The sequence below is a fragment of the Haemaphysalis longicornis genome, unplaced genomic scaffold (genome assembly GCF_048455015.1).
Source record: "Haemaphysalis longicornis isolate Haplotype H1 unplaced genomic scaffold, Haemaphysalis longicornis Haplotype H1 scaffold_1, whole genome shotgun sequence".
Taxonomy (NCBI): domain Eukaryota; kingdom Metazoa; phylum Arthropoda; class Arachnida; order Ixodida; family Ixodidae; genus Haemaphysalis; species Haemaphysalis longicornis.
In genome coordinates, this window is record NW_027526203.1 from 242,494,597 (window position 1) to 242,566,685 (window position 72,089).

The 72,089-nt window shown below is 46.4% G+C and overlaps 2 protein-coding genes across 2 annotated transcripts in view; both read left to right on the top strand.

Moving 5' to 3' along the window:
* The first annotated feature begins 4,686 nt into the window (after nucleotides 1–4,686).
* Nucleotides 4,687–44,661, top strand: LOC144158351 (nose resistant to fluoxetine protein 6-like). Its single transcript, XM_077689199.1, has 15 exons — nucleotides 4,687–4,975; nucleotides 14,405–14,613; nucleotides 15,659–15,779; nucleotides 16,004–16,091; nucleotides 18,538–18,632; nucleotides 22,417–22,596; nucleotides 24,424–24,517; nucleotides 25,177–25,278; nucleotides 26,119–26,284; nucleotides 27,149–27,231; nucleotides 27,699–27,821; nucleotides 28,086–28,206; nucleotides 33,902–34,088; nucleotides 40,446–40,588; nucleotides 44,356–44,661. The coding sequence occupies exons 1-15, from the start codon at nucleotides 4,687–4,689 to the stop codon at nucleotides 44,659–44,661; spliced, it is 2,307 nt and encodes a 768-aa protein (XP_077545325.1).
* Nucleotides 44,662–66,076: 21,415 nt separating this feature from the next.
* The window catches only part of LOC144143381 (nose resistant to fluoxetine protein 6-like), a 106,987-nt gene continuing 100,974 nt past the window's right edge, over nucleotides 66,077–72,089 (top strand). Inside the window, exon 1 of the mRNA XM_077675147.1 lies at nucleotides 66,077–66,497. Within this exon, the coding sequence (XP_077531273.1) occupies nucleotides 66,230–66,497 (268 nt within the window). The 5' untranslated portion in view covers nucleotides 66,077–66,229. The remainder of the gene's footprint in view (nucleotides 66,498–72,089) is intronic.

The window sequence follows — 72,089 nt, forward strand, 5'->3', positions numbered from 1 at the left end:
TATAAACTCATAATTGCGGCTGTTCCTTTTTCAGATCCGCTCAACTGGCGTTGCGAAAAAACGTGGTGCGAAAAATGCGCATTCAGGGATAAGGAGGCGGACTAATAACTTTTATTTCAATAGAGCAAGTTTGTTTGCTTGTTTAATTCAGGTTTCGTAAAAGACATTTCGAATAAAAGGTAGAAAAAAGTGCAGTTAAAATTATTAAACACGTTCACTGAAGCGCAGACAGAAAGTGCGCCCTATCCAATTTGGCGCAGATAGTGAACCATTCTGAAAACTTGTGTAATTTCACACGCTCAACATTTTATGAACCACGAGGTTTCACTCAGATTTGGAACCTAATTCGTCGTTTAAAGTGTACCTGCCCCGGAGAGCGACGCCTCTTGGGTCCTGGGTCTCTAGAGCCCGGTAGACGTGCACCCTTTGTCAAAATTTTGTGGGCCAATCCTAAGACTTCTCGACCCCAAAGAATTCAAATAATCGGCTTCACCTTCATTTGTACAAAAATATTTTAAGGCAGTAAGAAAGAAAGGTCTTTTCTCGAGCTTTCCTGCATAAAAATTTTCAGCTTCGCTCGGGACGTAAGCTTGTGCATTGAACTTTTTCAAGCATGAGCGTTTCCGGCTTGGCCCACAAAATATTGACAAAGTCTGTACGTCCTAAATGTGATGGTGCCGTCGAATCAAGCTCTGACCTTCAATTATAACTGTGCGAAGAAACCTCGCTGGACACCCGAGCCATAATCATCACAGAACTTTGATGAGCCTCAAAGTTGCAATGTGCGAGTTAGCCCGAGATTTGTGCTGCTGAGATGCCCCGGAGGCTGCCTCTCCACCTCGGGCTCGAGGGAGGGACCGCTTGGTCACGTATCGGGACGTAACCCAGCACTACCGCCTTAGTCGGACGCACCTCCCCGGCCCCGCTCCCACCTTTAAGCACGGGCAGTCTGTTCTGTGGCGTCGACTGCAGACGCACCCCGCATTGTGCCCCCTCCACTTCCACACGCGACACTGCCACACTTGCACGGCGCGCCTTTCGCTTCCCTCCACCACATAGTGGGCGCGTGCCCCTCCTACCTCCCCCCTCCCTCCATCCTACTCTGTCCCTGCCCCTTACGCTACTTTATAGCAATGGGAGACTACACTGCTCAGCTCCGACCCACAAGTGCAAGAGTGTGCGAGTTGGCTGGCCGAACTCGCCGCTAGGTCCCACGGGCACCCTGCCGTCGACTGGGGGACTGTAGTGTGCCAGTGCTCCCAGCCAGCGCCTTTTTCATTTCAGCTTTCGGTCAATGAAGCTTTTACTACTACCACCACCACCACCACCACCACCTTGACATCCTTATCATCGTCTTCGTCATCGTAATCATCATCACCATCATCATCGCCATCCCATTCGAGTTGAAAGCCTCTGTCATGTTCCTCCGGCCATTCCTATTTTGCGATGCCCTTGCCTACTATTTGCCTCCGAATTTTTTAATCTCATTCCTCCATCGAGTTAATGGTATTCCTCTACTTCTAGTTCTGTTTCTAGGCAACCAGTTAACTACCTTGTGTTCTTAAAAAAAAAACTATAATATACTGAATTTGAGTTTGACCGCAAGCCTCTAAATCATGGAAACTGCGTCGGGGATTCACTTAACCAAATTACCTGTCTTGTCTACCGTCGTGTAAAATATTCAGTGACAATGCAAAATTTCTCAGCATTAATTTGCAGTCCTGCTGCGTTGTTATTCCCCTGCAGTCTCCCCCATCGAAAAAAAAGAAAATCACGGGGCGGAATACGCCCGCGAGCAGAAACGTGCGGGAGAACCCTCCCGCTATTATTTGCGGCAAGCTTGTGTTCTTCTGGGTATTTTACAGGGCTTAAAATAAATGCACTGTGACAGAACTAGTGCTAAGCGGTTCTTCGACCCAAGGTCAATTGCGACTGGTGAAGTTCAACGTGCTCCTAGGTATATTGCCTCGAAAACACGTTACAGGTGGTTCACTCCTTTATGACCGCGCCTAGAGCGCCTATACCCCTCCCTGTCTAGCGGCTGCACCGCGAGCACACTGAAACATGCGCGAGGCACTCAATAATGCGAAAGCAATCAAGAGAGGGCTACGGCTCAGAAAGAAAAGCAATCGTTGGTGAAGTTGGTAGCCTTTCATCGGGCCACAAAACGTCGCCAGTAGCTTGATTCGGCAGTATACTGTCTTTGCGAATGCGCACGCGCACACGAAGAAAATTCGAAGAGGTCTCTCCGACAGTTTCTCAGCGGAAGCGAAGCATATAATGAAGCAACACGTAAGGACCCTTGCCGTGAGACAGGTGATGGTCAGCATTGTTGGATAAAGGAGTGTGAATGGATGTGACTAGTATGAGTTCATTTACGCGATAATAGGTGAGGGCATCCTTGGACCATTTAGCTGAAGGTGCGTAGGCAAATAACAGCAGCATCGATTTGGGCCAATCAGCCGACAAGCTCATGCGGCAGGGAATTGGCGCAGAGTTGACCGTATTTCTCTGGTTTAAGCCACCCGAAGTAGCTGTTGGCACCGCTAAAGCGGACGGCGCGATACGGCGTCTTTGTGAGACAGCCGCTTGCGCTGGCACTTATTTTCCCGTAGTTAGTGCTGTTCTGAATTCTCGGAAATATGGACCAGACAGCCGAAATCACTTCGTTAGTTCAACCTGTCTCCATCTTCTGTTATTGTTGCGCTTTCAGCTGCTTTTGTTTTGCATTTATCATTTTTTTTCGTTTGCTGTGGTACGAATCAATGCAATGTGTACACTAAACTAAAAGAACGCCGGTACTGTAGGCTATGCACTTGTGTCTTTTTTCCCCGCAAAAATGCCTCACGTTTCCTTTGCGCTAACCAGTTTTCATGTGCATGGAGTTTGGAAATGCATGTAGTTTGGAAATGACTTGCCCATTTATACTTCGTGCCCATTCTTTTTCTTCGGGTACAAATGCTTTTTCTTTTCCGCAAAAGTGTATGGTTTTGGAGGAGCTGGAAACGGTTAAAAAAAAGCCGCGCCAAAAAACCTGCTGTGGTTAGCTAAGTAAGGCTTCCAGTATAAAAGTTCAAATCCCCTCCGCATAACGACGACAAGGTTGAAACGCAAAACTTTCTTCGTGAGAAAACCAAATGGCGAAGTGCCAAAGTCAAAGCCGCTGCAATCAAAGTCAGAGAGTCAACGATCAAAGTGCAAATTTAACTTCCTGACAGTAGAAGTCCATAAGTCAACGATCAAAGGGAAAACTGCCTGCGAGCCAAAGTACAAACTCACGCGACAGCAAACAAATCCCTAACGAGAGAGACCCTCTTTCCCCTCACCCATCGTCGTCCTTAGACGGAGGGGTTTTTAACCTTGCTTGAAAAGGCAATGCTCCAAAGGTGTAGTGTGTGGGGTTGTTTGAATGAGGAGGCTACACGTATTAAATGACTTGCATTTTATTGCCTTCGAGTATTTGCTCTTTCACTTCAACTCACTTCAAAGGACTTCAACTCTGCTGCCGAAGCCCAAAGCCAACGCCCGCGAAACGAACCCAAAGGAAATGCTTAGTGATCCGAATGTGATGGTGGCGCAATCGGATAGACGTAGGCTTCATACCGCGAGGGACCCCGGTTCCATTCCCACCGCGGAAACCGTTTTTTTTGTTTCCTCCTCCTCCGAGTAATAATAATAATAATAATAATAATAATAATAATAATAATAATAATAATAATAATAATAATAATAATAATAATAATAATAATCACCATCGTAATAATCATGTGCCCTACCATTGTGTAAAGTTGGGTTGCTTGCAGTGCGTTTGGTTGCAACCAGCCATCATAGAGACCAAGAAAGCTTCGCTTTAAAATAAGAAAAACGCGCTACAGCGGCAGACGAACTCCACCTAACCTATTCGGCGGAGGCTCAAACCATTAATAGAATTCTATCTATAGTGGTAGCGCTATAGTCTGGGAACGTCAAAATATCACTTGCAAAAAACGTGAGATAAGAGAGAAAAAAAAAAAACTCCGTACGGAGAAGGCGACGGTAACACAAGCCCCCCAACTCCTGAGAGAAGGAACCTTTTCATGAATGTAAGCTCTCGCGCGCGTCAAGCTCTCCCGCCGCCTCTCCACCCTAGTGCGTTGCCCCGTTTCGCCCTCTCGAAGAGGAATGCCCCCTTGGACCTCCGCCGACCGGACCGTTCACTGACACAGCCGGAGGGCACAAGTGAAAGGGGCGGTGAAAACGGAAATCCACGCCCGTACGTCTGCTGTAGAGTGCCGGTCATCCCAGATAAACGAAACGCTGATATTAGAGAAAAAGAATTACGCTGTAAGACGGTGAACTTTTGAGGCGTGCCAAGGTCCTTGCGGGTTGCACCCCGCACGAACCAGTCGGGAAGGCGGGGCGGCAGGCGTCAGTACCGACGCATCTTTGGCCATTCCGTTTCTTTCATCCCTTTATTTTTCTTTTGTCACTTAAGCTTGCGTGAGAAATAAAAAAAAAAACTCCCCTGGCTGTTATTTTATGCTCGCAACGTGTAAGGGGTAGGAAAGAGCGAACGTTGGGGAGGGAGGAGGGAATGATCCCTTATTAACTCCATTTCCGCAGCGCTCGTTCAAAACTGAACGAAAAATTTGGGCTGAGGTGGATGAGTGCCGGGCGCTGGGAAACGTAGATATTTGGGCGGACACCATGCTCGGAAAGTTTCCAGCTCGGATTTTAGTGCTTGTCGGCACGGTGCTGTTCGTGCTTCATACGATCACCGAGGGTTCAGCGGAAGTGGAGACGACGACGACTACAATGACGACCACGACAAAAAGCTTGGAGGCCGACTTCGAGGAACTGACCAAATATCTCATTGCCAAGTTTATGCCTAGGATGTCCGACCTCATCGGACGCAGAGACGTGAGCATCGCTTGCTCGGCGAGCGTGGTGAAGCTTTTTCTCGGTCTACGAAACAAGGATCCCTGGGCGATAAAAAGTAAGCATTATCGAAAATCCTGTCCTGTAGATTGAAGGTGTGAAGTCTCATTTGAGCCGGCCGGAAATGCAACTGCTCTGGCATGGACTCTTCAGAAGAGTCCAAGCCTTGTGCAATTGCGTTTTCAACTCCAAGGGGCCTATACAGCATTCTTGAGTTTTACGCACATTTGAAGAGTCACTTATAATGCGCTCAGATGGCACGCGATGCGTAATGCGTGCCGAGCCAAACCCTCTATTGTCCCGACAAGAAAAGAGAGCCTGATTGATGTGAATGGCGTTTCATAGTGACATCATGTTCATTTCCCGCGAAGGTGTTTCCTGGTCGCTAATTGGCATGTATACAAAAATCGTGAGCCCTTCGACTCGATGAAGATGGATGACCGACAAAGCTTTTAGGCTCACGACACAGAGGTGATAGAGAAGTTAGGTGAATGGTATCGGGAAATTTTATATCTGTCGAGGGTTGACGGTGGTCATTCCTAAGACATGCACGTATATAACTCGCACACACTTTTATTTTGACTCTCCGGATCTTGAAAATGACGGGTAGTGATACCTAATCTACTCAAAATGCATGTCCAAGTGATGAAAGGTATAAGCTCGAGTTCACATTGTGTTTTCAGTGGGGTGAGACTTTAGCGTTGACACACACCGGGATTTTCATTTCTCAACTCCTCACGGTATGGAAAGCCTCTCGCTTCCAAGACACGTGGAGCCCCGGGAGGGTTCTTTCCCGAGCATAAAATACGTGGAACCATAGCCATTTCTGCCGCCACTGTTGAACGTATACGCAGTAATATTCTTAAATTTAAACAGTTATTTCTCCTATCTGGCACTATGACATACGTCCCCCATCTGCCGTTAGGTCTGAAAATTAATTTACAAACACAACAGCGCAATACTTCAGGCTTCCATGGCATGCTCGCACCATTGTGTTTGGCGGTATAGGTTCCGGGATGAAAAATATCCCCCACCCCTTCACTTTTCCTGGAGCGCATAAGGTCGAGCCACCCGTTGAAGCACTGTATATGATTTTCGTCTTAAACGGGACGGCACCGTGTGTTCGACTGTGTACAGCAATGATAGCGGCCCTAGCTTGAATATATGGCCCTTTTAGATCCATACGTCGGCGCATCCACCACGGACGTTTTTCCAGGCTCGAATGGATGTACTCAAACCTGAAACAATCCGCCTAACAAAGAAGCGACAAGAAGTGGAAACAAAGAGACAAAAGTAGACGCATTGAAGTTGCCTACTAAACGGCATAGGATGAGTTTATGAGGGGTAAATAAATAAATAAATAAATAAATAAATAAATAAATAAATAAATAAATAAATAAATAAATAAATAAATAAATAAATCTTTTCCAACTTTTTCCAACTGACCAAGAGGAAGTGGGAACCACCATACGCTGATGAGGTCTCCGTCGTTAGTCGTCACAAAAAACAAAAATACACGGAACGCTTGCCTGTCCCCAGCCAGGGCCTCTTTATCCTATCAGTTAAGTGCCCCGCGATGTATCGGCAGACATCGTTTACGGGATGCATGCCGGCCACCAACAAAATTATAGCCTCTTATGATCCCTGTGATGAAGAGTGGTGGTCGGAGCTGACGGAGAGTTTCGCGTCATTCTGCGATGTGCTGCGATATACGCCAGCATCTCGTACAATGAAACGAGGTAGCTTCGGAAATCCGCTTCTTGACTCTGTCACCGCCACATAACACGCATGGGCCAGGTCAACGGGAGAGGGAATGAGTTTTTGCAGTGGAGCTGTACTAGGCTACCTTTCCTTACCTTTTTCGATGACCTCGCATCAAAACTAAGCTGATCACAATCCTACCGGACTTACTAATTAATGATTCACGAGCTTAGAAAGCATCGCGTACCGATACGAAAAGTTTTACAGATCCATAGAAATGCTCCCAATGGCCTCGATAGGTTCTTTCGGAAACATATCACTTATTTAATTAAATAAAAATAAACGTGAAACACGTTTTGGTTTGTCCAGTTTTTACTGGATGGCGCTAGCTGTCTAGATAGTGAGAGTTTTGTGAACAGTACAGAAGTCACATATTTAAAAAAAATAAGCAAATTAGGCCGTTCTGAACGTTTGTATCTTCAGAACATTTGTAAATTCTTGTTCGTGAACGATGTTTTTCAAGCCCGTGGACCATGAAGCAGTGAGTCCCATAGGAATGTGAACAGGTGAGTCCCCCTTAACTCGGCAGTTATGACTTATGCTACGGCGGCCCAACAGACTATTCACCTGTGATATATACACGTTCCTTCTTGATTCCATCCTCTCTCCCTGCGCTCCCCTCCCCCGCACTTCATTGTATGCAAGGGGTCGGGTGCGAAAATATCATCGGGTGCGAAAATATCCGCAGTGCGTACTTTCGAATAAATAAATAATAAACAACGCCAGGAGGTCCCGGGAATGAGCAGCGGCGCAACGCGTAGGAAAGATATTGAAGGCATTCGAAAGTGTTAGCCGCAAGTGGATAACGAAGTAAATCGTGTCAAGCGGCAGGAAGACGAAACCCATCGAGAAAGTGGGGCCGAACCAAAGCTCATCACGCGTTCAATTGAATACTAATGCTTTCGCATTGAGAACCCTTAAAGGGGCCCTGCAACATTTTTTTTCAACTTTTAAAAAAATCTTCGATGCTTGCAGAACGAAGTCACACTACACACCCAGTACCTAAGAATAGAGGGTTGCAAAGTACTCCCGCCAAAAATTACTGCTCTATGCCCATCAGATAACTTGGAAAGTCACCCAAAAGATTTTTCTCTCTTTCGCGGTCTTGACGTTCTTGGAGCGCTGGAATTACGCCATGAAGGCCATGCAGCGGCAGTCGGCCGGTTTTCCTTCAGTTGCAGCAATGAACGCTTTTCGATAGTAACTTTAAAAATAAAGCCACAAAAACAAAGCAGAAACGGAAGGCGTATCTGGTGCGACCAGAAATCAGCTTTCGCAGTGCTTCCAGACGCGAAGGAAAAGGTGGAAGCGTTTGTAGAAAGTGTTGCAGGGTCCCTTTAAAGGAACTCTGCGACACTACCAATAGACGCTTACTTCCACTCCCCTTTGCGTCTGAAATCTTTGTAAAAGCTATAGCTCTCGCCGGCGCCGAGCGGCACTGTGTGATCTGTTCGCCGCAGCAAATCCGTCTTCCATTTCTGCTTTGCTTTTGTGGATTTCTGTTTAAAGTGGCTATCGAAATCGCTTATTGCTGCAACTGAAATGAAACCGGCCAATAGCCGCTACACCGCTGGAATGACGCAACTCGAGCGCTTGAGAGCGAGAAACAACTTTTATTGAACCGAGCTACTACGACGTCTTCTTAGACGCCGTCGATGGAAGTGGTTCCCTCTTCACGGGACCCATATGCTTCTCTAGCCGCCTGGCCCCTGGAGATCAGGACGAGCTGGTCTTCCAGGGCGGGGCTGGTTAACAAGGCCTCCCATCGCTCGGTAAGGGTGGATGATGGATGGGGTGGGGTAGTGGGAAAGGTAAGAGGTGGGGGGATTGGCTTGTAGAAATCGCATACTCCAATGACGTGTTGGAGCGTGCCTAACTGAATCTTGCAGAAATTGCATTCCTTGTCGTACCTTTCCGGGTACACCTTGTTTTGAAGGTAAGGGCGCGGGAAGGATCCTGCTTGCATCTGCCTGTAAATCGCTTGCTGTTCTCTGCTAGACGATTTGTGAGGATCGAGGTAACGTCGCCTCTCCGTCCTGTAGTGGTTCGTAATGAAGAACGCTAAGACCGGGAAAGAGAATTTTATTGAGCAAGTTTCTATGTTATCTGATGGGCATAGACCAGTAATTTTTGGCTGAGGTCCTTTGTGGCCTCATATTCTAAGTACTGGATGTGTTTGTTGGCTACCTTCTGAAAGCACTTAGGATTTAGAGAGAAGTTAAAAAAAGTGCTGCTGGGTCCTTTAAAACGTTCTTAGGTGTCCTTCGACTTTTCGCGGGCCATGGGCCAGTTTCGATGTACTCGTGCGCTCGTAGTCGGTGATTTCAGAGTGGATGTGTCGTACTCAAAAGAGACGGGTCTAGGTGTTTGGAGACATTTGAAGAGCTTTTTTTTAAAGAAATGAGCCAAATCCACCTAAAGCGATTTTGAGAAAAAATCCAAAGTTTGTTACCGGACCTGAATGCCACACTGTCAATCAGATAGGGGAATTTTATAGCCACAAGTAATTAAAAAATATGCGGTCAATTTCAGCAACATCAGGATGATAAGTTCGGATTTGGTTGATACTTAATTGAAAAATTCGAGTTGATGCGGCATTCTCATGAAAACTTTATTACAACTGATTTTCAAGAATGGTACAATGGGCTTTTGGCGGAAAAGGCATTAAAAAGCAAACAAAATGCGACAGGGCTTCAAGAACAGTAGAACTACACATGAAGAGCAGGGGAGTCCTCTTGGCAGCATTAGCAGCTCTTTTCAAATTCTTCCGTAGGATAATTTTCTAGGGCACACCTGAAGGCACTCATGAAGTAAGCAAGCTCTTCATTGCCTTGCGATAAATTTCAAAAACGCTTCGCAAGAAAGCTGTTCTTATATTCTTCACCGCACAGAAGTGGCTCGGGCCCACTAAGAGGGGGGATTTGCCAGGGCTTGTAAGTGGCGGCTAATTAGTTAGGTACTTAGATGGTTAATATGGGAATAAAAAAATAATGATACCAGATTTGCTCCGTTAGGGACGGGGTAGAAGAGATAAAATCAGTGTTTCACATCTCTGTTTCATTCCGTTCTCTTGTTACTCTGTTCACTTTGTCGTCGACGTCCGGGGACAGATCTGTCACCGATCTCTTCATTTCCGTGTAACTTGATGAAAATCCAGCTCCAAAAAGCAAAAAAAAAAAAAAAAACTTCTGAAAACCCCCACAAAACAGTTTCAACAGACACGCCAAAGTGAACTTCCATTGAACAAATAGGTTTGGCTCATTTTGATTCGTGCAACAGCAGGATCTGGCTCATTTTCGATACGAACTACGATCTGCCAACGGATTTGCAGAGCGTTACCACACCTATTCTCTTGCAACATCTTTTCTAGAGTAAAGCCGACGACTCTTTTGGCCACTGCAGTTCCATCTGACGTAGTTTCGGTTTGTGGATTTGGCTCATTTGAAAAGGAAACACCTCATTTGTCTTGGGATGTCACTCCGATCGGGAAATTCGACATTATCAGATAATGTGCCCGCAGTTGCGAGTATGCCTATCATTGTATATCATATCGACAAAAAAGCCATTAGGGCCGATGCGTTACTAAGTTGCGATTACTTTACAGCTCCGCGGGTCATCCGAACTGGCAGGACGGAATGGCCTTGAATTTTTTTTTTTGGCATTCTATTCAGAAAACTATCGCTGAACCAAATGCGGCGGGATTACTTTTTCTTTTTCGTGGTGGCATGCATTAAAGAATGTCGCAGGCCTGCTTCACCGCAATGCCCATAAATGGCCGACACGCAAGAGAGCAATTTGGACAAACAACGAGACCTGATATACGATTAGGCTCTGGAACCCTGATCTGCACTGGGAGATCATGCGTGCAACGCAAAACCTCATGCTTGTATTGCGTTCTGTCACAGCGTAGATTACATTTTTTCGAGTCAAATCGTATGCCGAAACTCGTCATTGTCCTACTCTGCCAATTTGATCAGAAATATTGCGCATGGATAGTTGCGTCGAAGCGGGCAGGCATTTGGAAGTGTTTTCATTTAAAACACTCTGCTCTTGAATGACTAATTACTGCGACCGATGGAGCAGATTACGACAATTGGGTTGCCTAGATAACGATTTGACAAATGACGTCCTCCATGTCGCTTTACACAGTGGGTTCTCACCATTTTCTTTACGTCGCCCATGTTAAAGCGTAACTGACATTGTTGAAGCCAAAACGCAATCCGGGCTTCGTCATTAGCCAAATTTCATCATACAGGTCACTCAGGCGCATTGTGGTTGCATACACCCTCAACCTACACCTCTTGTGTCAAAGCATGCGTTCCGAAAAAAAAAGTAGCAGTGGCTTAGCTCGGCTATGCCAGGATATACGTAGCGTGAGCTAAGGTTCAGCAATCCAGTCCAGTCCAGTCCAGTCCAGTCCCGATTCCCATCCAGTCCAGTCCAGTCCAGTCACTGCTCCCCGCGCATGCGCAGCATGACTCCCCAGGAGCCATGGGAAACGGCTATCAAGCGGCCCCGGCGCAGCGTAAGACTTGGCTACTGCGCAACCTAGGAGCACAGCTCGGCAAGCGCCGGCGCCAGTGCGTCTGCCGCGGCTTTGACGTCACTCGTCTGGAATGCGCAGACCGGCGAATGTGCAGACACAATTCTCTACGCACCCGTACTTCAATTGGATTGGATTTCTAATCCAATCCAATCCAATCCAATCCAATCCAATCCAATCCAATCCAAATCCAATCCAATGCTCCTCGCGCTTGCGCAGCCCGGCCCTTCAGGGTCCACGCGAAACTGCTCAACCTCGGCCAGTGTAGCTTACGCTACAAAAAATTCCGCGGGTAGGAAATTTCATAGTGGACGCCTCACGGCGCAATGCGACTTGACTGCTGTCCTCCGTGGTAGAGTGGATTGGGTTGGTGTGTTACACCGACAGCAAGATGCCTACGACGCGGGAGGGAAACGGACAACCCCGTGTTTGTCCGCTAGAATAAAACTTAAGTCCTTTCAAGTTTCATTCAGCTAATTAGCTGGAAAGTATGCTAAATCGCAAATTAAAAACACGCGTGGTTTGTTTCGTGCACTCCTTGCACTGCGTCCAGCTTCGCTGGTCAGCGTTCTTCCCAAAGTGGGAACGCAGTGAATTTTATTTATCATGCACTCTATGGTTAAAAACATGATTCTCAGAGAGGCGGTTTACGTTTGTCGCGTGTCAAATAGCGACTACATTTCGCAACGTTGTAACCGTGGTCTTTACGTTCAGGATAGGCTGAAGTTACAAGGACTCTTTCAAGCTGCGAGCCTAAATAAAACCCCTCACAATGATTACGCAGAATACTTGGCCGACAGGCATCGTATATTTTACCATTTATCGCGCGGAAACCTATTCGCAAATATGTCGTTGGTGGGAGCGACCGACTGATTTGGACGGAAAAAGATTCTTAAGTTCATATTGTAAAGCCGCCGTAACTTATCAGTGCTTAAACCGTGAACACAGAAATATGAACCAGTATTTATAAGCCGCTGCTCTAACTCAAAAAGCCGGGATAGTACCGCTTATTCATAGCTCTTTATTTAGGAAACAGATCTTTGCAATCCGCCGCGGTGGCTCAATGGCTAAGGCATTGTGCTGCTGAGCCCATGCCATGGGCACGGGTTCGATTCGCGGCTGCGGCGGCCGCTTTTCTGATGGAGGTGAGCAGCAAAAACGCGAACGTGTTCTGGATTTCGGGGCACGCTAAAGATCCCCAGGTGGTCAAAATTAATACGGAGCTCTCCACTGTGGTGCACCTCATCGGCGGTGTAGCGTCGGCGCGTTAAACCACCTAATCAGGTCTTTTCAGCATCACCCTCCACACGTCGTGGTATCAGAAGATGAAGTCGTATAAAAAAGATGCTCAGTTCCGATTACGAACGTTTGTGGCATTTGATAGCAGTGAATGCGGCAACAGTTCGCCGAATCATATTTGTGCGAGCCGTTATTTTTGTTCAGTCTAACCTCTAGAAGGCCGTAGACACTGCAGGAGATTAATGCGAATGCCGGGATGGTTTGAGGTGGGGTAGAAAATGGGAAACACGAGTTTTGTAGGCGGGATGCACTGCTGTAAAAGGGTAGAGTTAGCCCAGTCTGGATATCTGACTCGCTCTGGCTACGCCCACAGAAGATTATAAGCGCAGGAAAGGAGTGCACTGCAACTTCGATTACTTCGCATTAATATGACAGCCCGGGAAAAACGGCACCGAGTGATCCCCACAAATGGACTACGAAATAGTTAGAAGAAGGTATTACCAACAAAAACAAATAAAAATCCACCGATGAGCGGTTCGCATGCCGTAAAGTGAGGCGTAGTGGGGGAGGACCAAGCCTAGTGTGTTGGTGAAAAAAAGCCGACAAATACACAAAGTCAGTGCGATAATTTAGCGTTGGCTTGCCTTCTGCAGTTTCTGCCTCTACGGACGTAACTTATCATTAGTTACCGTTTATCACCATTACCATTCTTAACCAAACCTGTTTTTCTTGCTGGTGGCTGACTCTGTTTGGCCACCCTTAGCGCCGTTGCCTCGGAAGTGATGATGATAATCACGGGTTGTCAACATCGGGAAAATACAAAACCTTGCTACCGTGGGTGATGGTTACGTCGGCACAGAATAACTGAAAATACATTTTATCTGTAAAAACCAACGCCGAAAAAAGTTGATATTGGGGTTTACGCACCGAAGCTACACCTGGGTTAAAAAGTGTACCGAAGTTTCCCACCGGTGTTTTAAAGACGATAACATTTGCACCCGTAGATTACGGGACACTGGTGAAATGGAGGGTCCTGGGTAAAAATGGAGAGAGTCGGGAACGAGATGAGGTGGAAAAACAGGAGGGCACGATGATTCTAGAGAGAAGAGGGAGTTGGGGAGAAAAAGGGGGCAGAGAGAGAGAGAGAGAGAGAGAGAGAGAGAGAGAGAGAGAGAGAGAGAGAGAGAGAGAGAGAGAGAGAGAGAGAGAGAGAGAGAGAGAGAGAGAGAGAGAGAGAGGAGAACAGAGGAGGAAAAGGAGGTATATCAGTGTGTGTAGAGAATTTGAGACGGGAAGGAAGAGGGAAAAGAGGGTCGCGAGGAGGAGAGAGAAAGTATGAATGGGGCGGGGAATATGGGGGTAGGAGACAAGCGGAGGAAGGAGAACAGTCAGTGGAGAGGGGACTTGGAGGAGGGAGAGGTAAATAAGAAGGATATTGTACGGGGAAGCAGAGGAGGTGGGTAAAGAAAACTAGGGCAGGAGGAAGAAGAATTGGAGACGGTGATGGTAATAGGAAAAGGGGAAGAATAGGTCGCGACGCGGAAAGATGTCGCAATTGGAAGGGAAGGGGCACGAGCGACCGGAAAATGAGGGAGCCGGAGGAGTGAAGGGGAGGTGGACATATCGGGAGGAAGGAACGCAGTATGGAGACAGATTTGGGAAAGGAGGAGTGGAGCGCATGAATGTAATGTGGGGAGGTGAAGAAGGGCGGAAACAATAGTAAGGACTGAAAGAAATGTGGGAAGGGAGTAGCGGAGGACGGAGTATTTGGGTCTACCGGTCTACGGGTTGAGTGGGTCAAGCAGGGAAATTCTATACTTGCATCCTGTACGGGGTTATTGAACGTGGAAAATAAAAATTATCCGGTTGCAAAGACAAAGAGATTACGAAATGCGCGAACGGTAGCACTGATGACCCCACGTGTTGCGCCTCTCTCCTTGTCAGTGCTCCTGTCAAACGGGTTGGTTCCAAACAACATCCTCGAGGGCGGCGCAGTGAGCGTGGGTTCATACGAGCAGTGCCTCCACACGAAGGTGCCCAATGGTGAGGACCACCCGACCGTCAGGGGCCAGTACTGCTCCCTGCACATCAAGCCACCCACCAAAACTTTCGCATCATTTGTTCGGATGTTCCAGAAGGTGGGACAGCTCATGGTGAGTGGCGCTGGCTATCTGTACTAATATATAAACGAACTAATGTCGCGCTTTTTAATATGACTCGACTTTCTGCGGGCGTAGTAAATAACTCAATCGGGCATGTAAATTTTCTCTTCTGTGGACTACGTTTTGTATTTGAGCGTAAACACGGGAGCGCAAGGCATCATTTATACCAGAGCCGCTAGAGAAGACTGGTTTGTATCGGTATTGTTTTTGTAACTGGGGGTGAGCGGGGGGGGGGGGGGGGGTGTAGAGAGAAGGATACCGCATACCTAGAGGGGAGTCCTACGGCACCACGGAAGGGTTCATGTGGAAGTTATTACAAGCATACAAGCAGTCATTATTCAGGCTCTACAATGAGAAGTTGTTTTAACCTAACAAAGCTACAGCAAGCCTACAAAGTTAATTACCGGAGGGGTGTCTTGCTATATACGGGAAACATTTCCCTGAAATGAGTTGGCTAGGAGGCGTCAACAGCCGTCCTTGGAGCTCACAGGAATAAAATTGCTGCTGTGCATTTTGTTTCGTTCTTAGCGTCCTAGTCCAGTTGTTACACCAGCGTATAATGTCTAAAGCCACCGTTTTTCATTAGTAGTTTATTCAATAACATTCACATGTGGCGTATCCTCCCGTGGTAGCAAATGTCGATCCGAAAACTGTCGACCCGGTCGCTTAAATACCGCGCACAGATTAGAAGGGCTACACCAATGACACCTGTGCGTCTCTTCGTGCTAATGAACTAATTTGTTTCAACTTTCAGGCAAAAGTACTGATTCCTTGTCACAACGTATCTGAACTGCCGTCAATAATTTCTCCTTTCTATCCAGGAATAGTCATAATAAACATTTTCTCTCTCTCTCTCTCTCTCTCTCTCTCTCTCTCTCTCTCTCTCTCTCTCTCTCTCTCTCTCTCTCTCTCTCTCTCTCTCTCTCTCTCTCTCTCTCTCTCTCTCTCGCTCGAACCGACGAATATCGGCGTTCAGGCACCCCAAATGAAATCAAGAGGTAACAAATTAAGGAGCGAAACCTGATGTATTTTACAGGGACGTGAAAACCCGATTACGAGGACAACACACACCAAGTTTGTGGGACCAGATTTCCGCCTTGGGATCTGCACACCGTCAACGTGCTCGGCACAGGACCTCCAAGCGTTTACCGGAAAACGTGAGGAAGCTTTGAATTTCCTTTGAAACAAAGGAGCGCCTCCTTTTCGCACGAGGGGATGATACACATGCAGGTGAATCCTTCACGGTAGCTTGTACCTTGTGTTTGTTGCAAGATACGTGCACAAGATACAACGCCTGGTTGCACTTGCATGTGACTTATTATCAGACTTGTACTGGCTTGCAGCGTTATCTTCTTGTTTTTGTCCTCCCCTTTGCTTACAGTGCTTGGTCAGTACGGGTTCAACACTACGGTCAAAGGGTGCCGCACGAACATTCCGAAGAGCGTTACCAAGCTTCAGGCTGCGTCAATGTAAGCATTCGTCACACTTCTTTCCTCCTGCAGATTGCTCTCTCCAAGTGACATGCCGTTTCATGCGTGCATTGCGTGTCTAGTATTCCGCCTAAACTATTTTTGAAAGCCTGCGTGAGTGCGTGTGTATGCGTGCGTGTGCATGGAGGGAACCAGTTGTTTAGGTTTTTGGTCACTGACACTGACTTCAAACAATAGTTTCTCTCTTTACGGTAACCAAAATTGTAGGCAATCTAACTTGACATTATGGGGTAAGGAGGTCGTAGTGGTGACTTGAGCAATTGCAAGCAAGAAGTCACTGGCCGTCACTGATTGATTGTGGGGTTTAACGCGCCGACGCAACGCAGGCGATGAGGCGCGCCGTAGTGGAGGGCTCCGGATTAATTTTGACCACCTGGGGATCTTTAACGTGCGCCGAAATCTCGTACACACGGGCGTTTTTGCTTTTCGCCTCCATCAGAAAAGCGGCCGCCGCGGCCGGGAATCGAACCCGCGACCTCGTGCTCAGCAGCGCAACGCCTTAGCCACTGAGCCACCGCGGCGGGTACTGGCCGTCACATTTCCGCAAGTAATCTTGACCATGAAATGTCCCGTGAGGGTAATCCTTATATTCTACAAAGAATTCGTCGGTCACTCTGAATAAAGACAAAATATTTCTCATTGATAATATTTCATTCCTGCTGTTCCTGTTAGCGGACTCGGTTAAATAGTACCTATTATCGCAATAAACAACACCTCGAACATACTGACGTGTTTAAGGTCTCTATTGGCAGCATAGGTCGGCAGGCTGACTCACGAGTGCACTCACACGCCCCACACTTACCACTGAAGAGTGAGGGGTAAGTGAGCCTCGCCATTGTTTTGCACTGGCGGGTGTGAGTACGAGTGAGTGCGAGCCCTACGCGCAGTGAGCCCCGCTCACCTCTCGCGAGTGCGAGCGCCACTAGCGGCGAACCCCACTCACCTCTCGCGAGTGCGAGAGCAAATCGCGGGAAGCCCCACTCAGCACTGCAAGTGCGAGTGCCACTCGCCGTGAGTCCCGCTCGCCACTCGCGAGTGCACTCGCTCTACTCGCGCCATTTGCGGGGCTTCCCACGGTGAGCGCCACTATTGCGCTTGTACTCGCTGTTCGCTTTTCGACGCAGGAGCCACTCGCTGGGATGGTTGTTAATGGCGGGATTGCTTTTGGCTTCGGAAATATGTCGTCAGTGAGCTCCTGCTATGGGGCATCCTAGAATTAATTCTCGGGTGGCTTGTTGATTTCGGAATATGATTTGGATGGCCTTCTGACGCCGTAATGCACTAATACTGTTTGGTTTCATGACTCATGGAGGGTCTGCTGCACACACTCGCGTGCCAGGGGAGTCGACGAGTGGTGAGCGTGAGCGCGAGGGAGTGGTGACGGCGAATGGTGAGCGTGAGTGACTGTGAGTGGTGATGACGAGTGCTGAGCGTGAGCACGAGTGAGTGCGAGTGGTGACGGCAAGCGGTAAGCGGAGCGCAAGTGAGTGCGAGTAGTCCCGGTGAGTGGTGAGCGTGAGCGCGAGTGGGTGCGAGTGGCGGAGGGCGTGTAGTGAGCATGAGTGCGAGTGACTAAGTGTGGTCAAGGCGACTGGTGAGCGTGAGTGTGAGTGAGCGCGTAAGGAAAATTCCTCTGTCATATGAATCATGAAACACGAAAGTGAAATGTTTAGCGAAATCTGCAGGTGAGAATGATTTGCGGGTCGGCAGCTATTTTGTGGGTGTGCTTGGCGAGCGACGTCCTGTTGGCGGGTCGCTTCGGCAAAGTTGTACTGGCGTCATTTCCGTGGCGGATATGACTTCAGTGAAATCTTGGGGTATCGCCGCATAATACACCTTCGTGCCAAAATATAAAACCTGAAAACGAACAACCTTAAGTATAACGTACTCTGTAGTACCAAAGGTTGCTTCCCCGAAAGAATATACTGTATACACGGGTGCACCCTTTACAGGCCGTTTACATCGTTGTACTGGCGTCACTTCCGTGACGGATATGACGTCAGTGAAATCTTTGTGGATCCTGGAATAAAACACTTTCGTGTTATATATTTTTCTGTGTGAGTGTGAGTGAGTGGCGCCCAGTTTTGCAGAGGCAGTACACTAGGATACAGCCGTGCGTCTGCTTCACCGCAATGCAGCTAATTGATATATTGCCTAAAAGGGCGCTAATTTCACGGAGAACAATGTACGACACAGCTTGAATCAGAAATGTGGCCCGCCCCATGACATACCGCAGTGCAAAACTTCTTGCTCGTACTTTGTAGGTAATACCACTGCGCACACCACGTTTTTCCCAATACAAAACATCATTGAGCGATGATACACCAGCGGAGACCCCATTTTTGAGCCATATAACTTTTAGAGTGCGGTGAAGTTTTTAGAGTTTACTACAGTCGTTATCAATGGAATTTTTGCACTTTCCTAGGGCTGTTCTGGGAACCCTGGCCTTCGCGGTGGTCGTCGCAACGCTCACTGAGTGGATAATGACAGCACGGGGCACCTGCAACTTCAAGCGAAAAGGTATGCGTGAAATGTGGGGTGGAAAATAACAAGGGTCGTCAGTCACCCTCAAGCAGTACGCAACTGCTTTTCGCCTGATATAACCCCAACCTTGTGTTGGAACAAATAAACCTTTGATTGATTGATTTATTCGCAAGTTCCCAAGCACGTGGAACCTGCCTATGCCGCAGGGAAATCTTCATTTTTGTTCTTTATACGCATAATGACGAGGCTACAGTTGAGTCGGAAAAGCGTCAGGATGGTGTCGCTTCGCATCGAACTTGTGTATCTACGGGAGGGGCATAGCTCCGGCTAACGAGTGTAATTCGCCTTCGGACACATGCAGCTTCATTCTACTTACACGACATTTGTCGGCTGGAATTTTGTACTGTAACTGCGCTCAGTTTCCTGTTACTGGTGAATATAAATAATTAGTCATTGCAGCTTAACACGGACGATATTATACCGCCCATTGTTTACTATTCTTAGGCCGAAACGTGAAACGAGTAGTCATAAAAATTTGTAAAAAAATCTGCGGAAATTCAGAGAATTGTCGACTTACGGGTAGCATTCCTATGCCGCTTGTCTAGAGTGGGAGCTCTTTACAGCCAATTTTCTTGGTTTTTCTAAATTCCGTCCGACCCATTATCTCCATTTAAGCTACTATAACGATTACAGGTGTTGCTTCCGCCAAATCTGCATTTCTGTGTAAATGAAGGGATTTACACGGTTCGCCGTTTTGTCTATTTTGTATTTCTCTTAATTTCTGTTTTTTTAGATTCTGTTTGATCCAGTATCTACATTTACGCTACTATAACCTTTATTGGTGGAACTTCCGCGAACTCTGCCTTTTTGTGGAAATGCAGGGCGTTACACGGTTCGCCGTTTTCGCTTTTTTTTAAATAATTATCTTAATTTTTGATTTTTGGAAATTCTGTTCAACCAATGATCTCCATTTACGCTGTTATAACGATTAAAGGTGGTAATTCAGGGTGTTACACGGTCCTGGCTGTGAGGGTACTCGGCAAAGAATGGTACGCCTTAAAATTAAGTACACCTGTAGTATGATTGTATGATAGGATTGGAACTGTGCTAATTTCTGCCACACGAATCCGGGTTTTGGTATTTCGTAAGATTAGAATTTTGTATGTCGCGCCGGTTTGGTAACGACTCCCTTTGTCTGCAATTTTGCAAACTCCACCTACAAAAAAAAAAAGACAACGAAAAAATCGTGACGAAGCCCGTGAAATGGGCATTAGCACTCGGTTGTCGGTGCTAGTTAAGCTGGGCTGCATAAGAAGAAACTATTATCAGTTGGCCGCCATCCGTAATAAACGTCGCCTACACGTTTGAGTTACGTTTGGAAGACATCAGGCCGTTGTGAATGGATTAAAGAGTCGCTTCGCTTTGCGGAGAAAGAAAAAAGATATATATATATATATATATATATATATATATATATATATATATATATATATATATATATATATATATATATATATATACAGAAAGAAATGCTGGCAGTCTACAACGCCAAAGAAGGCATAGGGGAGTGGTTAGACTATTTATTACCGTTAGTGACGTTACAATATTATTAATTTTTATTAATTACGTGAGAAAGAAAGAAAGAAAAACACGCGCCCAGAGTGGGGACCGAACCCACGCCTTTCGATTAGTTCTCGAATGCCTTACCAATTCTGTATATATATATATATATTATATATATATATATATATATATATATATATATATATATATATATATATATATATATATATATATATATATATATATATATATATATATATATATATATATATATATATATATATATATATATATATAGAGAGAGAGAGAGAGAGAGAGAGAGAGAGAGAGAGAGAGAGAGTTGTGACCCCAGATCCCAACCATGAGGCAGAGATAATTAGAAGGATAAGAATGGGGTGGGGTGCATATGGCAGACATTATCAGATAATGAATAGCAGCCTACCATTGTCCCTGAAGAAGAAAGTGTATGACAGCTGCATCTTACCGGTACTCACCTACGGGGCAGAAACTTGGAGGCTCACTAAGAGGGTTCAACTTAAATTGAGAACGACTCAGCGGGCAATGGAGCGGAAAATGATAGGTGTAACATTAAGGGACAAGAAGAGAGCGGAGTGGGTCAGGGAGCAAACTGGTGTTAAAGACATATTAGTAGAAATTAAGAAGAAGAAATGGACGTGGGCAGGGCATGTAATGCGAAGGGAAGATAACCGCTGGTCATTAAGGGTAACAGAGTGGATCCCCAGAGAGGGCAAGCGTTGCAGGGGGCGGCAGAAAGTTAGATGGGCAGATGAGATCAAGAAGTTTGCGGGGATAAATTGGTCACAGTTGGCACAGGACCGAGGTAATTGGTGAATAATGGGAGAGGCCTTTGCCCTGCAGTGGGAGTAGATAGGCTGGTGATGATGATGATGATATATATATATATATATATATATATATATATATATATATATAGAGAGAGAGAGAGAGAGAGAGAGAGAGAGAGAGACGTTTAATAGGGAAGAAAAAAGAAGGTGTCGCGATTGTCCTAGTGGTGGTGCCCTCCTTCCAGGACCCCAAATTCTTCTGCTCCTCTCCGGGCTCGAAGAATTAAGTCCTTCTAAATCCCAAAGTCGGAGCTAGCCAGAGCTGCTTCCCATAGCGCGACCGTGTTTGTGGTGGTGTTTCCTGAAGGTCAAATGATAGCTCAGGCCCATGTTGCATGAAATAAGTTGGAATGATTTCCGCCTTTATTGCATGCGTCTGTGTGTGTTTGAGGGAACTAGACGAGATTTTTTAGGTGTTTGTGTGAATTTGCCTCAGTGATCTTCACTGATTCGAATCAGCCTACCAGAGCAGGCGGGGAACGAGCCAGTGACCCAATCCCAGACTCAACTCTAGTAAAAACGGACGAGGACGTCACATGGACGTACTTAGGGGAAAACCTGGGCAGTGACCACGCGATTATCAGCATTTCCGTCCCAGCAGCCAAACTCAGAAGAAATTTGGGAGTAGTCAAGATCACCGACTGGAAGAAATTGAGCGAACAACTAACCAATGACACCGACAGCTCAAAGAAAATCACATATATTAAGGATATCAAGGATTGGTGCGTCCAGCTCAAGAATAAATACGAGAGCGTTCCCTAATGCTACAAACAACGACGCTCTATGGAGAGAATGTAGTCGAACGTACCCTCTTCTCGAGGGTGCTGTCGGCTCACAGCATTAGGCTAAGGCATCATATCAATCTATGTATCAAGGAAAACTTCGCCATCAGGTTTCTCAAACAACTTACGGTCTGTTGCGAAACAATGTGATTAGCTTGTTTACAATTTTCCGACCGATTTGCTGAACTATAGTGCTTCGTTTTCCACAGAGTTCGCTCGCAGGCCTTTGCAATCTGATTGGCCGTATAGGTGCGCAAAGCTGGACAATTTGCCGGGACTTGGATACGAACAAATGTCGTGTTTAGGCCAGAGAAATAATAAACAAGATGCTTCGTCCCACTACTGATGTTAACAAAAAGTTAGATCACGAGCGCGATAGCTATTTCGGCTTTTTGTGTGAATGGAAGCGGAGTCCACGGACCATGTTTTTGACAAATACCCAACTGCGGCGATGTTGCCTTTGATTTCTGCAGGACAAGTATACCATTTATTGCTGGCATTCCTCTATCTATTCCTCGCACCGCGCTTGGGTCAGACCATCTGTGCTGTTCTTTCTCTCACCTCATGCATGTACTGCTAATCATGCCACGTTGTCTTCTTCACTCGCAGACGGCACGGCCCTGGGCACGCTCATGTACTTCTCGGCCGTGAGCAACACGCGCTATCTGCTGCGCACGGAGAACACGGACCAGAACAGGCCGCTCCTCTTTCTCGGCGGCCTCAAGGTGCTGCTCATCATGTGGGTCATCTACGGACACGCCTACTTCATGGTGCAGATGGATTTCTCCTGTAAGAGCACTTTTAAGAGCGAAGCTGTTTAGCAAATCGTAATTTTTCATGTCCGCAGTTAAAAATACCAAAATACCAAGAAATTGCCGAGCGCGGCACGCACATGAGCGCAGGCCTCGCGGCGACCGCCCGACAGTTAACAAAACCTAGAAGAGCACCCGTGAGCGCGCACACTTGAGCTCGTGCCTCGCGGCGACCGCCTGGCAGTTAAAACCCGGCATTAGTAATAGTAGTAGTAGTAAACTTTATTCACAACAAAGGTGCAGGGGGTAGAGTTAAGGGTAGAATCCTATTTCCAGGACTCTAGTGGCGAAAGCCCCTAGCTTGGCTCTTTCCAGCAGTTCTCGCTGACTGGAGAGGTCCGAGCTGGACAGTGCAGCTTCCCAGGACTCTATTGATGTGTTGTAGTTATTTTGTTGCCAAATGTTCGGGCAGTTCCATACAGTGCGGAAAAGGTAGGCCTTCTGACGGCATTAATGGCATTCTTCGCTGTACTTATCTGGAAACATAAGTGCTGATCTGGACTTATATAGGCGCCCGCTTCATACGCCAAACCTACCCACTTAGAGAAATTGAACAAGGTTCCCCCCCCCCCCCCCCTCAAAAAAAAAAAGAAACTTCAGTGTTATTGTGGCAACACTTTCGCTATCGCAATCACACTGCTTGCGTCACTCGATGGCTCCGTTCACGGTATAGGGGTGTGCGTTCGTCATTTGCATGCGTCTTAGAAGTGCGCCGGGTGAGGCGAAGGGATGGGTCGCCCACGGGTAGTTCGCACGCCCAGTGAGGAGGCCGCTCACCTCGAGGCTACTCGCGCTGGGGATCGAGAACAAAAACGTGTACAAAGAGCCACCACGGACAAGGTGGCCACAGAGCATGCTGCCCAGAGACGTCAGTGGGCCCAAACCATCGAATCCGCTCAACGCAACCGGGCGAAGGTGCGTGAGCGGTACCGGAAACGTCGAGCCGATACCGCTCGTCAGCAGCGGGAACGTCCCTCGGTAACGGGAGCCGACGCAAACTTCAACCGTGAGTGGTGAAACGTGCTAACGCACACACAACGTTTAATGACCAATAATTATGACTTACAAAAACGAAGGAAGCTAACTCTTATACCAACAAAGATGAAGCAAAGGTCGTTGCAGCAACGAAAAAGCAAATGCGCAGTAATTGTGGACTTAAAACGTCGTGATGGTCATGAATGTTGCGTACAGCTTCGCTACCTTACGCGTTAGTGTGAGCTGCTTCGTTAATTTTTTTTCTGAGGTTTCCGGAAAACGCGCCTCAAATACGTTTCATTTGTTCGTGTCGGCCACGAGAAGAAGAAAGAAACAAGTGTTATTCTTTAAACATCCATGCGAGAACAGGCGCAGGCAAAGGGCCTACACTTAGTAACGTTGGGAAAGGTCTCCAGCCCCGTATGTGGTTTAAAGGAACCCTGCAGCACTGCCCACAAACGCTTTCACTCTTTCTTTCGCGTCTGGAATCACTGCGAAAGGTATAGTTATCGCCGGCACGGAGCGGCACTGCGTGATTTGCTCGCCGCAGAAGGCACTACTATCGCTAGATCGTTCTACAAAAAAAATATCAAGCACTGTAGCAATCTGTAGTCGAAATACCGCAGCAGCTTGATGGCAGAGGCAACGGCGGGCGCATATATGCTCGCCTCAGCATTATTCATCAGTATTCCACAAGGCATTATTTAGGACCCACGTGCTTGTCGGATGCTTTGGAAATTTTTTTGCTGATTTGATTTTTTTAGCATTTCAGGACGTTGTCCTCCGTGTTCGCAGTTTCCTGAATCAAAATATATTTTCCCGCTTACAGATAACTTGTTCACGATAGGAGCTGTCAGTCGCAGGATAGTGTCCCAAATAGTTCCCAATGGTTTTCTCAGCGTCTCTACATTCCTGTACCTCAGGTAAGAACACTGACCCCTTAATTGTGAGGTAAATTGAAGATGCGACCCATAAGACATGTACTGACCATATCGGAAACATGTCGATGCTTCTATCCGGAAATTTAGCCTTGAAATAGTTTCGCATACATATGAAATATTTTGCATTTTGCATAATTTATCTTGAATATCAAAATTCTCCCGCACGTCCCCCCTACCGTTCTTACATTGTCATCCAATGCAAGCTAAGTCTCGTATTTAGTATTTCCAGGACAGTGAAAAAGTGGCTATAATGTTTGTATAATGCCTTCAAGCTTTTGCATTACTATTTTTGCGAAAGCCTATATTTAGTCGACGCTTTTGAGTTCGTAGCTCTCGCCGCGAAACGTCCGGGTAGGGAAGGAGCAACCTCGACAATTTCAAATTTAGAATAGTTTATACTTTCAATAAATTTGAACTACCAACTGTTAAGGAAAAACCGTTAAGAGCAATCGCTGAAGTTGCGCCTAAACGTATTTTTTTCTGGCCATTTAAAAAAAAATACAGCAATCAAAGAGTGCAGGATTATAAGGCAAGCGGGCCAGGGAGTACAAAACTACTTGTGTTGTGGAGTTCTCGTGAACATTATTCAAAACCTTTTCATAGCTGTGTTTGTAAGTACATTACTTTTGTTGTTTTTTCAGCGGGTTCGCTTTGACCTTTTCCATGCTTGGCTTTCGGCAAAAGCTGTACAAGCAGAACCTTCTCATCGTCTTCCTTATCGGTTGCTGCAAGCGGTACATCAGGTACGGAGAATATGGTTATCGGGATTTCTAACGCCTATCGGCATGGGGAAGAAAGCACAGCTGGCATTGAGGTTTCCGCTGCCTGCTGAGGGGCACTGAAGGAGTGAAATAATACATTCATCGCATGTTACATGAATAACGGCTTGTTCTGCTCCTCTTGTGACGCGGAGATGACACTCAGGTTCTTCCAGAAAGCACCCGATTATCGCGCAACCTGTAAGGGTATTCACTGATATTCTGTTCAAAGTTCCGAGTACTGTTCAATGTGTATTGGAACATATTCCAGGGGTGTGACATTCAGATTCATGATGAAAAACAGCGCAAAACACACAGGGACAAAAAGAAGAGGGGACAACGTCAGCACTGTGCGTCGTTCTTCTTCTTTCTTTTTGTCCATGTGTTTCTTGCGCTGTTTTGATCATGACTCTGAAACTGCACCAACTAGCACAACTTGCCATCTTACGTCAGTGTAACATTCATGCTGCACACGTCAATATTACTGGTACCTATACGAGCTGATGTAGTTTCACTTTAGGTTCCTAGCATCATTATAAATTGTTGTTAAAATCGCTGGGGTGTTTGTTTTAAGTGGAAACAACAAAAAAAACGAAAGAAATCTTTAGCAGATATAGGGTAAAAATGTAGAGCTGTTTGAATAATATTTTGAGATTCGACGCTTCAGTATGTTGGAAATTTCAATATTGGGTCAAAAAATATATAAAAGTATGCGAGCTTAATACTGTCCTGTAGGCATGCGCACTATATGCGAATCTAGAAGCTTGGTGTAACATGATGACGAGGAGGAAATAATACGAGGTGACTTTTTTATGTCCCGCGCAGGTTAACAATACCAATAATCGGAATAATTATGGGAACCTTCTTGTTGCCGCTGGTGGTGGATGGGCCAGCGGACCAAGACTTTGTTGCCAGCGAAGTGCAAGGCTGCGTTTCAAGATGGTGGACAGTGTTCGTTCACTCCAACAACTTCAACTCGATGAATGACATGGTAGGATAATGCTGCGCATGGAAAATTATACACAGGCAAAATAACGCACGTGACAATGCCATCAAACTACCATTCTTGTCGTTTAAAGCTAAGCATCAATAGTAAACTGACCGTGACGATGAAGCTTCTGGGATTTATCAATGCTCTGATTAACATGCCTTGATGTCTGCTCCTTATTCATGTTGGTGCAAGATCTCCACTAAACTTTTTTGTTTTATTATTGCTACATTTTTTCAGCCGTAAATAGTTTGATTCGCAATTGTAGCCTTGCTTGCAGGAACGAGGTGCGATGCGCTAGAATCGTGCCCTGCAAACTTTGGCCGAGTAGCTGTTGCTCGATAAAATAACATCACACAACTAGCCTTCTCCATTGCAGCGCCACATAACATTTCGAAATGAAACAGTACAAAAACTTTGAAGATTTGAGGGGCTCATGTGCCCGGCTCACAAAACTATGAATTTAAAAAGTAAAAATCATAGATTACTTTTACTTTTAGCGCGTTCCACGTGACACGGCAACTTCGTGGCGCGCGAGTAGAAACGTTGCACCCAAGCTCTGCAGAAAGAGTTTTAGTGCAGCTGTTGCGTGTTACAGTTTGCTTGTTGAAGTATTAAAAACCTAAAGACAACGAAACAAATAGAAAGAAAGAGATGCAAATATTTGGGACGTTTTTGACGAGATAGAGAATTCTCTTGCAAAAAAGAGGTGCAAATACAATGTAGATGTTAAGATGTCATTGGCACGTATCGCAACGCTTTCGCCTTCAAAGCTCGTAAGCATGCTTAAGTGTACCGATGAAATATTTTTCGTACTAGACAAATATTAGGATTTCTATTGTGTTGATTTCCATCATTTCATTTCAGTGCTTGCAGCATTTGTGGTACGTCAGCGCTGACATGCAGCTATTCGTTTTTCTAGCGCTTCCTCTGACACTGATGTTTATCAGGTAAGCTATATACGGGAACACTGGTGTTTGCTTGTAGAGACTATGCAGGTCTACTCTCATTATTTGCCATGTGGCACTTTTCCTTGCTGATTTCACAATTAAACTTCCAGTAAAATGTCTTTAAGTGCTCTATGAGGATAGAATTCGTATTCGCGAAGCCGTGAATGCTTGCTTGGTATACCTAGCTGAAAATCCCAGTCACAATTGCTAACTGAGGTATGCGAAATACATAAGCAAAATGATAACAAATAATGTAGCTGCTATCCGCTGCAGAAACCCCGCCGCACACAAACATGGAAAGAAAGAAGTCATGCCACATTCCATAAGAAAGCCAAGGAGCGCTCATATTTGCAGACAAAAATAACTGTAAGAAAACGCCTTTGTGACTTGTGGCTCAGTGATTGCTAAGGACTGCGTAGAAGCCTAGAATATACTGTCGTGTAATGCGCTAACGGCCTACGTTGCAGGCATCCAAGAATTGCCATGGTGCTCTCTGCTGCGTCCAGCGTTGCCTTTACGGTGCTGACCACGCTGCAGATCTACTACTGGGACGTCGCTTATTCAATGACCATGGCTACGAATGACCAAAGGTACACAGTCGAGTCTTGATTCTGAAAAAAAAAGATCTTGTACGACGTGCATATTCGTGCCGCAATATATTCCTTCGTACAAATCCGGTTTTTGGTAAAGAAAATTAAAGCGCATGGTGTTTAACGTTGCCAGCATGGAAACACAATGCAGCGCTAAAGTGTCAACTAGCCTCGCGTTCCAGATTTTTGCCGCTTGTTGTCTCCTCATTTGCTTTGATTACGCTGTTCCGAAATGAATGATCTGCTTCGTATTTATGCTTCCAGAAAAACTTATTTGTCCTTAGAATGGATCTACTACAAGCCGTTTACGCACGTTGGTTCATACACAGTCGGCTTGGTGACGGGATATCTGGCTCTTGAATACCGGAACAAGCCAATTTCCAAGGTAAGCAACATTGCTTACGCGAGGCGGGGAGCAATCGTTGTTTCGTCCCATTGTTTTAAATAGAATATTCATGGTAGTTCCTTGTATTTCCTAGCTTTATACAAATAATACTAAGGACGTTGTGTCTACTGGTATGAGACTTAACTAGGAGACTGAGTCTAACAATACGCAATATATGCAATCAATGGCACCGACAAGGCACTTCCATGTAAGAAATGGGTACATCCGGAAGCATAAAAATGCAAAATCCCAAGAAATTTCCCCTTCCCGGAAAACGGTTTTTTGGTCTAGCTTGTTGATGCTAAACATAGGCAAAATGTAGAAATGAACCACGTAAGGGGAACCTGAAACAGTCTTCACGGACCATTCGTAATTCCTGCGACCATCAAGTTTATGTTCCTGAAATATCATCTTGGAAGAACTTCGAAACTCGTTCAGTATCCCCAGAGTTATACCGAGGTGAGAAATCGCGTTCACCCTGTCAGCGCCGTGGCTCTCCGGCTGAACATTCCACTACCGCGACAAAGCATGCGCGCTCGCTCTCCCTTAGGGAGCTGAAGCACGTATGCCGCAAGGGAGCCTCCGCCTCCAGCGCCTTCGGATGCTCACAGGACTGCGCAGTTCGCTTTTTTCTCCGAAACGCCTGATCCCCTACTTTCGATGTACCACGCGTGGAGCGAGAAATTGCGTACCTTCATAGACACTCTGGTTCTCTGTGGCGGAAGCTTTGCGCAAATTACAGCTTCGTACGTTCACCCGCGTTTGGTCGTTGAACAGACCCGGCACTGTGAGCGCGGCGTAGGCGAAGACTGCCTAAATGGGATTCAACACATACGCGGACACGTCGCGCCCGAAAGCCGCCTAAACAGGAGACGACGAGCTACCGCGGAGTCACTGGTGCGGTGTTCCCGCGTTGTTCCACATAGCGAAACTTAAAGCATGTATTTGCGTTTAATGTTTTCCCGTATGTATCAGCCCTGGCAACGCAGCGAAAGTGGCAGTAACTTCCTTAGTCACCGTCGGACCGTCGCGGAGGCCGGGGGCTACTGGTATTTCGCGTAGCACTCCGCGAAACGAATTGGGATTATGACCTAACTTCTTTCGGAACTTAACACCAATAAACGTAAGTGCACGCGCGTATCTGAAAAATATAATACATTACGTGTTTATTACCTGGCCCCAAGAAGAACGAGAGAAGCGAGATCTGGGCCATGGCTGCCCTTAGCGGAGATGTTAACTTTTTCCGATCTTGTCATCAAGTTCTTTGAGTGAGCGTTCTTTACTTCGCAGCTGGTCTATGGCCTCTTGCAGGTCATGCGGAGAGGGCGAGGGGCTTTCGTAGAGCTCGGTGGCTGCCTTGAGCAGCCTCGTGACGGCTCCACGGAGAGCGCCTCGCGGACGGCGGAGCTTGTCCATCGGTCAGGACACGATGCCGGTCTCCTCCCGGGTTTCACTGCACCAGGAATATTAACTAGAGAAGACCCGACGCCGCTCTACCGTTCGGAACACATTTCACTTTTATTTCTTCTTCCGATTAAGCACGAGCGCGCGTACAATCCCCGCGCTTCTTTCTTCTCTTCTTCCAAGTGACCGCGCACGCGCACTCCCCAGCGATCGAGAATCAACATCCTCCTGCGGCCGCGGTTGACTCCAAAAGGCAGAGTCGTTGAATGGCGCGTCGGATTCGCTGTCCGTTAGGTAGGAGAATCTCGTGGGAGCGCTGGACGCCATCTCTTCCCGGAAATGACTGGACCACACGGCCGATCTTCCAGCTCAGTGGGGCCACGTTGTCATCCTGAACCACGACCAGATCCCCTACGTGAAGTTTTGGCGGGAACGTTGACGTGCCTTGATGCGCTGATCGAAGCAGCAGCAGATATTCTTTCTTCCACCTGCTCCATAGTCGACGTACCGCTTCCTCTTTGTGCTTATAGCACGTCGGCGGCGTACATCGGGTGCAGCGGTCGTTGGCATGGTGCACTCTGTCTCCCGTTTGACGACTGTGTGTTCAGGGAGGAAATAAGCTATGTCCCCGGGGACCGTGGGTTCCAGCACTCGCTCTGCATGATCTTCCTGGCAGTACTCGCCGATGGCACCGTCGTACTCTCGCGGAAGATTCGGGTGATGTACACAGTTTTGTAGCTGCCGTCCAAGTCTTCCTTTCGCTACAACCCGGTTAGTACTGGACGTTAAGCCTGGTGCTTCGATAATAAGCGGCAATACGTGCTGGGCGTCTTCTTTGTGGAGTCCACTCCGAAACTTCACAAACGCAGCGTCGTCTTCGACTTCAGTCTTCTCAGGCGTGTCAGTTATCCCTCTGGCTTCGAACCCCAACATTTCTGAGGGATCGCTTGGTCCCGGTCCTGGACAACTTTCGCCTTGTCTTTCAATACAGGCCAAAAACAAGACCACAGTGCTGCTGCTCCTGACCAGGGTGTAATCGGTACCTGAGTATTGTCCTTGCAGAACCCAGCCGAACCCTGTGTCAACGGCGCAAAGGCTGTCACTGAAGCGCTCGATGCGCCCTCTAACGAGTTTCTTATAGTTGTCCGAACCCACTAACACGCTTATAGTCGGCGTTTGTGTGTGCCCTTCTTCGGGTTCATCGGCAACAGATAAATTGCGGTCGCGAAGCAGATTTCCGAGTTCAGTTTTCAAGGGTGGACCGTCTACCGTGCAGACCTCTGGCACTTCAAGAGCATCGAGCGTGACGGGACACGAATGGAAGCGGCTGCGTAAGGTGATCGCCACCTTCCGGCACTGGTACGATGTCGGGCGGTGCGAGCTGCCAAACGTAAATACGGCCAAGCCTTCCATTTCAGAACCAGGTAGGGCCAGCTGATGACATAGATCACTGCGCACGAAAGTTCGTTGGCTCCCAGTGTCGAGGAGTAGCCGGACCGAAACCGGCCTACCGCATTCTCCGTATGCCCACACTGTGGCAGTTTGGAGCAGCACCGACGGGGAACAAATGCTGCTGGCAGGAGTTGTTGTCACGTTACGATCTCGTTCTGCAAGTGTTCACGATCGGCTTCTCTATCAGTCTGGCAGCTGGTCCCCAATCGTTCCCAAAGGTCGCAAAGGACGGTTACGTGCTGTCTCGAACAAGTCTCACACTTGAGTTTCGCGCTAGTACGGCAGTTGCGCGCCACGTGCCCTTGCCTCCCGCATCTAAAACAGCAGCGGTTTCTTGAAAGGCGCCGTCGCTTTTCCGCCACTGTTAAGACGGCCCGGCAGTCCCTTGCCTTGTGGCCCTGACTACCGCACAGGTAGCCCGTCAGCTTTCCTCCCGGCGACAAATTTGTTGAAGTCGATACAGAGCCTGCTGACAAGGCCAAAGCGGACTTCAAGTGAGGAGAGGAGGTTCTCGGCTGCTGCGGGATTGAAGGCATCTGGCATAGTTTCAAAAGACTCTGTTCCTTCCTACAAACATTTCGGTGTTAGCATTACAATCTGTCTGACTGGGTCCGTTCACATCGAAAACGTCAATAATAATGGTAACGCATTATTAATATTACAGCGGAGCTTTCTGTGCCTCGCTGATGGCGTCGTTCGTTGCGGAAAAAGCACTACAGGAAATCCAACTTTGCACAATGTGCTTCACAAGAAAAAATCCAAACCCATTTCTTAAGAGAGAGATCTGTCTTCTGTAACCTGAGTCAAAGTCCAAAATCCAGACTGCTTCGACAGTGTCGGAATGGCGCGTTCGGATTCATGTCGGCTTCATATCGCGAGAGACCCAGGTTAGATTCCGACCACGGGAAGCGCTTTTTTTTCTTGAAGCGCTTGATGCGCCATCGCTTATCATCATCATCGTTTTGTGAAACCTATTTTATAAACTTGGCTTTCCTGCAGTGCGTTTTGTCGCGATGTCGAGCTCAGTCAGGGAGACATAGAAAGATTCGCTTTAAAAATGCTTCTCGCGTGCCGGAGTCGAACCTGCGTCCCTCGCGTCATGGAGCCACGGTCTATCCGATTGCGCCATTCCGACGCGGTCGAAGCAGTCTGTATTTAGGGCGGTCTTATGCTGCACGGGAGAAAGCTTCTCGTTTTAACCATCTTTTCTTATTAAAAAGGGGGCTTTGATTTTGTCATAATGATTAGCAACACTAAAAATAGAGAGCCATGCAGTCTAACTTGGAGATAACGAAGTTGACAAAAATTGGCAATTTTTCGTTACATGCAGGATTTCGTTACATGCAAGTTTCGAGTTAAGGCTCGCGTGAATGAAGCAGAAACGAAACCGAAATGCTAGAAATGAGTGATGGTGAACTCACCCTTAAAGGATTTATTTCCAGTGAAAAACTGCCTAATGTGCGCCTGCTGAATTCCCGCGCACGTAGTCACTACACGGGACTCCAAAGAAGCACGGTCACTTACCCGCGTATTCACAAACGTAACTTAAGTATCACTTTTGCCTTTTGACACTTTTCGAGCCTCAACCCGTTTCAAGGACAAAAATTATGCTCAAAGGGCGCCTTTTCGCGAACTTCATGCTCTTTGCCGCACTCAAAATTGCTGAGAAAGAGCTAGCTGGGATACTGTACTGGGAAGAAGCGGCATTCTTTTTTCTCGCCGGCGGAGACGGAATTTAAAATTGAGAGCTTGCCTTGAAAAGTAAAAGCTTTTTGTTTTCTGTGCGCAGTACTGTTCACCGACGAACAGAGACAACGGATGCAGTGGAGACGAGCTAGTACACGCCGACGGACAGGAGTAGCACGTAAACCGACACCTCACTCACATGGAAAACGCACGGTAGTTTGCGGTGGTATGGGCAAAGTTCGCCGAATTAGTGAATCTCTCAAGACGATTTTTCAGAAAAAGAGCAAAAACCAATGGCTTATAAGTGTAGCGAATTCGTTACATCAAGGTTAACCGTCGCAAAGCTTTCGTTACACAGAAGTCGCAAACACATGGTTTTCAATGGCGCCGGCAATTGGGAATTGAAAAAAAAAAATTGTTATAACCAGGAATGTGTTACAGAGAGGATCGTTACACCCAGGTTTAACTGTACTTGCCGTTTCGGGTGGTCAAATGCAATGAAGATTTTATAATTATGAAGCAATAGTCTCTTGACATTCCTTTATGTCCAGAGGAGAAACATACTTGCCAGAGTGTGTGGAGTCACTCCTCCCAACTGCGTGGGATCACTGGCACAGCATGTTGACCCTCCCCTCGAGTTGCCCATGAATTAGGTCTCGGGCTGCTCACCGACAACTACCAGGCTATTTCAGCTCATTTAACCACAATTCGCAAAAGCTTGATTCATACTCTGAATTTGGAAAAAAAGTTCTGCTTCATGAGCATGTTTAGAAACAAAAACTAATATTTTCTTTGCCGCTGCACGGGCGAATTTGCGCAGATGCTATTCTTTTTTTTTAAATTTATTATGTTCTGGATGACAACTTCCACTTTATATATACGTATACCTTTAGTTTGGACGCTGATGTAAGCATACTTTATAGGCGCTAATGTTGGTTGCCATCTCCATGTTTATTGAGTTGGCTCTATAATTTCGCATGTACATAAGGTAGGATTTCTGCCTGAAGCACAGATAATGCATAAACTAAGACGTTCATGCCATTGCCTCTCGTTACAGCCACTGTCCAGCCGGGACTGCCACGGAGCTTTCTGTGTTTACGCTTAGGACTTCAGTTGACGAAGCGGGACCTTTTTTTTATGGCTATGTTCGCAGGTCATGCAGGCTACTCAGTGGTTGCTCTCAATCGGACTGTCGTGCTTCGTCATGTTCGTGACGGTACCCTGGAACCGAGGCAATCCGCCCAGTGATGAAGTGAACGCTCTTTATGGAGGCTTTCATCGCGTCCTGTGGGCCCTCGCGCTTGCCTGGCCCTCGTTCGCCTGCGCCACGGGACGAGGAGGTAAGGGGCGTGTCCACATGCAAGAGCCGGTTGTCTTCTCCGAGTGAACCTTGGAGGTCTCATACAGTTGTATATGCGCATCTCTCAACTGAGTTCGCTTTATGGCTATGCTACTGTCTATGGTTTTAAACCACATGAGATCAGAGTTAGCTGTGAGAGTCACGCAAAAAATACTCATTTTATTTAGCGCTTCACTCTCCTTGAGACCTCCCACTAGCCGTCGTCCTGACATAGGCTTAGTAGCTACCACGCAAATGTTAATATATATTTGTTTAGTCACTCCCCTAAGAGCAGAGCTGCCATTAAAATAAGCCCTGGCTGCTTTCAATATTTTTGCTTTCCCCTTGCGAGGGTGGTGAATGCTTCACAGTGGCACCTAGCGGTTGCTATTGATGAAGTGCTGTCACTGTTCAGTGCTGTTGCTGTTTGCTAATTCGATGGGCATGTATGCATCTTCGTGTACCTTTGTACACAAAAGTGCAAAGACCATTCGTGTATAAAAACCCATCTTCCTTTTTGTCTCCATTATCAACATCAACTACCAGACACCACAAACCGAACGCTTTCACCCCATCTTTTGCTGCTACTGACACATTCAAATATTATTTTTTTCCGCGATGATACTAGAGTGGAATGACTTACCCACTGTATTGGTGCCTTCTTGTTTGTATTGTTGTATTTTTTCTTGCCTTTTATCATTTTGTGCCCCCCTTCTTGGGCCTAACGATGGTCTGCAGTATGTAATAAATAATTAAAATAAGTGAAATATATTTTACTCTATTAGAATAAAGTTAAAAATAAATAAAAATAAACAATGCAATTTTATCGTTTGTGTCGTCGTGTTTCATTTGCAATTTTTGAAGCCCTTTCGCTACATATAAATGATAGAAAATACCCAAAGAAATTTTTCCGCAAGCATTTCTGAATGTGAGTGTTCTGTCGCTTGATAAAAGGGGCCTGTTGTTTGTAATTGATTGGTTGATTCCTCGATCGATTGGTTGAACGATTGGTAATGGCACATCCTTCTTATCCGCGGATTATGACAAGTGCCATCGCGCGACGGGCTCTAACACCTACACATCGACTACTACCCCATATATTTTAGCCCTGCGATACCGTATTTGAATTTTCTGTGTAAAGGGGCAGCTGTTCTGTATTAAATTCACCCCCTTTTGTTTTCTACCATGACTTATAATCTCACTTTAGTCTGTTCTGCGGCTTTATAGTAACCTCGATTTCCAGGATAGGGGACATTTCCCTCACACGGATTTGGATTAATACAATAACATTCTCACACAATGTGTCGAACTGTGTCTGTTTCTTTCTACAGACCGCTTATGTATAATCATTACTGATATACTTGCTTACGAAGCTCTCAGTTCGCAGACGCCCGGCTGTGGCTTTAAAAGCGCAGTACTGACCTTGAACACCCGCCGCGGTGGCTCAGTGGATAAGGCGTTGTGCTGCTGAGCACGAGGTCGCGGATTCGATTCCCGGCCGCGGCGGTCGCTTTTCTGATGGAGGCGAAAAGCAAAAATGCCCGTGTGTACGAGATTTCGGCGCCAGTTAAAGATCACCAGGTGGTCAAAATTAATCCGGAGCCCTCCACTACGGCGGGCCTCATCGCCTGTGTTGCGTCGGCGCGTTAAACCCCGCAATCAATCAATTACTGCCCTTGGCCGTATCGCAGATTTTCCTTTCTGATGTCCCACTTCTCTGCGCGTTACGATGTTTTCGATTCTATTATTTCTTGTAGATTTTTGTTTATTTCTTTTTGTCTCGTTTGTGGTCACCTTAGAAGCCATCACTCCTTCATTTTCGTCCACTTTTTTCATACTCTTCCATGTAGTCTTTTTTTTTTTTGCCAGTGCGTGTCCACGCTTTTCATGCAAATGGTCACAAACGGTTCAGCTGCTCCCCTACAGGGATCCGTCGTTCTTAAAGGGGTCCTGAAATACCTTCCGCCGATGCGTTGATGTACTTGTAACCAAATAAAGCAATGTATTAGCAATCTCTTCCCGCAAGAATTTTGTTGAAGCGATGAGTATTAGCTGAGAAATCGTAAATCAAAAACCGCGCATTATCATCGCGCCGGGTTTCCTCCTCCTTTCAACTTACTCTCCGCTGTTGACGGCGAGAGAGCCTTCCCTCCCATGATGCTGCGCTCCTCCGCGGTGACGTACTTCCGCTATTGCGCTGCTCACACAGCCGTCTGCTACGGGCAAGATTTGTTGACACCGTGAATCCCGCACTCAGCTCAAGCGAACGAAAAATCTGGCCCCATGTGTGCGGCGGCCTGGCCTTGCCCTTTCGCGGTGTACGTTGCTGCAGAACTTTGCTATCGGCGGCACGCGACTTTTTATCGGCGGCGAACTCGCAGCCGCACGGGGAGGATCCTGCGCTCGCTCCCTTGGATGCACAGCGCACTGTTTATCCAAAAAGCGCCGTATCAGATGTGGCCCCGCTGGTGCCGGGTCTTATTTTGTGGCGGTGGTAATTCCTGCCGGCGGCATGTGAAAAAGACATTTTAAACCGATACAGAACCCGTGCACAAAACGCCAGTTCAGCTTGGGGCGACGCGTGGTGGAGAGCGGCAACGTTGGCAAAACATGCTCCGGCCTCTGAGCTTTCTAGCGCTGGAGCGAGCACCATTTCTTTGACAATATCAAACATCGGTTGCCCTGGCAACAAGGCACAAACCGCTCTAGAAGTCAGTTACGGTTGCGTGATCCCGGTTCAGCTTGGGGCCCCACCTCGCGGCATATGGGCACTGCAGGCATACTACTCACTGCAATTTGGAAGTGCGAGATGCGTTTGGCATTACAGGAGGCGATGGTGTGTGTGTTGTGGACGCCTTTGTTTCGCGATGAAATGCGACGTTGTGCTTCTGCGGGTGGATAGTGCTTCCCATGGTCTGGATTATCTTTCTCGAGCGGCGTACGACTCAACCTCGCATGGGGTATGTGCAGTGTGCGTGGCTAAAAGCCATCTCGGCTTGTGCGCCAGAGTTAAGTGACTTGCTGTTCGTCCCCGCAAACCGCGCGCGAGGTGAGTGCCGAATTTACGAGGGGCAGGAGGAGGCAACCCATCGTCTGTCAGTCGCGGTTCGGACTTGCAACGCATGTTGTGACGTTGTGTTCGTTCGAAACACATCTCTGGATTGTTTGGAAGTTGAATAAAATGTATGCGTCAAACCCAGGCATTCGGCTCAGGGCGTTCTCTGCGATTGCACGAAAGAAGTGCCACGGGGTTTCAACGCTTTCTTTATGGAACGTACTCAAGTAAGAGAATATCCATGTCGTGTTATGGCCGTGTTGCATTCAATACAAACGATTAAGCGTTTGTTTACACTTGTTTCGTTTGTTGTAAAATGTCCAAGCACTCCGGCACTCCGCTGGCAGAGCAGCCGGCGAGCCGCCGCTGAGCAGACAAACTCATCTCTTTGCCGGAAGTGCGTGAAAAAGCCGCCCAATAGCAGGATGTTTAGCTCATGACGAACATCTGGGAATCGATGATGTAGACATGTGAAGATGGCGGCGTCCAAAAACACGAAGGAAAGGGTGAGAAAAAAACGACAAACTTTGCAGCAAAAGTGTGAGCTTTCCGCTGCGCGTAAAAGAGTAATACTTGGCACAGATGATGTTGACGACCCAATCAAACGATTGCGCTAGTCAATTTATTGTGCTCAAAACGCCTTTCAGGGCCCCTTTAACATTTCCTGCAAACGTTTTAATTTATTCTTCCCCGACTTCACACGACGTCGATTCCATATGTCCCCAAAAATCTTATTTCGTTGTGTTCCCAATGGCGTCTAAAACTGGATTACTTATTGGTCTTCGGTTTATTATAGGCCTGGTAGTGTCTGATTTTAGGCAGACTACTGCCTTCACAAATGGAGGGACCGGAATGATTACGGCTGTCCAACCCCCCGAAACGATGTCGCACTTACTATACACCTCACGGTGCTCTGCTTCAATATTGCCGCTTTTCGTACTGCAAGCCTACGCTGTTCTTCCGTACGTTTTAAGTAACTTTCTTTTTCGCTTACCCACCTCCCTAAAAAATCAAACTTTGGGTGTTGCGCTTGCCGAAGCTACACCGCAGCCATGAGGCGCGTCGTAATGGAGTGCTGCGGTTAATTTAGACCACCTGGGAATATTTATCGTGGGCCCAAATATCGACACGCCGGTGTTTTCACTTCGCGGTCCTTAATATGTGTGTTTTGTCATGCTGCATTGACACAGCGTTAGTACTACTGTCACTCGGAACCATTGGTGCCGATATTTTGTACTAATTTGAAAACTGAGGCGGCCAGTTTCCCTCCCAAAGATATTTGTAAGCAGTGCCTCTTCAGTTATGACACAACCGAGCAGTGTCGTCTGCAAACAACAAAATCAGAGTGCGATGTTCTACCAGTACAGAGTGCTGTTGGGCTATTTGGTGCATCATTACAAAGTTTGAAAAAACTGCGCGTTAAAGGCACAAGGAAGGGACAGGACGGGCGCCCGTCATGTCCCTTCCTTACTGTCTTGCTTTGTACGTGCAGTTTTTCAAACCTTGAAATGTTCTACCATTTTGCCTTGCTGGCTACACATTATGTTAAGTCCTAACTGACTTTCTTGCAGCTTTTTTTGTAGCCCTGCCATGTAAAGCATGAACAGTAGTGGGGTCAAAGGGCATCCCGATTTTAAACATGGTCATAGACGCAAACGCCCGTGTGCAGATGTTTCGGCACACGGTAAAGATCCCCAGGTGGTAGAAATTAATCCGGATCCTTCACTACGGTGCGTTTCATAGCTCAGGTGTAGCTTCGGCAATTAAAACTTCAAAAGTTAATTTTATTTCGTTTTATTCCGCAATGGGCGGAAGTGCCTGTTGCACGTCCTTCTGTCCTGAGAAATTCAGTTTCATTGTGTGCACAAGCCCAGCACTTTCTGTACGCACCCAGCGCCGTCTACTCGGCTTCTTCGAACGCTCCTTCTACTGTTTTTAGAAAATGCTAAAAAAACCTCCTGTTCGGGCTCAGTAGCCCAGGAGTAAAATATCGTTTTGGTGCGAATTTTTTCGGCTCGAACCCCAGCAGGGCGGAAATTTTTGCAAGGCCCGCAATTTTTTTTTGCTGTAAATGTTCTTTTGGGCAAAATCTACGCATTCCTTTTGTACATAGGAGTAATAACACCTTTTAGGTCGGTTTAGGGCCGAGGCGCGGCATACCAACACGTTTACTTAGCGTTGTGCTTCGCTTGTGCAGTCACGGACAAATTAAACGAGATTACGAAAGCATGAACGAGAACACACCAAACGCGCGATCTTTTTCCATTCAAGTCAAATTGACGCGCGGTGTAATTACAGCAACAAAGTTTGGAAATTCTTCTTCGCAAGTATACAATAGCGCGCCATTGTTGGAACTCCCCGAAGAATATTTTGCAATTTTGCATGCTCGGTTTATATTTCTGTCTTCGCATTTCATTTGACCATGACTGTACCTATCTCGAAACGGAATATCGTTTCTGTCCTCATCTCAACTCCACCTATTTGTCGTGTTCTGCAGCCCTAAGTAATTGTATTAGCTCTTCGCCTAAGCACTGCAGTTTTAGTACACAAAAATTCTCTATAGCGATGGACCCCCTTAATGTAAAAAAACTTTACCCATACCAGTTTAAAGTCTGTCTTCTTGAGGATAATCTGTCTTAATGCACAGCGTTAAGATAGATCAATCTCCAAGCGTGTGCCTTGTCGATATTCATTCCACAGTTTTCCGGTAGTTTCATTTTTCAATCCATGCTTCAACTTTTCTTCTCATTGAGTGCATTGCGAGCGTATACAACGCTTAGATTACTGTAAGTGGTTTATATGACTCTCTCCTGAGTTTTTTTTCTTTCTCCCTTACTATAAGCTACTCTCGAGCCAATAGTGCGGCATTTACTTTCATTCTACACATTTTCTTGTGCCATAATTTTTTTTGTTGCCTTACCTAGTAGATTTATTAGCTGAAATTGATATTCCGTCTTCCGATCGATTTTCATTTGTGCTCTTTCCCCGTCAAGATTTTTAAAAATCTATTTCATCCGCAGGCTTCCGCGGCGGTATATTCATTACAGGAAATACCGCTTGTTGTATGAATGTTTTCTATTTCGTTTACATTAGAATTTGAAGCGGAAACCTCCCTTAAGGCAACGTTGACATTTAGTGACAAATAAATGTTTAATTTAATATTATTTGTAACTCCGTATAGGCAGACAATACTATTCCCGGAAGTCGAGGAAGGTAAATATACTGCACATTCCGCTCCAGGTTTCCGGTTCCCTGTTAAGACGAATTTGTAACTTACTTTTTTGTGTTGGTGAATCTGTCTAGGTATCCTCAACGGCTTCCTGTCATGGAAAGGGATGCGGCCTCTTTCACGGCTCACCTACTGCATCTACCTGGTGCACTTATGGTTCTTCTTAATTCGCATGGGAAACCTGAAGACGAATTTCGACCTCAGCGAATACTTTCAAGTGAGTGGCAGCTCAACACGCTGTAGAGTTAGAATTTCAGGTTTAAGAACGTGCCTCAAACTATAACATGGCAAACTGAAAGCTTGCGATAGAGCAGAGTGGAATGTGCGGCCCTATAAAACACTTAGAGCATTCTTATCTGCTTCCATGTAACTTCCGGTTTAAAAGTGCGATCTACAAATTTTATGAGGTTCGGAACCAAGAATTACTGGAACAATACATACAAGTGGGTCTTATCTGGAGCTGTTCCTTTGTTTTATTTATGTTTGTGGTTTTTATCTGTAACTCAATAAAGGGGAGAGGGGCGTTGTCGGAGTGTACAGTTACTGTTCCACTTATGTTCAAGCAAACATCGCTGGTGAGTGCGTTTGTATTTGTTACTGTCAGCCTCTCACTTATGGTGCCCGTACGCGAAAACGCACTGCAGGACAGCCAACTTTCCCTGACGATGATGATGATCGTGGGCGAAGTGTTGAAGAGTTAAAACGCTTCACTGCGAAGCTTAGTGACAGCTCCGTTAGGCCCACTTTGATGGGAAGCTTAGGGAGGAGGTGATGCAGGCGTGCGACGGTGCGACGTATGCATAGGCCTAACGTCATGTTCTGAGGCGAACGTCGACAGCCGTTACCCACAACTCGATGTACGCTAATAACGAAAGAAAGAGAGAGAGAGATGAAGCTTCTTTATTCAGCAGAGCCTTGTGGAAGGGCAGGCTTCTTACAGGCAACCATGCGGCGTCCTGGATGCCACCGCACTGAAGCAATGCTAGTGCGGAGCAGCGTACGCTGAGAACGACGTTGATCCGCATGCCGGAAAGCTGTTAGCCGCACGACTTCAGGCCTAACGCCGCATCTCGAGGTTTAGGTCGGTAGGCGTAACGCCGCATTTTGAGGTTTAAAGGAGCCATGAAGAGAAAACACAAGTTTGGTTCATTCAAAAGATTGTCTCGTTAGAATCATACTGACACCACTTTTAACGTAAACTTCGCTCAAATAAGCTACATAATAAGGAAAAACGGGAATGGTCATGCGACCCACCAGCTCATTTCCCGCAACAGAACCTGTGATGTCACATGGGCTAAGCTCTGCGATTGGCGGAGGCTGGCAGAAGCAGACGCAAATTAGGTAGAGCTTACAAACTAGACGAACGAGCGATTTGCGCTTAAATTTAGGGCACATTCTTTACAAAGCAATAGGAATGATGGGACAAACAGTGGAAGTTACGAAAGCACATGTAAACATAGAAGTACTGATGCGTTCTGCTGTTCGTACTGCGCACAGCATGCTTTGGTTTAGCTGCACAGCACTATGGGGCTTGGGGTTGTCTCAGACGACACTGGCCGATTGACGCAAGCAACGGTGTCTTACGTGACCCCATTTGTCGAGCGAGCACTGTTTCAGGGAACGAATATTTTCTCCCAGAACAAAAAAAACCAGGTTTAAATGCGGGCAAAAACAAACCAAACGCTTGCCACGGTATGGTGGCGCCATCTAGGTTACGGAACGTAAAGAAACGTGGGAACAAACCAACACCGCTACAGGGTGGAGACAACCTTTGAACGGTCCCGTACCGCCGCAATTGGGCCAACGGGCTCAACGCGTTATTCTTTTCGTTTCCCACGAGACCTAGCAACGCAAAACAGACAATATGATTCAAACTTCTTCAGTAAACCGCGTTGCGGCGATAATTTTAGCGCGGTTTTGACACAATGACTTGCTTCGGCGGCGAGCGAGCAACCGAACATGGCGGCGCCAGCGTTACGTGTCTCTACCCTGTACGGCGGATGCGTGAATGAAGGTACTCTAGGCTGCAGAGCGGTCGGTTCCCGTGATGTCACTCGGGACCACGAAAACGCAGGATTGAGCGGGAAAATCAAAATTTTAACCTAAATTGTTTAATTTCTCAGTGAATAAAGCACCGTTTGTATCCGGACAAGCGCTGGGGGCACTATAAAACACGAAATCTTTCGAATAAAACCAACTTGCATTTTCTCTTCATGGCTCCTTTAACACCTTTAACCGGCACCCCCTCGAAAGTACAAGCGGCAGGCACTGCTTTGCGCCGTAGACCACAAATACAAAATTTAGACTAAAGCAGTGCATACCCGAGAGTTGCTACGATTCTTTTAAAAAAGAAGCCCACACATCCAGAGTAGCACATACTCGCAGTGCGGGATTGGCCAACGAAGGAATCCGTCACGAGAAAGCTTCGCGTTGAATCGTCGTCGTTATTTGACGGGGTTTCGCGGTTTTTTCCGCTCGTGTCTTGCTCCACATATATAACTCGTGTGCTGCTGTGACGTATACGCGTTTTGTGCATCATCTGGAACAAAGAACCCCACATATGGTTGGTGCTCTTTGGCCGACGATGCACTTGCGCCTTGAAAACGCACACGCACACATACCGCAAATAAAATTTAATAAATTTCATCGATGTCTGCGACGCCGTCTTACAGAAAAATTCGTCTTACCCGTCTTATAAGACGGGTAAGTTGAATTTTAGTGATGTAATTTGACAGAAAACAAAGTCCCCACTTCTACCATAACCCTCACAAAGCATTAAAAGATGCGAGATAAGTTTATCTTAGCGAAAATGAGAAATTGCAGGAACCCCTTTTCAGGTTGTCTGTGGCGCTCCAACCACTTTCGTGAACATCGTGTTTCGACAATTTGAAACGTGCAGGACATCGAAAAGCACAAATGACTTGAATTGATGAGGGCGCGGTGCAAAGGAGTGCACGGAACTGCTGCGTCTGGCCAGCCGGCGGTGTCCATCTGATTAGCAGCGGCTGTGTAGCGTTCCACGCCACACTCTCTTTTCCCTTCCCTGCTTTTTCGCTGCTACCGCACCACGCCCGCTCCCCTCTCAGCGACCCTCATACGGCACGGATCACGAACGCCACACACTGCACCTTATCCCGTGCCTCGGGGGATATGAGCAGGGCTTAGTGTGAATAATGTTTTTTCCGCTCGCGAATGCGTTCTGTTCGCGGACATTTAGGGCTCTGGTAAATCACCTGGGAAAGCACGCGGAGGATGAACACGGATGCGGAGATGAATGCAGCGGAGATGAATGCAGGGGATAGAAGTACATAGCTTCGGTGTAATAAATGCGGCATAAAATGGGTAACGGACACTCGCACCAATATTTGACACAATTGCGAACTCCATGATTGTCGTGGTCATAGTCATCATTGTGAACCGAGTTGTGTCCATTTGTAGATGAAGGCCCCTTCAATGCTTCCCCAACCGTTAATGTCTTGCGATGCCCTAGTCGATCGCATGTTGCATCCCATGCATGCTTGGAGCGCAAAATAGGCCTCACTGTGAATTGCGATGACCGCGCCTCTGTCCTCGACTATTTCCAAATTGATAAACTCCAACACTTGAAATTAATGCGTAGTACAAGGTACAAGGTTTAAATACGGTTGATTCCAGGCATCCACATTGTAACTGCCGAAACGACTGAGTTCTTAGAAGTAGTCCGTAATCTCTCGGCGGGAAGAGAGCGCGACGCCGGGATAACAGCAAGCAGATCCCGGTGGGGCTGGTTAAGTGGAATATTTCAAGAAATCACTCGTTCCGATAACAAATATTACCGATGCTAAATTGTACTATACGATATCCTGCGCTAAACCATATCCTGAAGCGGTAACGAGTGTAGCTCGTGCGGCAGTGGGTACACGATGTGGCAGGTAATTAACAGACTGCCAGTGCAGCTGCTTCCCCATTTAGACCTGAACATTGTTTATACTTTTTTTGTTCCAGCTCATGATGTCCCTGGGAATATTTTGCTACAGCGTCTTTTTTGGGTACATCTTGTATTTGTGCTGCGAAGCACCGAGCTTCCACCTGCAGAGGATCCTGTTCAAGATGCCAGCTCACTCGATGGCGTCGCCGGGGAAGAACGACGAGTGCTCGACCGCCGACGTTGACATAGAGAAAGCGAGCTCCGAAACGAACAACAACAACAAAAGCAACGGCATCAGCAACGGCATTGACAGCTGCAGCAAGCCTACTACAGCGATGGATAACGCGGGATTCGAAGCAGACAGAGACAAGTCGCGTCTGTAGGAACAGCTGCAGGGCTGTGTCCAGTTCGTTGTTCAGACATGTTTCTTGACTGAAGTTTGGTATTCGTTCTTGGTGCGTAAAAAAAACATTGAGAGTTATGGAGACAAGATGAGCCAGTAATGTTTCACTTTATCATTACCTGACTTAAATCATTACCACCGACTGAAGATTTGCGCACAGTAATTGTAGGCGGATTTTCAAAACGTGAGCTTGAAATGCAGCGTTTGCACGCATTCCGTAGAACGGTTCATTGGCTTCAGATCTGTAACAGTCCGCTCGAATGTTAAGCAAGCCGCTTCCTTAACCATGGTAGTTCAGGGCTCTTAGGATAAAAAATACAATCGGGTTGTACGGGCTCGGCAGTGCCACAAAAATGGGCCATAAAGATATCACGCAGCTGAAATATTTGATTCAATGGCACACGCCAGTGACTCTGTATTTCTGGAATCATTCCTTTCCAATATAAAGGGACGATTATGTTCGGTTGCACACGGTCTCATCAGCCTAACCGCACACCGCCCGTTTGGCTTTTTAACAGCGGGGGTGTTTAGGCTTTCATCTGTCCGTGCGGATCATTAACAGAAAACTCCACTGGGCGAAGGGGAGAGCGGAAAATGCTAGGCCAAGAAGTGTGAGGGACAGTGACGACGAGTCAAGGAGGAGCCACGAGCAGGTGTCGGGAGTGCGCGACCCAAGAAAAAAGGAACGCTTCCCGTGGTCGGAAACGAACATGGGTCCGTGGCGTTGCGAAACCGGTGTCTGACTGACTGCGCTATCATTGCACTTGTGGGGCACATTTCCTTTGGTTTCGTAGCACGCGCGTTCGCTTTGCACTTTGGCTGAGTTGAAGTGGACTTTGGCTTCGGACTTTGGCAGTTAAGGAGGGTCTTAAGGAGGGGGGGTTGTGGACTTTGATTTAACTCAGTTTGCATGGAGAAAGCTTCGCTTTTTAACCATCTTTTCGTTAACAAACGGGCAGACTCAAAAAAAGTCAAATTAAAGCTTGCGAAGAAAAACAGCTCCGCTGTTTTCTTAGTCTTGGCATCTCAATTGCGAAGTTGGCCGAATTTTTTTCTATGAAATTTAGTTCAGGGCTGACAGAGTTCTCCTCAGTGCTTTCGTGCCGGCGGTGGCAAGTGGGTATTGAATACCTGCTAAAAATAGCTAGGGCACTTTATTTCTAGCACGCTATGCCTGAGTACGGCATAGCAACTATATTCTTAACCTGTACACTTTGAAGCACGCGCAGGGAAATAATTCTAAGCTCACACATTCTTCTTTGTTCCGGTAAGGTGCCGCAGTAGCTTAATGATTAAGGCATTCCGCTATCAACTACAACGTCAGGGATCGGGCAGTAGCATGGCGGCCGTATTTCTGGATAATGCAAAACAGATCGTTCGGGCATTTTAAGGAAACTGTATGTGTTTTAATCAATGTGGAGCTGTCAACTACGGCGCTACACATAGTGCAGAGGCAACATCGCTGATCTGAAGCGCAATTTTAAGTTATTTTGCTACAATTTCTTCACACCAACTTTAGACGAGCATCCAAACAACTCCCGGACGGATAGAAAAACACCAACCAAGGACCTTGGAGACCAAATTAGAAATCGATATCTTACTCCTAAAGAGCCAAGCGTACTTAATGAAGCGTAGATACAAAAAAGCAAAACGTTTTCATCAGTGATGAGAGTTTCAGTGCGAACTCAAATTTCGGCTACTACTTTGAAAGATGTGTTCTTATGGTTTTGTGCGTATTGCCTGCAGTATTGCAAGCTAATAACGAGGCAACACAAAGGTGCGTAGTGTTTGGCTGTCATTCGAGAGTAATATTAATTTTGTATCAGAAATTCAGGGACATCGCATTATTTAAAGCTCCGCTGTGAAGGAAATATGTTCAACGCAGGTAAAGTATGCGAGCTCCGAAGAGCGATTTACACGAGCACGGCCGATAAACTTGAGCACCAGCTCGAATAATCACTGGGTGGATGTCAAAGTGATTGGAATGTTACTGTACCTAGTTTTACTCCTGACTCTGTGGTTATTGATACGCTCGCTATGTTTTGGTAGTACATGTTTAACCCTGCGGTTTTGCTCGTTTTTACGGTGTCTCGTTTTGGTGGCGTGTGTTTAACGTTATGGAAAACTAATGATATTTAGGGGCATACACAAAAATCTAAATCTTTGCCGTTTGTATCTTCATAGGCACACACCCTGAACTAGAAAACTAATTCAGTCACATGTGGGGCTGCTGCAGAAATTCTGAATGGGGAGAACCAGCTTGACGAGGAATGCTTGTCGCTGGCAGAAAAGATGAACTATGGAGTCGGCGTTCCGGCTACACTGAAGCGTTGTATAAAAAGGTCGGTTCCCTTTACTGCGGTTAAGGGCACTGGACGACACAATGTGCATTGTTAATTGTGTTTTGGGGTCATTACCCACTTTCTGTTTCCATTTTTAGCGACTTGCATTTCCAGAGGGAGGGTGTTCTAGTCATGAGGCCACGGCCTCTTTAAACACTTCCGTCTTGTTGCGATCTCTTATACTGTACACTTTCTGAAATAAAAATATAATTCCAACCGAAATATGGCTGAGCTATTGTTTTCGTCATCAAACGCTAATAATTTGCATTACGCACCTCATTGTGGGCACAACACATCAGGTAAAACACATAAGGTTCTTCTCATGAATGTTTCAACTATTGAGGAAACTTGGTATATACCCAGAACAAAAATCAAGGAGATGTACCAGGCCGCAGTCGACGGATGAAAGTACATGAGACCGACTGACACATTAAAGATCGAAGCATAGGTTTGTTTTGTCTGTGATACGGAACAATACATTTGCATAATCCCGTATGGTGAGGAAGTGTTGCGACGTGCGACATGCTGCGTTGAGTAAAATGTAAAAATCTTTGCTGAAAGATGCGGCACGATCATGCACAACGTGTTCGACAGTAGTGTTGAGATTTCCTTCCCACCCAGTGCCCCGGCAGGAAATAGACTGCACATGCATTAATGACCGCAGTTACACGCCGATTTGGGGCAACCCCTTAAACCTTGCACATGGTTTGAAGCATGTTTAGTATATATATATATATATATATATATATATATATATATATATATATATATATATATATATATATATATATACTAAACATGCTTCAAACCATGTGCAAGGTTTATATATATATATATATATATATATATATAATATATATATGATTTGGAAATGAGGCGCTCGTTAGGAAATACAGAAATACTGTATATATACTCCATACAGAAATATATATATATATACAGAAATACTGATTGAATGTAGGGTTTAACGCGCCGACGCAACGCAGGCGATGAGGCGCGCCGTAGTGGTGGGCTCCGGATTAATTTTGACCACCTGGGGATCTTTAACGTGCGTCGAAATCTCGTACACACGGGCATTTTTGTTTTTCGCCTCCAACAGAAAAGCGACCGCCGCGGCCGGGAATCGAACCCGTGACCTCGTGCTCAGCAGCGCAACGCCTTAGCCACTGAGCCACCGCGGCGGGTATATACAGAAATACTGTATATATATATATATATATATATATATATATATATATATATATATATATATATATATATATATATATATATATATATATATATATATATATAAATACGGTAAGTAGAGACAGAGGCACACGAGAAAGACATTAACAGTAAAAATAAAAGTTTACTGACGTTTCAAGAATAGGACTACCTTTCTGCATAAGTTGGTTTCAGGGTTATATATATGCAGAAAATGTAGCAAGGGCGAGGGAAAGGCAAGGGAAGGGAAAGCTTGTACAATGGGATCATGGTTGGTGGGCAGCAAAAGAATGAGAGAAGTGGAAGAGAGAGGTGAAAAAATAAATACAAATAAGAAATATAAAAAGTATAACAAGAACCCACAATCACGCGGTACGAACATGAAAAAAAAGAGCCAAACAAGAAAAGAAACAACGAGGAAAAAAATAAAAGAAATAAAAATTAACAAGGTAATTCCCCCCCTCCCCCGTGGCAAAAGGGTGAAAGAGGGGTCAAAACTAGATATGACCATGCACATGTTTGACATCGGCAAAAAAAAAAATCAGTCATGCGGAACGAAGAAGGCCCAAAAAGATGATATGCCCATGCACTCAAAGGGCGAACATCGGCCCACACACACCCGTTCTAAGAATCAGGGTCATGTGATTGAAACATGAGACACTTGGCTTGTGTTGGTGGGAGGCACGGGTCGCGCCCAAAAGCAGTAGGACAGGCAGTTTCTACAGGAAATGAGTGTACATTGGTATACAAAGAGGAGAAAATAAAAATACACGGTCAAACAAGTCATGAAAAGAAAGAAAACAGAAGGCAGGTGCAGGCGTATGACACGGCACCGGGCGGTATGCATCTGGCCGGTTCGGGGAACGCCGAGGTGGTCAACAAGGAATTTTTGACAACAGCAATACAGAAAAAGAAAAGGGAGAGGAAAGCAATCACACACGCTCGCGTGCACAAAATTGATTACAAGGTGAGAGGGTCAAAGCTAACAATGGTACCACAGCCTTCTACCCAGAACAAAATTTCCCGACTTGCTTGTCAAATGTGGCTTAGTGAAGCCATTGTGCTAAAAAACGCAGTGCTAGCACGAAACTATAACCATCAACGGGGGGTCGCCAACTGATGGGAGAATATTATCGAGGGAACGAAATGAACAGGCATAACACTAGCCTGAGAAATGCAGCCGAACTTTTAATCGCAGGAAAGACACGTCAATTTCCCATAACTTTCATTGATGCCAAACGACGCTGACTTAAACTTATAGATGAGGTAGGACTCACGAACCTCGCGATCGTGATGCGTTTTAAAACTAGATTCAAGAATTGTGGCCTTCAGTTGTTCAGAAGAATGACCAGGAGTGTTAACATGCTTTGATAGAGACAAAGAAGGGCAGATTTTCGCATGAGAGCGGTGATCGTTTAACCTTAAACGAAAGGCTGTTTCATTCTGGCCGATGTATTGTTTGCCGCAGAGGGTGCATTCCAGCAGGCATACGACGTGGGCGGAATCGCAGTTAAAGTTTCCTTTTACATTAACCTAATAGTTTGAAGCTGTGCTGGCGGCGCGCTGTGGGTGGTCATTTGTGAACGCATATATATATATATATATATATATATATATATATATATATATATATATATATATATATATTGTGAGCACAAGGAGAATCTACAGTCTTGGGACAATCTATTGTGCTGGGACAATCGCCGTGCTCCGATAGGATGCCCTATCGTCATCGCTTCATCTTCATCATCTCGGCTTCTGGCATCATCATCACCGCTTCCTGACGGGGTCTTCCTCGGTTATCGGCTGATTCGGCTCTTAAAATAAACCGCTCTCCTTCACGAGTCCTCGACTCTCTCAAGTGGTGGAGGGTGCCTTCGATCCTGCCGTCTACCTCTCCCAATCGCACAGCTGGAGCTTCGATCAGGTCGGCGCTTACCAACTAGCCCCATGGATCGCGAGAGCAGCAATGGGGGCAGCAACGCTGCAGTTCCCGTCCAGCCCACCTTTGCTATCACCACCCCCCAACGCGAACCGCCCTTTTTCGCTGGCCTTCGGGGCGAAGACGTTGAGGAATGGCTGGACCAGTTTGAGCGAGTGAGCGCGTTCAACCGATGGGACGACGCATTCAAACTGAAGAATGTTGGCTGGTCCCTGAATGAAGTGGCGAAGACATGGTTCCTTAACCAGGACAGTTTCTCTAATTGGTCGAACTTCAAGGACGAAATACGTAAGATCTTCGGAACGACCTCTGCTTGCTCGGATGCAGCCAAAAAGAAACTTGATGCCCGTGTGCAAGGCCCGGAGGAGACTTACGCTTCATACATTGAAGATGTCCTCGCGCTATGCCGCCGGTTCAACAAGGACATGCCTGAAACGGAGAAGGTACGGCACATCCTGAAAGGGATCGCTCATTTTGCCTTTAATGCTATGGCGATTCAGAACCCCACTACCATTGCTGACGTGCGAACGATCTGCCAGCGGCTCGACCATCTTCAGTCCATCCGCATTCAACACGACACTTTGCCTGCCTGCCCCTCTGGCTATGCCGAACTCCGTACTCTGATTCGCGACATCATCCGTGAAGAGTTGCATCATCGTGACACACCCTGCGCTCAGAACACCCACGGTCGCGCGCCTGGGCTGCGTGACATGATCAGAGAGGAGCTGGTGTCCATGACAACTCTTCCGCAGCCATGTCATAGTGCTCCTCTTCACATGCCAACTTACTCCGAGGCCGTATCCCGATCGCCTGTTCCCATGGAGCATATCGTGTCCCCACCCTCGCACGGCCACTTGACCGCCCTTTCTGCACCTCCGGCCGCACCGCCTTTCCATTCAACTTGGCGAGCACCGCGCCCTATTAGCGACCGGCCCATCTGCTACTACTGTGGCATCAGAGGGCACATTTCTCGCTTTTGCCGTCGACGACAGATGGACGAGCGGCGCGGCTACGCCCCATACGAGCGAGATAACCGCTTCAACTACGCCCCTCGCCAGCGTGTGTACTCGCCTCCTCCGCCTCGCGCTACGCCCCCAGTTGATTCAGATGACCGGCCCCGGAGTCCACGTTCTCCCAGACACCGTTCGCCTTCGCCTTTCCGCCGGTCTTCGTCCCCTCTCCGACCCGCATCACAAGTTTTTGACAGAAACCCGGAAAACTGAAAGCAGCAGTTTTCTGGGGGGAAACTGCATCACAGGAAAAATCTCAAAGTCCCCCTGAGTCACCATCGAACACATTAACGGTTTTCATTGAAGGCGTTTGGGTTGAAGCTTTAGTGGACACTGGGGCTAGCATTTCGGTTATTCACGCAGATTTGTGCTCTCGGATACGCAAGGTGACAACGCCGTATGATGGTCCTGCTCTGCGTGGTGCCAACGGTGGTAGGATTCGACCATCTGGACTATGCACTGCGCGTGTTTTTATTGATGGCATTCGCCACCACATACAGTTCGCGGTATTGTCCCCATGTGCACATCAAGTCATCTTGGGCTGGGATTTCCTGTCATCAGCATCGGCAATCATCACCTGTAATCAACCCACCATTCACATCACTGAACCTTGCCTTGCCAGTTTGTCGGAAAGTGGAACGGACCGCCTGGTCGCAACAACTGATTGTGTGCTCTTTCCAGGCAAAGAAACCGTTTTTTCCGTGTCGTCCGACAGAGTCATCGATGGCGACGTGTTGATTGCACCAGCTGGCAATTTCATTCTCAAAGGAGTGGTCATACCTACCTGTCTCGTCCGTTTTTCATGTGGGTCGGCTTTTGTTGCCGCGGTGAATACATCTGCTGAAGCAATTTTAGTGCCGCAAGGTGCCACCATCGCTTCGGTTTTCGGCGATGAAGAAGCCTGTGTTCTTCCGCTGTCAACCATTTCGACAGATGACCACGTTTCCCCATCGCCCGCTCCAGTTTCAGCTTTTACCACCGCCATAAGTTCGGACCTTCCGCCAGAGGACAGGCAAGCATTGCTGCTTCTGCTGACCAAACACCAGAGTTCTTTTGACGCGTACTCTTCTGTCCTAGGGAAGACATCAGCAGCGGTACATCGTATCGACACAGACGGATCCTGTATCGTTCGTCGCCGTCCATACCGTGTGTCTATGTCTGAGCGGAAAATAATACAGGAGAACGTCGATGACATGCTCAAGAGAAATATTGTTCGCCCTTCATCAAGTCCCTGGTCTTCTCCTGTTGTTTTGGTGCAGAAAAAGGACGGTTCAGTACGATTTTGCGTAGACTACAGGGCACTGAACAAAATAACACGCAAGGACGTCTATCCAATGCCTCGCATTGATGATGCCCTGGACACTTTACAAGGTGCTGAATACTTCTCGAGCCTGGACCTCCGCTCTGGGTACTGGCAGGTTCCCATGCACGAGGCAGACAAAGAAAAAACAGCTTTCGCCACACCCGATGGTCTTTACGAATTTAACGTGATGCCATTCGGGCTGTGCAATGCTCCAGCCACATTCGAGAGAATGATTGATACTGTCCTTCGTGGCCTTAAATGGAGAACCTGCCTGTGTTACCTCGACGATATCGTCGTTTTTTCCTCGACTTTTGACGACCATCTCAAGCGCTTGGATGAAGTCCTAACCTGTCTTGCCAACGCCGGACTTCAACTAAACACCAAAAAATGCCGATTCGCGAGCAAGTCCATCAAGGTGCTCGGGCATGTTGTGAGCAAAGACGGAATTCGCCCTGACCCGGACAAAATTCATGCTGTAGACAATTTTCCCCGCCCTACCCGCCAAAAAGACCTCCGCAGCTTCCTTGGTTTAGCTTCCTATTTCCGGCGTTTCATTCGTAACTTTGCTGCCCTTGCTTCACCCCTCCATAAACTTCTTGCATCCGCTGCCCCATTTGTGTGGTCTGAAGATTGCGAAGCCGCCTTTCAAAAGCTCAAGCATGCTCTAACATCTGCGCCAGTGCTGCATCACTTTGACGAAACGGCAGCCACTGTACTGCACACAGACGCCAGTGGACATGGTCTTGGTGCGGTGTTGTTACAACGCAACGCCTCCTCTGTGGAGAACGTTGTGGCGTACGCAAGTCGCACATTGACACCTGCCGAACGCAACTACTCAATCACTGAGCAGGAATGTCTTGCAGTTGTCTGGGCCGTACAGAAATTTCGTCCGTACTTGTACGGACGGCATTTCACTGTGGTCACTGACCATCATGCTCTCTGTTGGCTTTCATCGCTCAAAAACCTAAACGGACGGCTTGGTCGCTGGATTTTAAAGTTACAGGAATACGACTTTACTGTGACATACAAGTCTGGCAAGAAGCACATGGATGCGGACGCCCTTTCCCGCTGCCCTGTGTCTCCAGAAGATGATTCGCCATCGAATGCGGCCCAAGTCCTCTTCCCAATGGCACCCTTGGACGAAATCAATTCCGACAGCATCGAAGATCTACCGTCCCTTCAACGTGCAGACCGGTACTGCAGAAACCTAATTGATCAACTTACCGGTTCGACGAAGCCACTTACCAACCGCTTGCGCCGCCAGCTGCAAAAATTTCGACTTTTCGACGATGTTCTATACCATTACAATTACGACCCTACCGGTGACAAGTGGGTTGCCGTCGTCCCGCGATCTCTACAGCAGCATATTCTGAGGGTTTTTCATGACGACGCTACTGCCGGACATTTAGGTTTCCACAAGACCTACCACCGCGTCAAAAGCCGTTTCTTTTGGCCTGGCCTTTCCACCAGTGTCGCCAAATACGTCGCCTCCTGCGCGCCCTGCCAGCACCGTAAACGGCCAACGTCACCTCCGGTTGGAATGCTACAACCGCTACCTTGTCCGTCAGCACCGTTCGAAGTCGTCGGCATAGACCTGTATGGTCCTTTGCCCATTTCCACAGCTGGCCATCGTTGGGTTGTGACCGCCGTTGATCATCTAACCCGATATGCCGAAACCGCCCCTCTTCGGACTGGCTGCGCTGTAGAAGTCGCAGAGTTCTTTTTGCGCTCCATATTTTTGCGCCACGGACCTCCCCGAGTTCTCCTGAGCGACCGCGGAAAAACATTTCTGTCGGCTACTCTTGCGGAAGTTCTTCGTGCCGCCGACACCGTTCACAAAACTACGTCCAGTTATCATCCTCAAACGAATGGTTTGACTGAACGTTTTCATCGAACCCTATCCGACATGCTCTCTCTGTACATCCGACCGGATCACAGCAATTGGGACACAATACTTCCGTTCGTAACATACGCATATAATTCCGCAGTTCAGCGCACCACAGGTTTTTCGCCCTATTTTCTTGTCTATGGCCGCCCACCTCCCTCCGTTCTGGATTCAACTTTCTTGTCGGCAGCTGTTGACTGCACGGCCAGTGTTCCTGAACAATTCGCTTCCCGTGTCGCTTACTGCCGCCGTCTCGCCCGCATGAACACAGAAGCCAGCGAAAACGCCCGCAAGTCTCGGTACGATGAATCTCATCGCGACGTCACGTTTCACCCAGGGGACGCGGTCTTGTTATGGACTCCTGTGCGTCACCCTGGCCTTTCAGAAAAGTGGCTTTCTCGGTATATTGGACCCTATACAGTGCTCGAGAAAACGTCTCCTGTAAATTATCGCGTGGCTCCAAACAGTGCCGTTACCGATCGTCGCTGCCGTGGAACAGAAATCGTCCACGTTTCGCGGCTCAAGCCTTATATCCAGCGGCCCGACACAACCTCGACAGCGGCCAGGTGACCGCTTTCGAAGAGGGGGGGAGATAAGTGTGAGCACAAGGAGAATCTACAGTCTTGGGACAATCTATTGTGCTGGGACAATCGCCGTGCTCCGATAGGATGCCCTATCGTCATCGCTTCATCTTCATCATCTCGGCTTCTGGCATCATCATCACCGCTTCCTGACGGGGTCTTCCTCGGTTATCGGCTGATTCGGCTCTTGGAATAAACCGCTCTCCTTCACGAGTCCTCGACTCTCTCAATATATATATATATATATAAGAAAAGAAAACTTCGAACAAGGTCGAACCCACGATTGTTGCCAACGTTTCAGCAAAGATACTTGCCTTCGTCAGGGCAAACCCTCGCCTAGCTGGCACGGTTTATATAGGGGAAGGTCCCCAGGTGAAACGAGAGAAGAAGTGTAATTGAGAAAGCGGATTTTGTTTGGGAGTAGGTAGACGGAGAGATTGAGGGGGAAAGAGGGTTGTATAGTTTGAGCCGCGAAGTCGGTAAGAGGGAAATCAGCCGGGGGTTGATATTCTGGGAAATTCTTGGAGAGAAAGAATGAGAGGGGTTTGTTGCTCCACCGCGCGGACTACGGAAAGGTTCTCAGAAACGCCGGAAGCAGAACTGGGGGTGCGAGGAGTCCTTATGATAAGCTATCTGCAAACCCCAGGTCAAAAGAAAAGGTAGAAAAGGGTAAAAAAAACTAGATCAAGGAAAAAATAAAGAAACAAAGGAAAAACCACACACACAACAGAAAAAGCAATCAACGCACAACTGGAATGGCACGTGTCGCCAACAGCAACATTCTTGGAATAGGCCTTTCCTGAAACTCAAAAACGAAAAGATAAAATTAGGAAAACGTATGAGGCACAAGACAAAGCGGAGCAAAAACGACAGAGAAAAATAAAAATAAAATGAAATTCCAGAGAAAAGTTTGGAAGGATGCCTGCACGTACTAAACTGTAAGCGAAGCAATGAAAACAACAGGAATTCGGTGGCCACATAAGGAGCAGAGGGAGGGGTGATATTCTTTGCATAAGGTACAAGCAAGACCGTGCCTAATGCTGTATTCCCTGTGAGTATCGCAAGGATTCCAGGTTGCTCCTAGGCGCACTAATTCCAGCCGGTTCCATGGAGTTGAAATTGTGAATTAAATAGAATTCTCGGTATTTTCTGTCCGTAGGAGACTTAAAGTTTGACTGAAGAATATACATCTTAAGGTCATCAAAATATGGCCTGGTTGGTTGAAATGTTGCGCTACAGCTATGGAGGATGTGCTAAGAGTATCTTCCCGGCGACCGTTAAGGCGTAGGCTCATAGGTTGGCTCGTTTCGGCTATATACTGTTTGTGACAGATTGAGCATTCTAACATATACACAATGTTGGATGAGGTGCAAGTAAAACTTGAATTAATCTTGTGGACATAATTACTGGCTGTTCTTTTTACAATGCAGTCTGTCTGCAGGTGCCTGCAAGTCTTGCATCTGGGACGGGAGCAGCTGGCTATGACTGGTTGCTTTGAAGGCCCTGTTTTAGCATGCACTAAAATATCTTTTAGATTCCCATTTTTTCGCTAGGTAACCTTTGGTGCTTCGGGAACGTCTTTTTAAGTCGGTCGTTACTGGCTAAAATGTGGTAGTATTTCCGCGGGATATTGTTTACGTTAGGGAGGGCGTTTGAACATTAAGTTATCAGGGCAGGCGGCCTGGCGCTTTCGTTTTGTTTGTTGAGCACATCATCCCTTTTGAGATTAAATGCACGTTGGTATGCCTGATCGAGCGAGCTTTTGGGGTGGTTGCTGTTCATAAGGGTGGACTTAAGTTCGTCTAGATGCTTTACGTAGTCGCTGTCGTCACTACATACACTTATAAGTCTGGTGGCTTGTCCTACAAAGACCTCTTGTTTGCAGTGTCTCGGATGATGGCTTTTATAATCTAGATACTGCTGCCTGTCTGTTGGTTTTCTAAAAAGCGTGGTTTTAAGTTTACCGTTGTCTAGTATGGCGGTAGTACCCACGAAGTTCACTTCTTTTTCAGAATGCTGGCAGGAGAATTTAATAGTCTGATGCGAAGAATTGAGACGAGATACAAACGTTTCTAGAGTCGTGCGACCGTGTTCCCAAATGATAAAGATGTCTATGTAGCGGGGTAGCGGGGGCAAACCTGAGGTTAATGCGGAAAAGAGTTTAACAGGGTGGCTTCAAGTTGCCCCATAAAAATATTGGCATAGGTTGGTGCGAATGGAGTTCCCATGCTGGTTCCAGAAACTTGCAAGAAGTAAGACGAGTCAAATTCAAAATAATTGAGTTATAACTAGTTTTAACAAAGTTATGTACACTTATGGCGCATGTTGGTGCGGATTATCGGATAAAGCTTTTGAAATAGCTTCGATTCCTTCGACGAAAGGGATGAATCTATATATATATATATATATAGATTCATCCCTTATAGATTCATCATTCATATATATATATATATATATATATATATATATAATGAAGAAAATGAAACACGTCGAAATAGGATAGGTTTTACCGTTTCGACCGGGGACCGGCCTTCGTCAGAAACCGGGGACCGGCCTTGATTCTGACGAAGGCCGGTCCCCGGTCGAAACGTTAAAACCTATCCTCTTTCGACGTGTTTCATTTTCTTCATTATGCTTACCGGTGTCCAAGAAATTGTTTCCCGCTATTATATATATATATATATATATATATATATATATATATATATATATATATATATATATATATATATTAAACGAAGGGGGCGAGAGGGGGGAAGCCACCTGACCTTCCCCATTAAATGGCCACCATGAGCCCGTGGGCCATAGTGGCATCTTCGGCCAGTTGGGTGAGTTGCTGCTGTGAGTAGGCATTAGAGTTGAGAAAGGCGGCCTCTCATTGCTCCTGAGTGCTGATATTTAATGATCCATTACATAGGTGAGGTTTCTGTGGGATGCCCATATAATAAAGGTTGCAGGGCAGCTTTGTGTACACATAACTTACACCTGTCTGAATATATTCAAAGTTTCGGAAGTACCGGTTGTAGAGGATGGGTTGGGTGAGATGTTAGACTGCATTCTCCTCCGCGCAACCGACTGCCATCTGATGAGGGAAATATGTGGTCCAGAGTACTTGAGGTCGCTTAGCCTAAAGGATGGCGGTATAACGCTTTACATCGTGGCCCACGGTACTCCGCGGCGAAAGCGGGGTGCAACATTTGCATAGTGAGGGTGTGTTACCGTCCACCTGATGCCCCTTCTGAATCCTTGGATACAATTAATGATTTATTACGTTTAATCGAAAAGAAGTACCCGCTATGGTTGATAATCATACGTCCTTTTAATTACCCGGCAATAAGTTGGAAGACGTATATACCGCAAAGCTAAAGGAAAGCGAATGCCAATGCGAGGAATATCTCGACACCCTTTTTTATTTGATACGCATCAAGTGGTTTGTAAACCGGCATTTTCTCAATTCTGGATCTTGTGTTGACCGCCAAGCCTAAAATATGCTCTTTAATGCCTTAGAATGCACTAGCGCATTAGAAAACATTGTGTTGCGCACTGGGAATATGCTTTAAAAGTATTAAGCCAGGAAAGGCAATGAAGACTATTTATGACTACTACAGCGCAAATTTTAAAGCATCTGTTGGTGGGCTATAATATATTTCTGTAAGATAAAACCGCGTTTTATCTTAGCAATGATGGTAGCTGGGTCTCTAGCCCAAGAAAGATGACCGAACTGAAGAAGAACTACGTTTCCAAAATTGAAACCCGTTCATCAACATGAAGGGCTTGGTTCTAGTACAAAGTAAACAGGCACAAAATCAACCAAAACAAAATGACTGCACCGGAAAGATACATTTCTGAGCTTGTGCGGTGGTTGCTACGGGTATGGAGAACAGTCAAATAAATTCAAAGGTAATTTTGAAGCGTATAAAGACACGTTTTATAGGGTTACATCGTCGGCATGTTAATCAGCAACCAAAAGAATAATCTTAAACAGGTCTCTCAATTAGCTGTTCACGTTCTCAAAAAGCAACTTCCACGCTTATAATCTACAGCAGTGTTGAACTAGTTTCGTTTGGCTCTCTATTCACAAAAGAAAACTCAATAGCTCCTGCCGGGGCTTTTTTTCCATTTATTATTCCGGGTAACGGCGTAGCCGTGCACAACGCGCTTCGTGGTCGTGCTACGTGCGACGTGGCCGTGCTTCGGGAGGTGAAACAGAGCTGAAGGCCTGCGTACCCTCTGTCTGATTCAAAACTATGACACGCTGTTGCGAAGTCCACCGGAGAGATGGCACAGCGTCCACACAGCTCGAAGCATTCGCCTCCGGCTCGTTTCCTCTACGTTATCGCGCTGTAGCCGCTTCTAATTTCCATGAGGCCTCCACATAACGTTATTTTTTACTTGAAATACTATGAGTTGGATTGGTAAGCCGACAAAAATATTTCAATCGGTGATTTTGTTGACGTTCGCCAGTAACGCAAATTAGTCTTATGGTGTGACAAGTAGGGCGAGTGAAAGTATGCTGCGAGTCGCCACCCTTTCTCCTGTATCCCTCACAGAAGTGGGGGGTAAAAATCGTGTGGCCGCACTTTGCCGAAATCTTCTCAAGTGAGAGAAGTTGTATGTCCCCTTGATGGTCTGTTTAGTTACAGTTCCTTAAAGATTTAACTATACGAAATAATTATGTCTCCACAGCGTCATTACGTGATGAAGTTTTCAATATCGAGATTGCAGGGAGCCCGCATCAATGGATAATTCGCAGTTTTTTTTTAAGTTCATGTACTAAACGCAGTTGCCAGGATATCATGGAGTATAGGTAATAACCCACTGTCAGAAGCTACGCGCACCCTTAGTGTGCAATTCCTTCCTTCACATTTTGCTTCTGTAGTGCAGTTTTGTGACTAGTTTTACCCTCGCTGCAGTTTTTTTTGTTATGCATATCATGATCAATAGAAAAGACTTTACAGTGAGGAAAAATTGCGGTGGATGCTAAGAACATTCTAAGACTGAGAAGGCAAAAGCTTAGTTGGACCTTCTCTTGATGTGTTGTTGAACTTTCGGTTTAACTTTTATGTTACACTCCTCTTACCACTGCCACAGCCTCATCCATCGCCGCTTATTTTAGCTTCAAATCGTCAACGATTCGGAAGAGGCAGTGCGTATGACCTCGACAGAAAGAATACCGCTTTGCCTACGAAGGGCCCTTCCGGAATCCCTTAAGAAAGTCCAAAACATTACGTGGACTCCCGTATACGAGGGATTGCCGGGTTACGAGGTGGCGAACACACCAGCGTGCGACTTCACTCAGCGTGCCACTTCGCCCTACGATACCCTATAGCACCACTACGTACGGTGAATACCTTCAAAATGTCAGAAAAAGGCGGGAGACATCTCCAATCCAACATCGTGAACTAACGGGAACTGAAGCGAATGTGCTACGCAGGATTCAAATACTTAATTACATTACTTAATTACTAAATTACAAAAAAACAGATACAAGAATCTCGCTGGGCGAAGATTTTCTGACAGCGGCACCCCGATTACACTGAAGACGGCGGGCTAAGCAGAGAGACTGGTGCCCTCTTCCACGTCAAGTGGGCTTGCCCACACCTCTAGGCAGGGGCCGAACATCAAAAGGACCCACCACTGACTTCACAAGAATAATGGAAGGCCGCCCTCACCAGCCCCGACATACAGGTCCAAAAGAACCTAATCAGCCGGGCGAAGACGGGGGCAGAAGCCACTGGAGCCCTGGACAAAGGGTTCCACCTGTGATTCTTCCATCTTTCTCTCCCCCTCCCCCTTTCCACCATGTTTACTTCAAGGAAGTTTATTCAATCAGTCAGCCTAAAAATCCCTGCGGCAGTTATATAGAGGAGCTCTAGCTTCGAGTAAGGTGTTTAGAATAGCTATTTAGGGGCCTCAGCTTTGCCCGGGGAGCCTACATTGCCACGAGGGTGATTGACAACATGGTGATTCCCTTCATGCCTCCCTAAGGCGCGCAGCTCCTCGCAGGTGATTCAATACAGGATGGTTTACGAGGTGAAGCCAAGATCACTCAAGGTGCCGAGAAATGGAAGAAGCACCTAGATCGTTGTCTATGTCCACATCATCTTGTGGTCAGAAAAAAACGTGGCAGACCATGGCATTTAGGACCCGAGGAGCGACAGAAGCGTGATGTTGCCAACTCCGCGGCCGCGTCGTAGCCACATATCCTGCCCAAATATCTCAAAAACCATGAAGACGGAACGAACTGTTGCAGGGCGATCAAGGCAAGTGATGCGAGTAGCAGAAACGGCGCCATGACCACCACTCAAGTTGGCCACATCAACAGCATGGAGGAAGAGTCTGCACCGTTGTCTTCATCCATGTCGTCGAGTGGTCGGTCGTCTTGCGCGTTTCGCGACATCACACACTCAGCAGCCCTAAACTCAGCAGCACAAAACTAAGCGACAAGGGACCTAGAAACGTAACTTAGCGAGAATTAAGGCTCATGCATTCTCGCATCCTAAAAGAAAGCTTATGTGCCCCGTAGTTTTTTGGTGGACTAACAGTGTATAAATAAAATGTCGAAAAACTTCGAGTTCTGTGCATCACAAACAAAACAAAAACTTCAAAATTCTCCGTAATTAGCAGACCTCCGAATAATCCAAATTTTGTCAAAAAACAATGACAAAAACACCGAAAACGCGTACAATGCATGTATAAACGATAGAAATCCGAAATCCGATAGAATAAACCGAAAAATTGGCGAGATAAAGAGATAAGGCAGCACCTATGTAACATCAATGTCGCTGAAGAATCTTATTTATTGTTTTGCTGAGACCATTTCACACAACCGAATATACACAAGAGGTCCCATAGCAGGAAGCAAGCGAACACCGCTTTTTTGGGGGGGTGCGCACATTACGGCCAGCTATATTTTATCAAATTCGGCTGTCTTCTCTTCTGATATGCTCGTTGTACTCCGCCTTGTACGGCCGCATATGAGTATTAAAAATGTACGTGTCAGCAAGCGCAGCTTTTTAAATCCCAAACTGAATCACATCACGTAGTACATCGCCGAAGCGTTGTGCACCGTCCGTCTCATTTGTGTCCTACGGCCATCTGGCAGGCTCAGACAACCAAAAGAGTTCGAAATAGCGGCGCGCCAGTGATAAATTCGCGTGAAATCAGCCGGACCATCATGGGGAGGCTGTATGATAGACGAACTTCCGCAGACGTTGTTTCCGAAGTGTGCACGACTTTGGTTCTAAATGAGCATTGCCTTCGCACACAAAAAATTGCGGATATGTCTAGGCAACTGGATAAACATATGCGGGAGCTGCAGCATCAAAATCTCCAAGATGTGGGTATACCTCATTCAGCAAAAATAAAATAAAAGTCGATGATTACTGAAGCAGATTGAGGGATGTACGAATAATGAAATTTGGGAAGAGGATCCGATATGAATTTGCGAGTCAAATACGAATTATCAGGGGAGCTGTAATGCAAATGGTATCGAAGGTAGAATATTTTGTTCGGTTACTAAAACAAGCTTGAAAGTTTAGGCAAACTGTCATGTGGGCATTGTCGGATGAATACGCCGGTGCTCTGCTATACAACGAACACTTTTAAAGTCAGGTTAATAACTATACGCCAATGTATTGCTAGGACGACATTTCTTCAGGGACCATATAGGCTATAAATATCCACATAACAGGGCCCCACAGATTTTTGTAATACCTGTATAGGACCGCGTTCATCCCGGCAGAGTACTATACACCGAGTACTATTGAAGTACGCTTCACTGCTGAACATAAAATAATTGCTGAGAAGAACACTTTCCGGAAAAATATCATTGGCTATTAAATTAGGAATGTCTACAGGATTTTAATAAATACGCCCATAATTCCCGATGTAATATCCCTAGGGAACGCTATACATCAAGTCGCTGTAATGGCGGCTTCGTTGCATTAGGCATTGGTAGAAGGAACATAGCCAGTCTAACGAAAATTTAACGGTTCTTTGACTTTGTATTAATAGCATTTTCTTGCTGTACATAAAGTGGGACACTTAAAGAATTACAGATGGGCCGATGGCTTTCCTAGTTGAGTCTACAAAGGAATGCGAAAAAGCTATAAATATTCTTAACATTTTGAAAGAAAAAAAATGGCGAATTCTTGGAGCCATTCAAAAAAGGATGGCAGGAGTAACACATGAGAACTATTAACCTGTTTCAGGGATAGAAGTAACTCGAGGATTAGTGAACAAACTCGGGTGTAGGTCATCCTAGTTCGAACTAAGAGGGAGCGGCATTGGGTGGGGCATGTAATTTGGAGAACTGCTAAGGGAAGGAAAAACTCGATGTAAGGATAAAAAAAAATGACATTGGAGAGGGAAGAACAGCACAGGAATGAATCGGTTGGAAGTCCACCTAAGGGACATTCATCCGGCCGAGGACATAAATAGGCTGATTGTGAAGTGATGGCAGAACATACAAAAACGTTTGGCCGGAAAACTGGGCATTGGTTGGTAAAAATGCGATAGCAGTTGACACCTCACAAAAATGACGGTACTGCATGTCAGAAACGGGGAGGTGAACGGTGTTGCATCTGAAGACTCTGCCTTGTTAATGATACGGAATAACAACGCACTCTTATGACGGGCATACGCCAAATCAGCTTCAAAACACAATTCATCGCGCACCCAACAAGCCGCCAGATGGAGACCTAAACTGACATTGTGACAGGATACTATGAAGCAGGACCACCAGAAGGAAATTGCACGCACTGTGGGCACGGTAGCGTTATATTTCACGGCTCTTTTAGGGACACAGGCTGAAGTGCCTAATGATTACAGCATAACTGCTACTAGAGAAAAATAATTTCGTTCAGACGGAACAGTGAAAGAAATGTACTGCACAGTTCTGCAGTTTTACTGCAACAAATGTACTGCTCAGTTGAGAGCATTGTGGTGAAGCTGGACTGCTGGACTGCCTTGAAGTGTATGTGCTTTTTTTCTAAACTAAGGGTCATAGTACGTGTTGATTATACATTGAAACTACGAGTTGTTATGGTTCCGATGACCCTGTATCCACCTCTAATCTGCTTTTTGGCGCCAAGGCTGTAATCAACGCTCCCTTATATAAACTTAAGTCCTATCCAGGTTAGTTTGAACAGTTATTTTTGTTCTGGGATGATCTTTCAGGAGTAAACATTCCTCTACTTCTCTCTGAGACTTGAGGCTGAACCACAATTGAAGGGCTGTTGACCTTCGTCAGCCAGTGTGGGTGTAGACACTAAGGGAGGGGCCAATTGGCTGACAGCGTGAAGGCCAGAAAAAGCCTGCAATAGCTTTCTAAATAAGTTGCTAGTCTCGTGTGATTAGCAGCATTGGTTGCATTTTAGCTCCCGTGATGTCCAATCTCAGTCACCAAGAATAATACGACATCCGTCATTAACTCCGCTATGAGTAATCCGGAGATGTGTTCGTCGGAGATTTGTTGGTCTGTGGCACCATTAAAACGGGCCTAAATTTTTGACGGTTCAAAACATTTTGTTCAGGGGGAAAGAATTAGGTCACGAATGTCGTGATTGCACCACCAGCGTTACTTTAAACATGTTCTAATTTACGTATATACACCGCGAATTTTGAGATAGAAATGAGGTAAGCCGTGATGCACGATGCTTCTCGACTTTACAGACCGATCTTGTAGCCTTAGTGGAAACGTGGCAAGCTTTAAAACTGATAGTGCCCATTTTATTAATTTAACTCCGTGAGCAGTAGCAGCGTAATTTCGCCAAATATCGCCGCAGTTTAAGGTTGTCAGCGGTTTGAAGCAGTAGCGAAAGTGGACAGGACCATAGAGCAAATGTGAGGAGAAAATGGGGAGGAAGGGGTTGGGAAGGAATATAAGAGGGAAGTTACGGTAATTCAGTCCGTTAATACAAATCTGTCTTATAACTAGAATCCCACTGCTAGCACGGACCCCCTCGCGTCAATCGCAATGAAGGCCCGTCAATTCCTAGACAACATTGCGGTCCTGGTTTCGGTCGCAGTTGCAGAATAGCTTAACGGTCGATCGTAGCATTAATTTGTCATAACGCACAAACAGTGGTAAACAACACAACTACCCTATCCATATTCTAGGCATATACGTCATATGGACCCTGCCGCAGGTACTATAAATAAACAAGTGATGTTGGCCGAGGAAAAAAACAAGCTTAGCTCCTGCATGCGGACAGATGATGCACTGAACTGAGAATGAACGCGGTATCGAAGGAAATTTTGCCGTATCCCTCCGAAAGCACCTCGTCCTTTGTCCTTCAATTCGGACTTGCCGCAAGAAATTTTCTTGCATCCCATGTTCCTGTTAGTGAAGACGGGAAGGGGGAATGCTGGAGAGAGAGAAAGAGAGACCGAGAGAGAAAGAGAGAGAAAGAGAGACAGAGAGAAAAAGAGATAATTTAATTAAACGAGTTAGGCCCGAATCATGGCGAATGGGTTCAGTGGACGGAGGGAAGCGGTGCAGTCCTGTCTAGGCAGGACATGTGGGGGCGCCACTGCCAGCCTGCGCTGGAGGACACGCCCACTGCACTAATACCAACGACTATTTTATAAGGTGTGTAAGCCTGCTGTATTATCCTGCCTATTATCTATTCATCATCAAGGTCGGGAGGATCACACATATTCGGTATTCGGCATAGGTAATATCCAATATACATTATTGTAACAGATGTGACCTATTTTATACATATTAAAGACACTCTTCCAAGGCACGCCCAGAAAAGAAAGTGCCGCAAACGAGTGCATGGAACCATGACGTCTGCATCGCTTCTAGAAGTCAAGGCAACTGAACGGGACCAGAACGCGACACGGCGCTCACCCAAGCGTCGTGTCTGGGCCCCGGTATCATGCAAGTTTATCTTGTACCGTCATTTCTTGATGTTTCCTTTGAATAAAAGTATGTTTTCGCGAATTCTACAAGAACAACATAAACCAACAAATTGGGAGGGGTCCCCGACATGCACCACCGCCCCGCAGAAGCCGCCAAAATCTGTGGCATCGGGGGGAGCGTCTGCATCCTCGATCGCCTCGAAGAGCTCATTCCGCAATCAGGAAAAGATTCAGCACCCTACGATGCGCCTTCCTCTTGTCGTGAACCGGCAGCGCTAAGGCGCAGCCGAGAGTATGACAACGTGTTTCTTTGCGTATTCTTCCACGTACCAATGCATCATAGGGACAGGTGGCGACTACGGTGAAAGATTTCCAGCCCTGCTCGTTCCTTTCTTCTGCGAACTGCCGCCATGATGGCCAATGCCGTGCGATGGGCTCTGCTTTGCCTGCTTCTCCAGGGCCCCGCCGCGATGTCCCAGGACGCAGCGGCGGAGCCAACGCCGGCAACCACGAGGAATGTGTTGGACGACATCGAGTGGCTGGTTAATTCGCTGCTGCCCAGCGTAATGCCTGCGCTGTCTGAACTGGTGGGCAGCCCCAACGTTAGCACCGCGTGCACCGCCAGTCTTTTCAATGGCTTCCTTGCACTCAAAAGACGCGAGCCTTGGGCCCTCAGAAGTGAGTACTTGACCCTTATATGCAGACGAGGAAGGCCAAGAACATTTTTTCCCTCCACCAACGCTTTTTCTCCCCCTTTGACACAAGTGATTTTTTTCTTTGGCATGTTGAAAGCGTGAGGCTTTGAAGGATTTTACCGGCAACCGTCAACAATGAATGCTATATAATTTTACTCGTTACCAGCACAGCTCAGTCTCTTCTATTTTATGTAGGACGGGGGCGTAAAGCTGAGTTTCTCATCTGATTTGCTACGGCACCCCGCCTACAACTGATTGAGATGTATTATAAGACTATGTGCGAGTAAATAGTAATTTATAAGCACATCGGCGAGCTTATTGGTCCATGCACACACGCCTAGTTGTATCTTGTGTCAAGAACGCACAATAACGATGTTTCGAGTATATCGCGACAGCCGCTTGAGTTAGAGGCACGTTGTGCCACGTAGTATCGAAGAAATTTCTGCATGCTTTCTTGTGCTTCGAGTCATCCCTCTTTTGCGCATACTGTAGCACTCAGTCAATAACAAACGACAGGATTTGTGATTGTGAGAAAACATTACAACGAGACTCATCTAAGGGCTTGATCAGTACCATGATCTACAACTGGGTATAAATATGCTGAGCACTGCTTTGATCGTAGTAGTTGGCAGATTCAGTCAGCTTGAAGGTACGAATAACAGCCGCAGGAGATGTCCACATCAGACTGAAAAATTTTAGTCCCAGATAGAATAGTGCTGCTACAGAAAGGGAAGGTTTAATAAAACTGACTAGGAGTCAATGATAAGAAAATTTGGCTACTCGCTTATGCGTATCTAAGTTCCTTACTTGTTGCAGAGGCTCGAAAGAAAACCGTCACTATAACGCTAAAGTAATGAACTCAGTTACTTTCCTAGTGCTTTGAAAATTAATGGACTGAGGATGCTGCTGTTGATATTTCGAGGTCTTAGGGAGCGGGAGAGGGCAGCGCAGCGTCAAGAATATTCAAAACAACCTGTTTGAAAATACCGCAACGGTCGAGGGCGCGTGTGCACAGAGATGAGATTTATTAGCGAGCCCGCCGTGGTGCCTCAGTAGCTAACGCGTTGTGCTGCTGAGCCCAAGTACGCGGGTTCGATTTCCGGCTGCGGCGGCTACTTTCTGATGGAGGAGAAAATCGAAAACGCCCGTGTGTTCGAGATTTTAGCGCACGTTAAATATCCCTAAGTGGGCAAAATTAATCCGGAGCCCTCTACTACGGCGCGCCTCATCGCCTGTGTAGCGTCGGCGCGTTGAACCCCACAATAAACCAAGATTTCTCGGCGACGGCGTTTGGCGGTGGGAGTGGCAGGCGACGACAGGAAGACAATCAAAATGACTCAGTTTAAGATAGCAAAGTTAAACCTGAACCTCTGGCAACAACGAGCACAAGTAAAGCTTGTTGATTGATTGATTTCAGGGTTTAACGTGCCGACGCAACGCGGGCGATGAGGCGTGCCGTAGTGGAGTGCTCCGGATTAACTTTGACAGCGGGATCTCTAACGTGCGCCGAAATTTCGAACACACGGGCGTTTTTGCTTTTCGCCTCCATCAGAAAAGCGGCTGCCGCGGACGGGAATCGAACCCGAGACCTCGTGGTCAGCTGCGCAACGCCTTAGCCACTGAACCACAGCTGCGGGTAAGTAAAGCTTGTCCCTCGGCGTTGTACAATCGTACGAGATATAGTTAGCTACAAATATGCGCTAGTTCACACTTGAAAGAAACCAAAGAACGACCTGCTTCAAGATGGCTATCTTAAAGCCTGCATGGCACAAATCTACGTCATTGAAATCGTAATAATCCCAGGCTCTGGCATAGGTTGAAACAAGATTTTGCAATTTGTATTGTAACTAAACACAAGTACTCCATTTCAAATATTAAAAAATACAATACTCCGCCAATTTCTTAAAAAGCAAACAAGTGTCAGTAACCCCTCAATTGTAACGAGTTGCATGTCCAAGTTTGCAAATTGTCCTTTCAACTTGTTCAGTATTAGTTACAATACTTTATTGCCACGTTGCTTGGCCCGGGAAAAAAAAGCCCGTCTATTTCATGGAGGATTCTTAAAGGTTTGAGCCCTTTATATACGCTGAATTAGGCAAATAAAAATGTTATGAACTTTGACAAACCATGACATCGTGGTGGACAATAACTTTCCTTCAAAATCTGCAGAAAGTCCAAAACCTTATACGCCGTATCTTTGGCGCGCATTCAAATCGTTTCCCGCTCCTAACCACGCACCGTTGCATTCTCGTCGCCTTCAGAAGATGGCGCTGCAACTCCATACGTGTAGGTGTTCGTGAACTTTTAGGATATGTAAGGGCAAGATTATTTTCTGAACTTTCATTTCTGCACCGAGTTTTTAAAAATGAAATGCGATAAAATAATTTCATTTTATACACTAGCATTTGTTTCGTAAAATGTGATTGTATTTGTCCACAGAAGAATGTATTTGTCGGTCAGCATACCTCTTCATAACGGCTGCACGGCTAATGTTTAGCAGAGGCTTGGAAAATACTGAACCAACGAGTTTTGCTGATTTGAAGATAGAAATTGTGTCATATATTCACACTAGGTTTTGCATCAAGTTAGCATTTATGTAAAAATATTGAAAAACATAAGCTTGGAGAAATTACTTGAGGATAAAAACCAAGTAAGAAACAAAAATACAAAGTGACGGCAAGTAACGCTGCACCTAATACCGGATTGCAATCATGTAAATTGTGCTGCTCGATTATACTTCTTGAGAACAGATCGTTGCTTTGGTTGATACATTTACAGAGGCGAGGCATGATTCAACAACATTCGTTGTAAACACTGTGCCGAAGTAAAAAAAAAAAAACCCGGTTCGTTCGGGCTTTTTGTATGGGCGCCGTCATTTTGTTCCGCTTCAGTTGTGTTTCCATCACTAGCTTCTTGGACGACACGTATCACCGCATCTTATAGCCTTATGAACACGGTTTTAAAAATAGTTTTCAACCGTCGCTAAATGACATTGATCTGTTTTAGACTTAGCTGGCAAGGTAGACGCGCTGTTTTTGGGCTTCAGTGGGAGGCCTTCGACTATGTTCACCTAGTAAATTTATAAACAAATTACAAGCTATGGGGATTCTCAACTACATAATGTCTCGGGTTTCTGCTTACCGGAATGACTGAAAATAGTATGCTGACGTGAGCGGACAGACCTCGTCTGATCTCCGGCAATTTCGGCATACTGCAGGGCAGTGTTATAAGACCGCTGTCATTCTTAATTTATTGGAATGATATAGTGATTCTTATTACTCATCCCGATAAAAGACGACTAGTTGAAGATGGCTGTATCATCTTCACTGATGTACACATGACACATAAGACTGCTCTTAATTTTTGTGTTGCAATAAATGGGACATGGTGCTAAATTCTGATGAATCAGTTTTCGCCCGAATTTCTAAAGAGAAAAATCCCCTTCACTTTACATATTTAGCCCTTGCCAACCTTTTAAAGAAGTTTGTCAGTATAAATACTTGGGCCTAACAATAACCAAACTCCTGAGTTTGAACGCACAGTTAAGGGGATGTACAGCGCAACAAAAGATGAAAAACAGTAAGGAAGCAGAGGGACAACTTGCGCATCCTTACTTGTGCATCCTTACTGTCCTCCATATTTTGTTGCGCTGTACATCCTCTTAACTATGCTCGACCAACTAGCCCAACATCGAACCTTATTGGAATGCACACATCGTCGAAGTTCCATCCTGTGCTTTCCAAAAATTGTGTCCTCCAAGGCAGGGGTCGGCAACCTGCGGCCCGCGGGGAAGTATTCTACGGCCTTTGGCACGACGTCAGATCCCCTCTCCCCTTGTCACTTCCTATCTAGCTGAAGGCTGACATGGAAGTTTTAATCTCAACTGGTGTTAGACAGGAACAAAGGAAGATAACTTCCAGGTGGCATTGCCAGCCATATTCACACTTAACCAGATAACGTCTTCACTTCCTTTTTTTTACACCAATGTAGAAGCCCCTCTCCCCTCCCCCCCCCCACCCCCCTTCCCGCTCCGATTTGCCGTGCTGCCCTTGCCGTGTCGGCTTCATGCAACTCGGCCATCCACCTCGAAAGGTTGCCGACCCCTGCTCTAAGGCATAAACTCAGAGAGGTGCCCTGACATGTCGAACTATTAGCATGTAATACTTTAATAAGTCCAAAGCCAGAATACTCTGGTATTGTTTATGACCTGCGCACTCAATCTAAAATTTATTCTCTTGAAAAAATTCAAGGACGAGCAGCGCGTTTTATTTACAACAAGTTTATTAGTAGCGTATCAGTTTGAAAGGAAATGCAAGATAACGAAATTGAAACATTGCAATCACGGCGCCACCATCTCCGGGTTAAATTCCTGTGTTCTCTAGTTAACTTCATACTTGCGCTAGATCCATCTGTATACGTAACTCCAGTTTCGACCAGGTAAACCCGGCACTACCATGCTTTATCTTGAAATCCTTATTGAACTCGGACTCATTTTGTTGAAATTGTATTTCTACCTGCGAACTATCACAGAATGTAACAACTTGCCCGCTCATTACCCATTGACGTTAAATCTTCGTGGAGCCACTGCTTAATCACAACGTGTTTCGGACCCCCCGCCCCCCTCCCCCCCCCCCCTGCCTTGTTTTCGTTTGGTTGCTTTCATTCGACCAATTGTTTTTGTCCCTCTTTCGTCTTACTGAAATCTTCTTGTTAACTCAAGCTGGGTTACACGTGTGCACATTGAGTGGCCGTATGGTGCTTTTGGCCTCTCGCCTGAAGTATTCCACTAATAATAAATTATAGAAATCTATATTACAGTATGCAAATCAGTTGAAAGAAAATTATGAAATTAAAGGCCCAATGTTCCAAGCTGAGCGTGTAAGAATACGTCGCAGAAGACTAGCGTTCGTCACGGACTCCGACACTTTTGGCGTCAGTCAGCTAGTTAGCTATTGACGAGTGAACGCTACCAGGATCTATTTAACAACCAATGATTAGGCTTCTCCATAAACCACACCCACACACACCCACACTCCCTCCCCCCCACACATACACGCATACACACACACACACACACGCACACACACACACACACACACACACACACACACACACACACACACACACACACAAACGCGCGCACGCACAGTAAATAGTTGGAAACACGGCAAGAACAGTAAGATAAGTTTACTTATGAATCAGCAAAGGGACTTGCCTTCATCAGAGTAAGGCTAAGTGCTTGTGCTTGAGTGCTTGACCTCATTTCCTTACGATATATGACTGTGTTCTCCGAAGCAATGTTCTAGTGACTGGATCTAGCAAATGTGCTCTCACGAAAAATAATTAACCAACATTAAACTGCACTTCGGAACGAAACCGTGCAATGTAAGAACTCATAACTCATATACAATGCGAGCACTCCATATTGCAAACGTGAATATGATTTCGAAGAGCGCCATAGTTCGCGGAGTCGCATGAACGTTGTTGTTATTCATGATATTTTTATGTACGATCATTACAGGCAGAAAGCGTGTGATGCGTTGTATTCATTCTATGATTTATTATGTAGATGGCA

Bases quoted from the DNA above. Each gene is read 5' to 3' on its own strand.
- LOC144158351 (XM_077689199.1), top strand. From the start codon at position 4,687: ATGCTCGGAAAGTTTCCAGCTCGGATTTTAGTGCTTGTCGGCACGGTG. The intron at 15,780-16,003 runs GTGAGGAAGCTT...CTTTGCTTACAG, and splicing joins CCAAGCGTTTACCGGAAAAC to TGCTTGGTCAGTACGGGTTC. The intron at 22,597-24,423 runs GTAAGAGCACTT...TCCCGCTTACAG, and splicing joins GGTGCAGATGGATTTCTCCT to ATAACTTGTTCACGATAGGA.